Genomic DNA, 72,089 nt, shown 5'->3' with positions numbered 1-72,089 from the left:
GTTGGAAGAGAATCATCATCCTTTCACACCTTCCAAGTGTCGATAGAAAATTGTCATCCTTTCACACTCTCTAGGTGTCGGTAGAGAACCGGCACCCTTTCACTCTCCAAGTATTGGCAGAAAAGTATCATCCTTTCACACTCTCCAAGTGTTGGCAGAAAACGGTCATCATTTCACACCCTATAGGTGTTGGCAGAGAACCGGATCTTCTTCAAATATCTTCTCTTGAGCGTTTTCAAAGAAGTAAGGAAGAGATTTTTCATACTTATAAAGAGATTCTCACCTTTGAGCAACCTTGTGAACCCTTCCCATTCTCCAGTTGTAAGAACTCTCTCTCAAACACTCTCCCAAATCACTCTCACACTTCCTCTCAAAGAAAATATTAAGAAGGATTCATCCACAGTTAGCTTTTAAGACCTTATATATGAAAGACATGAAAAACCATTCAGAAAACTAAAATTTTTCAATTTGACCATCCACGATCATACAGTACGATCGACGATCATACATATGAATAGTTCAAAATTTTCTTGTATGATCTAGTATGAACCAATTTCATACTCTGATTTACCTATTTATGAAGTGACATCGTACAATACGATCAATTTAAAATTGAACTTATTCATCCGATATTATTCAGTATGTGTTGGTGGAATTTTGAAAAAATAAGTTTTGAAAAATATTGGTTTTCTTTGGGAGTTAAAATTAAATTCTAATTCTAAAATCAAATCATCCCATTAGAAAGAGTATATCACCTCAAAAGGTGAAAATAAAATTTCATGACGGTGTTCAGACTTAGATTTATGAAATTCATCTTGAATATGACGACCGGATTCTAAAGAGAACTTCGTATGGCCCCGAGGGAACAAAATGAAGTTCAAGTAAATATCCAGTTACTATATTCAAGAAGTATGATATTTGAGTTCACATCCAAAGCCTTATCAATGAAGGATGTATCTCCCCAAAGGGAGATGACACCATTCAATGATAATCCTTTGAATGTAGTAATGATGATCATCTGTTGATTTTTCCCAAGTAAATCCAATAAAATTTTAAAAATTTAATTTTTTAAAATCAGGTGTGTGTGTGGTTTTAAATCTCCTACGAGCGCAAGCCCTCATAGTTAATTACATCGTAGGGAGACATAGTCCCCTACGAAAACTCTCGATTAAAATAGTGACGGAATTTTGTTAGAACTTGTATGAGTGATATCAAAAATGGATGAATTTTGGAAACTCAAAATGGAATGGATCAAGATTGAGCAGTTATTAACAGAATCAAGTGAAGAGAGGTAGGGGACACTTTGAGATTCCATAACCATCCGGAAGCATCCCAACTTAGTCTAAGTGTTGAGCTTTATATTTTAGGATTGAAAGAAGCTTTAATTAGAGTTGAGTATTTTATTAGAAATTTGGTATTATATTCTCGAAATTTGAGGTCTTATGATCAAAAATCTGCCCCGGATCCTAACTCTAATTTGGACACTGGACCACAGTCGTTCCGAATCTAACTAATGCAGTGCATGGTTTGGACTTACCCCGGCCTGGATTGGGGAGCCAACTAACCACCTAATCTATTTAAAACATATGAATCTGGTCTTTTATGAAAGAGTGGTAGGGATGTTTTATTTAAATTTTTTGAGAGTTGGGGCCGACATCTAGAGATTTTCCTCATTGGCCCCTTTGATTTATGTCGGGTGTAAAAAACTAAGGACTAATGCAATTAAAATTTTGACTATTTTAAATATATTTCTAATGCAATGCGTGCTGGTTGACAACTTTAAATCAAATATGCTTGAAATTTTAAAAATAGGCTTATAAAATAATTTTTTAGAAGACTGTGTTTCCCTAAGTCCGGCACCTCGTCCTCATAGGTCAGACTATCTGGACTCTACCCGCAGGCGGGGAAGGGTCTAAAGCAAGAAAAGAGTAATGCAGAAATATGCACGCAACCCCGGGGTCGATCCTTGGCTAATTCCCTAAATTTTTTATCTTTCTATATTATTTAGACTCACTAAAATTTTAAACTTTAAGGTTATGAGTATAAAAATTTTCACACCCTCACGAGTCTCACTTATCCAGACGAAAGCAAAAGCGGTACACAAACGCAAAAAAACTAAGAAAAATAGGCAATCCTAAAGGCAATCATCTCAACACATCAAATATAAATGAATTAATTAATAAATATCCATAGGCAAAGTTGTCTTGCTTATTACAAACCAGGGTCTTGTAGAAAGTAAAGTGGCCGAGCACCACTAAAAACAATCCGGATTTTAAGCCTAGTAGTGACCCAGTTGGTTTTGAATGGGATACTTTTAGTCTTCAAATCCTCAATCTTGTTCTCCTTCGGACTCCTTGTCTTCGGGCTCCTTGGATTCTTTATAGTAGGCTACCAAAATGGATAAGATGGCTCTTCCTTTAAGGGGAAGGCCACTCTTTCCTCTTTGGGTAGGGAAGAAATGTGATCCAAATTTGGATCTCCAAATATAAAAGGGCTACTCCCATGAGAGGCATCCTTTTCTCTTTTGATTCCAAGCTTTGGAACTATGTATCCCAACTCAAATCCAGCTTTCACAACACTTAACATTTATATCAAATCAAAATTCTAGACTCTCCTGCAAGGTTATCCTAAGTAGTTAATGAATCAAAATATTTCATTCCCAAGTAGTTATATATGTGCAGAAAAGAAAGTAAATACACTAGCCACGCTCTTTTTATTTGGGGGGCCTTAACAGTTGAAGCACATGTGCAAGCATTTATAATAATTGAATTTTTTTATTGACTTTGCCCCCTTTTTATTACCCTGCATGAGCGTGGCCACCTGCAGAAGACTGTGTGAACATCCAGATAGTTTCTATCCTAGGGGTAATCTAGTCGCCAAACACATCAACCATCCACAAAGTGTAGAAAAAGTAAACAGACACAGCAAAGTAATTTCATCCACAACATACAGTAAAATCACAAAAAAAATCCAGCACACAGCAGTAAAGTAAACACCGGCCTAACTTAAATCTAGAGTTAGTTGTCTTAGCAAATCATCTAAAGTGTGTGTAAAAGGTCGTGTGATTGGGGTAGATCCTAGGTTAGATGATTAGTTAAAGTTGTTTAGAAAAAATCTGAGTTTGTTAATGCTTAAAAGAGGACTTAGGTTAAAGTTTAATTATTAATATATTGAGAATTTTAGTTAAATATAATTTAAGAGTTAATAGACTACTACCTTTGTTCCACACCGAGGCCGTGAAGTTTATTTCACCTTCCTTGGGGCTAAGCTAATAGCCTCGTAGGCGTGTGTTACCTAGTAGCAATCGGGGTTAATCGAATTAATTTAGTTAATCAAAATTAAAGGATATATTAAAGTTAAATATTTTATTTGTGACTGATTTTAAAAGGTTGGTTGATAATTTTATTAACCAAATTATGAAATTCTGTAATTTTTATGAATTAACAGATTTTTGGGATCATCTGATTGCACTAACTAAGGGGTCAAAAGTTGACTTTTTGAATTATAGTTAATCTTGGAGTTTTTAAATTTTTAATAACTATCAATTTGGAGTTTTAAATAAAAAGTTATGATCCTTCAAAGTTTGATCCTAGATTTGAACTACGGTTGACTGATTTATTGACTTTTTTTATCTGACCAGATTTTAGTGGTTTGACATTTTTAAAAAATACTAGATCTTAATTGGAGTCATTAGCCATTGATTTTGACTGATTTGGAATTTTCTACAATTAGTTATGAATTTTCAAAATTTTCTTAATTATTTGAATTTTGAAATTCCTTAATTAAGACGGTTTTGATTATTTTGATCCAAACTCATTCCAAACTACATGTAATCATTCCCAAAGGTCAAGTTGCTCCCTACAAATTTTCTAAGTTTTCTGGACATTTTCTTAATTATTTTCCTTAAATGTCTCTACTATTCAGATCGTCATGAAACTTGGTATGGCTAACCCTGGTACACATGCATTCACACCACAAAACTTTCACAGAAAAATACTAAGTATCTAGAGAGTTATGAATTTTCAAAATTTAGGGTCCAAAATGGACCCTTTACCTTGAAAATTTACATCACAAAAAATTAAAGGGAATCTGATCCTAGAAAAATCAAATAATATTCCTAAGTGCTCAAGAACATTCCACCAAAATTTGGGATTAATTTGATCCTTGGATTGTAAGAAAATTAAAAAATACTAAATTCAAATAAGCTTAATTTTCTTCCAATCCAGAGCTCAAACCAGATTAACATTAATTTTAATAAATAGTACATTAAAATATCTTTCCAACGAGCCTATGAACGTCCAATTTGGTGGAAAATTCAATTTTCTATTATTTTTAGAATATTTTGAGCATTTTTTAAATTATTTTTTGACCAAATTTGGTCAAATTGGCCACCGGCGCAATCATTTGCACGGCGGCGTGGCATCACAGTATAGCGCCACGTGGCAGGTCCTGAATGGACCACTTAACCACGTCAGATCTTTGATCCGACAGTTGTACCGACCGCGGGAGAGAACCAACGGCAAAGATCGAGCTACGTAGCACGCACGGTCCGGACCAACCCAGGTTCGAATCCAAGGGAAGACACGCATTCGGGGAGGGGGCTACATGGCCGCTACTGGACCGTCCGATCTCGCATAAGGTTTGATCGGATGGCTCTGGTTAAACCAAAGTCAAATAGTTCAAAAAAATTCAAACGTCCATATCTTCCAAAATACTCAACGAAATTTAACGAAATTTGAAACGTAGCTTGAGGGCAATATAATCTTTAAACACATGAAGTTTGGAGGTTTCATATGTTGTAGATTTTCTGTAGCTTTAAATCAAAGTTTTAAAGAAAAGTCGCGATATCTTACAATCCTGTGGACGGATTTTGATGTACTTAGGCTCGTTGGAAAGCTCTCGATATCCTCTACAACTTTTTTGAAGGACCCAAGAATATTTGACGGCTAGATCAAAAACTGCTACATGAATATTGTTTTCTCTCTCTTTCTCTCTCTCTCTCTCTTCTCAGTTTGGGTTTCTAGCTCAAGCAACACGCCCTCTAATGGCTGTAAGAAGCCTAGTTATAGAAGAGAAGCTTTTTATGCATTGGGGGATGTTGTGGGCTGCTGGGATTAGAGTTTTTGGAAGGTAGGGGGTGAGGACAAAGTCTTGAGTGAAGAGTGAAGTTCTTCCCACCACTTCTCATGATTACTCCCTAAAACATGATAAAGGGGAGATATTAAGTGCTATCAAACGTCCCCTCCAGCCATCAATCTGTATAGAACTTGAGTTATTAAGTGGGCTTGGCTTACCAAGGTGATAAAGCCATTCATTAAGTAGGTTTGACCACTTTGACTTGTCAAAATGCCACATAGGTTGATGAGGTGGCATGAAGAGTGTTATGAGCTGCTGGAATGACAGGTTGAAGAGGGTTTGATGCCTAGGAATGATGCTTGAAGGCAAGGAAGGGAGTTTAATCTAGTTTGACCAAGTCTAAAGGTGTTGACTTGGTCAAAATGATCATGGATTTACTCATGTCATACCAAGGGATATTTAAGATATTAAATGAAGTGGATTCAAAGGTTCTCAAATCAATGAGTGAACATGAGTGAAGTGGATTCATCTTGAGTCAAATATTAGACCTTATATGAGGCTTACCATTTGAGTGGAAAGGTATATTAAATACATGGCTTTGGTCATAGGTTAATGTTTGACCATGTAAAATCAAGATGACTTGGCTTCAAATAAGTTTGAATGGATTTAACTCAAGTTTTGAGATGGGTTTTAAAGCTTATGGGATTTTGGTTTGATCAAATGAGTTGGAATAACCCATTTAAAGCTTTAAAGGGTACTTTAGTCAATATAGGTTGACTCAATCAACCAGGCTCAATCAAGGTCTGAGCTTAAATTCATTGTATTCCTATTGGTGGTTAGGATGCATTGAAAGATGTCTTGAAATTTGACTTGCAAAAGGCATGTTGAAGTCTAAAAAAAAATTCCAAATTTGCCCTTAAGGCACAATGTGATCATTTTGACCCCTGATCATCTAGGGGTCAAAATGGATCCACCAAAATGCAGTTTACTGCTTAATAGGTTAGGGTCAAAGGTCTGGAAGTGATTGGAGGCTTTAGAGAAAGCTCCAAGGTAAAAATCTACTGGGTGAAAGATCCAGTGGCATGGACTGTAAATATTTAAAAGTTTTGTAATGTTTGAAATTGGATTAAGTTTATAGAGTTATAGTCCTCCAAATGAGTTAAAATTTGGAGGGTTAACACTAGAGGCATGTCACATCAATATAAAATTGATAGACCCTGAATTAGATGCCAATTGACTGGGTTTCAAGGTGATAAAAAAATCACCTAGAAAGGGCTTTAGGACATAAGTCTTTAGCCTAAGAGTTCTGGGTTTGAATTGAATTTAGATCTGGATTGTGCCTGAGGGATAGGAACTAGGAAGATCCTAGGATCTAAAGCTCAGGGAGGAGTTAAAAGTGACCTCATACAAAAATGAGGTCAACTGTACGAAATAATTTTGTACTCTTAATAACATACTATACAATATCCATATCATACAGTATGATTTATTTTAATCAAATCATGTTTTATTTGGTATGAAAATGGACTCAACCATTTTGTACTCTAGAAGTCATCTGTATGATCATTTGATGTACAGCACGAACAGTTCAAAAAATGAACCTATTCATATGGATGATAAGATACATAACCATTTCATACTCTGGATGTCATCTATACAAACCTGATATCGTATAGTATGAATAGTTCATAAAAAATTAGGAGTTCATCAGGATAAACTTATACGTATCTATTTCATACTCTAGAAGGTGTACGTATGAAGCTAACTTTGTATAGTACAAATAAGAAAGGCCAATGACTATTGTACCCAGGTCAATCATGTATAGCCGACACATATTTCACTAGAGGGAAGGGCCAAGCATAAGCTAGAACCAATGCCAAGCCTCAGCAAATGCAGCCACATCAAAAAAATTATAGAACCTAGTCTTCTGTGGGATAGCCTCCATATTTCTAATGTCTGCCACCCTAGGAATGAACAATCATCTATCATAGGAAGTGGCCTACAAGAACTCAAACTGTCTAGCCACCTTGTTCATCTCATATTACTCTAGTGACATAAAGCTTCCTATATTGTAACACAACCAACTTGGGCACATACTGATGAAGTACTCAGCCATTGTTAAAGTATGCCTACTGTGTAGTAAAATGCATATGTCTCTCTGGTCTACCCCGTCAATGACAAATGTCTCACTAGTAGACTAAGGAAAAGTGCTCTCCCACCGGGTGTGGAGCAAAGAAAAAGAGACATATATGCTCTAACTCTATAGTAGAGGAGGCCTACAATAGTTGGATAACTTAATGTACCCTCTCTCCATAAAGTATGCAAGGTACTCTAAGCAAGATAAGGCAACCTAGATATGTAGGTGGACCCATCTGTACAAGTAGTGTCATAGAAGAACTAAGTCCTGTAACTCAAGGGAACTTGCCTCAGAAGTGGTGCATAGAACTTTTTAAATCCTAGCAAGTACTATTGGAGTCAGGAAAAGATGTTACCCTTATAAGAGCTGGCAAGCTATAAGAAGGATATTGCACCACAAGTATCCTCTACTTTGAGTGGAAGTATAAAAGTACATAATTAGGTAGCTAAAAATAGTATAAGAAATTAGTTCTTGTTAGTGCCTGGTAATGGACGGGAAGTATAGCCAACTAAAAAGGGAAACTCATTAGTCTCTTCTAATAGTAAATCCCCATGTCATAAGCCAAGGCCAAAGGGATCGGGTAATGATATAATGGCTAAAGACATGTAGCACTCCTGAAAAATCTTTAAATCCATACATCTACAAGAATAGTAGTTCAGGTGTAAGACGGCAAAGTTGAAGATCTATATTTCTGGTAGTAATGTCTAAGGAGAGCCTGGTAAACCTCTAGCGCAACTTATTACTCTCTCTTGTTTCCATCTTATGAGGACCCTCTATGAAATAACTCCTCGTCAGGAGGAATACACTCATTAAAATGATGCCAAAGAAGGATAGCACATATAATACCTATAAGTCTGAGAGTGTAACCATCAACTCATCTAGCCAATTCCAACAAGTGTTGTTGCCATCATCTCAAAGCTCCACCAATCCATAAGCCCAATAAAGGGGAACACACCCGTAGTCAAATAGTGAGGCGTACACTGCCTCATAGAACCTTGACTCCTACAGAGTTTGTTTGTGGGCCTACAACACATATCTAGCCCAATAAAACTATCCAATAGCTAGACTCTGAACATATATAACTGATGAATCATGTGGCCACTGCAAAGATGATGACAGCAACTGGCAGTTGCTAAGCAACCTAGACTGCCCTACTAGCTAAAATATATCTATTGCAAGCTTTAAAATGTCACATTTGTCATGGTTAAGCTGAGTAGTTGTATTGTCAAGCAGGTTATACTCCCCGCACTTCAATCTAAGGATGCTAACCCACTCACTAGGGTCCTCAAATTTGACTGATTCTATAGGACACACTGAAAGAAGCCGTAAAAAGCATTATGCCCTCGTAGCATGTTCTGATGCTGCTCGAGCCTATGCAGGACATTAATGCATCCTCGGGTGTCCTACCAGTTAATATTCATATTAAGCTCACTAGGAGGCAAATCATCATATCTCTACCAATAAAACATTTCCTATGTAAGAAGAATATGAAAATATGTTAAGCATGAATATGACAGGGCCAAATGAATGGAAGAAGAGATACAAACAATGATAAAAAAACATCACAATAAATAAGGAGCGCTCTATACACATGTCATATTTATTGGGGATATTTGTTGACCTCTACACAAAGAAATGCACCAAAGAGGGGGAAAATGATGATTTTAATGACGTGCTCATTAATTTGATGCATTACTTGAAGGGTCAAATGACATTCGATCACCAAATAGATTGGACTGTTGCAACCAGAACGATGGATTCACCTAAGTCGAGCCACCTCATAACTGAAATGAGCAAAAATAATTAAAATGAATGACCGACGCCTAAAATTAATTTGTGATGTTTCCCAAATGACGTCCAATTGTAAAATGGACAATGACATGCGATCAGGACGTCAATAATACCTAAAATAAGCAATAATTTTGCCAAATAAAACCACACGCATAAATCGAAGATAATTCTGATACCACAACATGCAAACCGAGGACATTTTAGGGAATTAGCTCATTGCTAAATATAATAATAATAATAATAGCATATTGTATTATTATTATTATTATTATTATTATTATTGTTATTATTTAATCAATAAAAATTTTAAATTAACTCAGATCAAATTAATTACCTCATATCCCATCAAACTAACCCAAAAATTACACCGAAAATCCCACTTCCGGAGCTACTTCATGACTCTTCCTGCCAATCCCGCTAATTACCTGCAACAAGCTTCGTCTAATCGTCATTAAAATGAGGCAGAACAACACTTCAGGGATTTTTTTTAGTCTGACTGCACACCTCACAACAGAAGCTTCTGTTTCAATTTTGAGTGCCTCGCAGTCGCACTCTCAGTGAAAGATTTACGGCAATTCCTCATTCATACACATTTCAAACTAAACTTTTAAAACACTTCCCTATTATGATCTTTACCAAGAAGTCCATTTTCAATCGTGATCATCACAGTTAGAGCCCGTCTGATCTTCATACTCCATGCGATCCCTCACTCCCATCAACCTCCAAGCCGCTCGATTAACCTTCCCCACTCGATTCCTTACTTGTTGAAGCCACCAAACGGCTGAATCGTCCCCTACTCCAGATCCGACACCCACCCCTTACCTTATTTCACGCCAGCAAGCCTCCAGTCTTATTGAGCCATATGACCTCTCTACTATCTACCTCTCCCTACTATGACGACAGACCAAATTATTCAAACTAACCTTCCCGTTGCCTCCTCCCTTTGATGCAGTCGATCTCCCTCAGGTAAGTAGACAAGCCTGCTTAAACGTTGGATTCGACCCCTCCTTACTTGAACGATTTCCTTTATTGAGGTGGGCTACATAACGTACCTCTCTGATCGGCTTTGCCTTTATCCTCGACTTGAGCACCTTTCAATCTGCCTCATATGATGATCTCAATCTCTACTGCATACTCATATGAATCTTAGCCTTCACCTCACTCTCTCTGCTCTGATTCACCCGCACTTGCATTACTCACCCACCTGATTACAACTTACCTAAAACACTAAGATTAAAGTAATTCCTTTTTTATTTTACTTTACTTTATGTTATTCTATTACTTTTTATTATTAATAGTATTAGTTATTGTTACTATTATTATAATCATTGTTAATTGTAAGTATATATCTCAATATACACCTATATAATTAAAAAAAGAAAAGGACCAAAAAAGGAAAAAAAATAAAAAAGAGAGAAAAGGGAAAGTTTTTCATGCATATTTACAACCGCCATGGTTGATCTTGTTTGCTCAGGTATAATGTCTTCAAACTCAAAACCCTTTAATAATGCTGCTTTTGGCGCTCATGAAACACTTGGGGACCCCTTATGCACCGTCACCGTGTCGTTAGACACCGATTACGCAAATCTTTCTCTGACGTGGTGGGCAGGTTAAGTCTCCCAAACTTTCCACTAAACAGGGGAGACACTAGGAGGCTGCCAAATTTCAGAGAATAGGAAACCTGATTTGGAGAAAGTTTTATGAGATTTAAATTGAACAACCAAAAATTAAACATGCAAATCAAAAAAACTACAGGGAACTAGACCTCAAACTAATAAATGCATAATAAAATTAAAATTAAAAAAAGATGTTAAATAATGACACAAAATGCTCAAATGAACATCAATGATTTGTTGTGGGTGAAATTCCTACCTCTCATTCATATGCAAAAAAGCAATATGAACATAATGAGTGGGGATAATTGCAACAAAAAGGATATTCATGAATAATGCATGAAAGATGTGCAAAGGAATATAATGGCACCTCTGTCATTAGCAACCAATTCAAGCTCAACGTTAGAGAAGATTGATGTACATAATAGTACACTTGCAAGCAACTACAAGAAGCTCGCGAATGGACATTGGAACCAATGGAGGCATACAAGTGAACATAATAGCAGACTAACCAACATGCATGAGAGGGTTAGTGATGAAACTCATCAATGCCCTACAATCAGCATCAAAATACAAACATGCATATTTGACCTTGCATGCAATGAAATAGGAGGGAATATGTAATTTGATTGCAGATAAATGTACAAAGCCTCCTAAATAATATTGCACTTTGTGTGCATATGACAATAGTTGATGTGTAATGTTCACACAAGTCATACAAGAAGATATAGAAATCCCTACAAACAATGAAGCCTATAGCAAATATGTTCAGTACAATATACATTGAATGGTAGGACATTTCTATAGTCAACAACAATTCAGTGCCAAACAAATATAATAATCTCATGTAAGCCATGATGATCAACATGTAATGAATGTGATCAATCCTCTATAAGCACTTATAGAAGATGTGATGACCCTTCTATAAATATATCTTAAGAAGTTGCAAGAAATTCAAACACATATAAGTAACCATAAAGAAATTATACTTATCCCTTGCAATAAATAGAAGGAGACATGCAATGAATTGTTAACTAAGATGCATTTGAAAGGTTTGAGGCAAACACAGCTTGCATATAACAAATGCCACCCAATTATAATCAAGAATGGTAGATGTGCTACAAGCATGAGGGGTCTTCTGCAACTATAGATACACATTCAACATCTGAAAACTTATGGATGAATATATTAGTCTACTTGCAAACAGCAAAAGCATCTCCGACGTACATGAAAAGATATGCAAGTGAATGTCGCAACTCACTGAGTAATATGCAAATGAATACACCAATTTCCTATTAACACAATGAATCTATCATGCAAGAAGATGTAGCAACTTGTCAATTAGTTTAATGGATCTTCTATGAACGTGCACATGCAACATATCATTAACAAGCAAATTCCAAAGATCCCAATAAATACAATAAGAATTAGAGTAAATGCAAACATCCTTAGACAACACTAGAAGATCTACATTCAATGCAACTCCCCCATATATGACAATAGAAATCCCACAATACATATAACAGTCTTACTTGCAAATAGTGATGGCAAATATGTTGCAGGGCTACAGTAAATACAGACATCTACAAATAATTATGGAAGACTCATTAGTGTACGATAGTTTATTTGTATAGAGTAGAAAACAAATCGAAGTGCAGTGCCACACCATCAGATCCATAATTTACATACAAGTGGATAGAAGGCATTTATAAATTTCCAAATGGAGCCTTGTTCATTCTTCAAAAACAACTCATCTGTAAGAAGCAACAAATAGCCATAGTGTAACACCACACCTCCGAACCCGCAACATTCCAAGCAAACATAAGCCATTTACAAATTCTTAATTGAAACCTCATTCACGTCTCGGTGGAAGTCATTTGCACGACTGGTCATTACAAGGACACCCCCCTTATGTATCAAAATATAAATACCTGTATAAGCCCTAGTGAGTGTGTTGTATGTATACACATAACAACTAAGAATGTTGTGTAGGTCAAGAAATGGACCAAAGTTTGAGTCAAATCTTTATAAGTGAATAGATAAGAGTCGATATGGTTCAAACTATTAAAAAAATATACAATCTTGGAACCAACCAATATATTTATTTTATATATTCATAGTAGACCCTCAAGTGCAGTGTAACACCATCAAATCCATAATTTACATACAAGTTTGAACCATGTTGAATGTTTATCTCAACCGAAGGGGATTATAAATATTTAAAACTATCTCATAAATTCCCAAAAAAGCTTATAATTCTATAAATATCATAATTTAAAATATTTAAATATAAAATTAACCATCAAATACTTAAAACAAAATCCATCCATCCTACATAATAATTTGACTAAGTGGACAAATTTAAAAATTTACTTAGCTCACAAAGAGCCAATGTCTAGTCGAGAATATCACTAGAATTCATTCTCAAATAATCTCCTACCAGTAAGGACGTGGCATGTGTCCTTTAACTGGTGGTTTCGCTGTTAAATAGCACCACACCTATGGTTTTTCCACTAAATGAAAGTACGGGTAAATGGTTATGACCAAGACCCTTTGAACAGAGTGGTTTTGCTGCTAAATGATACCATTAAATTACAGTCATGATTAGAGCTTGTATATTCCCCAATGGCTTCAAATCCTTGAAATATTAATAAAAAGGATATAATCGATTGGACACAAAACCCTCTATTAGCTATGGTGGATTCAAATTTGTCCTTTTAGATAAATATTCACCTTAGCTTTTAGTGATTTATATAATAGATTAGATACTAAGGAGAGAGAAAGATATATGCATAAATTAGTCAAACAAAGAGATAGGAGTAGTAATGATTTAGTTCAAGTGAAGTGTATTAAGGATGAAGATTAAAATTACTTTTCTTAGAAGATGATATTCAATAAAGGAGGAAGAGATATTTTGCTAAACTTTTTAATGAAGATTGTGAAAATAAGATTGACTCTAGTGACCTTAGTACCATAAATGAAAATAAAGATTTATATTTTTATCGGTGTATTAGTAAAACCAAAGTTAGAGATGCTTTAAAGAAAATGAAGGGTGGAAAAGTTGTTGGACTTAATGATATTCCAATAGTGGTGTGGAAATGCTTAGGAGATGAAGGAATTTCTTGGCTTACTAAACTTTTTAATAATGTTTTGAAGACTATAAAGATGTCAGATGAGTAGAGAATGAGTGTATTAATTCCTATTTTTAATAATATAGGTGATACACAAAATTGTGTGAATTACAAATGAATTAAGTTAATGTGTCATACTTTAAAACTATGGGAACGAGTTATGGAGCATAGATTGCGGCATGATACTAATGTTTCTCAAAATCAATTTGGTTTCATGCCGGACAGGTCGAATATGGAAGCCATATATTTATTAAGAGGTTTGAATGAGAAATATAGAGAAAAAAAGGAGGATCTACATATGATATTTATTGATTTAGAAAATGCATATGATAAAGTTCCAAGAGAAGGGCTATGGAGAGTTCTTGAAAAGAAAGGAGTTAATAACGTTTATATTTAAATCATTAAAGATATGTATGCATGAGCTATTAGTTGTGTTCAAACACAAGGTGATTTGACCAAGTATTTCCCTATTTCAGTTGGGTTGCATCAAGGATCAGCCTTAAGCCCATATCTTTTTTCTTTAGTCATGGATGTTCTCACTAGACGTTTGCAAGAGGATGTACCTTGGTGTATGCTTTTGTTGATGATATTCTTCTTATTGATAAGACTAGAAAGGAAGTTGAAGGTAAACTTGAATTATGAAGGCCGACTTTAGAGTCTAAAGATTTTCGCTTGAGTAGATCTAAAATAGAATATATGTAGCCTAATTTTAGTAGAAATAGGCCTAGTGAGGAGATTATGACTTTGGCAACCGAGTCATTAATAAGAGTAATTTAGATATCTTGGATCTATTATTCAGAGTGATGGTGAAATAGATGGGTATATTATTAGCAAAATTCAAGTTGGATGGATGAAGTGGAGGAATGCATCGGGCATGTTGTGTGATAAAAAATTACCCCTCGAACTTAAGGGGAAATTCTATAAGATGGTGGTGAGGCCTACAATGCTTTATGGTGTCGAATGTTGGATATTAAAAGAGAAGCATAATACTAAGTTAAGTGTGGAAAAGATGAGGATGCTCAGGTGGATGAGTGGCTTTACCTTTAGAGATATGATACAAAATGAGATTATACGTGAAAAGGTTGGAGTAGCTCCAGTAGAAGATAAGATTAGACGGAGTCGCCTTAGATGGTTTGGTCACATAAAATGACGGCCTTTCGATGACCCTGTTAGGAAAGTAGAGGTATTAGATTTGACTTATGTTAAGAAAGGTAGAGGCAAACCTAAAAAGACTTGGTTAGAAAATTTTAGGAATGACCTTTCTTTATTAGATTTGAATGGGAATTTGACTTTTAATATGACACAATGGAGAAAAAGTATTCATGTAGTCGACCCCACATAGTGGGATAAAGGCTTGATTTTGTAGATTGTAGATAAATATTCACCCCAAGTTTATAAGATACCCTAAGACGAAGCAACCTATGGCTGCCGACAAGGATCCTTCTATCAGGTTGGGTCGATTACCTCCTCTAAGTAGACTAGGTGCCATGATGACCCAGGATGACGTAACCATAGGATATTGATCGTGTTCATCATCATTCCCCCACCACCTGCTTTAAGTACACGATGGTGAATTTTTAATTTTAAATATTAAATTTTCAAATAACAAACCCATTCTTCTAATATATGTCAGATATCACGTAACTATATGTATCTGTTTGATGACTAACCTTAATTAAAAGTTCTCTCTCATTATTGGCATGAGTAGTTAACTATAAGGACACCTATAGGAAACCAAAACTCATATCATAAAGTCCTCGTAAAATGAGGGACAAATCTCTGGGTAGTGTCTTATTCATAATCCAATCCTCCTAAAAATTTTCCGTGTAACTTACTTGTTAAAGCCCTCCTCAATGACCCGAAAAAGAAGAAAGGGTTCGCGAAGAGGCCATGGTGCAAATTTTCGGAGCCCACAGTGTCAATAGAGAATAATAATGATTGTAATTTTGTGTCTTATACATGAGTATTATGAGACACTTCTTAAGAAAATTGTTTACATGACCTCATCATACATTAAAAACAAATCAATTGACGAGTTAATAATAGGTCATCTTAGGAGATTTCATAACATATTTCCTATGTCACAAGCAATTTTACGGATCTTATTCACAAATTGAAAAGTGTTTATGGTCTACATGGTTCATCTCGAATAACAGCAAAAATAGTATTAGCATTAACTTTATATATTCTATCTCATAATGTATTTATTGGAATTACATATGAGCACTTCCAACATTCGACTGAAACAATCATCCAATATTTTTCTGTAAGATTAGAGGCTTTAGTAAATTTTTCATCGGTAGTTTTGAAGTCCAAAGATCCTTACTTTAGAAATACGCCAAGAGAGAGAATGTATGATAGTCAATATATGTCATATTATAAGGTATATTTAATTATCATGATATTATAGGATTTTTAATAATTATGCTAATATAACAAATATATCTTAGTTAAGAATGTATTGGAGCGACTAATGGGACATATGTGGATAAACGAGTTCCAAATAGGAAAAAGTAAAGTACATATGACGATTTGGCTCACCAACATAAAATATTATAGCAGTGTGTGACTTCAATATGTGTTTTACTTTTATCATGTCAAGAAGTGAAGGAATACACATGAAAGCTGAATATTCAAATTTGTAACTCATAATAGATGCAATAACTTTCTTATACCACTTCCTGATAAACTGTTTATCATAATAAATTTACTAATACTAATTTTTTTAATAAATTATATATACTTTAAAACACATAAATATTATCTTTTGGATGCTGATTATTTGATGTAACATAGATTTTTTAAGCCATTTCTAGATACAAAGTATCATGCTCTTAATTTTTAAAGAGGAAGTTAATCGATACAGGAGAGGCAAAAAACTTTCAATAGACAATACTTTTCAATAAGATGTGTAATTGAGATATCATTTGGTGTATGTAAAATGAAGTCGACTATACTACGAGATATGTCTTCATATTCATTCAAAAAATAAATTAAAATAGTGGCGGCAACAATTCCATTGCATAATTACATGTTATCCCACTCAAGTTGGTCTACAATTTAATATATGTGAAGCAAATCAAACATATATCCCACTCAAGTTGATCTACAATTTAATATATGTGAAGCAAATCAAACATATATGCCTCTAAAGACTTAAGGGTATAGAATTAGTCAATTATTATTAGAGAGAAGAAAATGTAATAAATCACGCGGTACAAGTTGAAGGTGCCGAAGAGATGATACAATTACGAGAGCAAATCATATATGTTTTATTTAGTGAGATGAATTAGAAATGTCTTTTCAACATAAAATGCATTAAAAATATTGTTCTTATTCTTTATTTTTTAAAATTGTAGTATACTTTGGTTCATGATAGGCATTTAGATTGATCAGTTTTTATATTATTAAACTGCATGCATGCAATTGTTGATTACATTGTTAGATGTATAAGCATCATCATTGTGCCTAATTACATAAATAAGCTACCTCAAGTCTAATACTTCAGCTTAAATTTTTGAGCAAATAAACGGCCCAACAAATAACAACTTTTTTCAAAACATTTTGTAACAACATTTTAGCCATGAGCCTCAACTGAGAGCTGCTCCCAAATCTGATACTTTTAATATGATACAATCAGAATTCAAATAGAAGTTTTTTAGCAGCTCATAAATGTAGACTTTTTGCTGAAGTTATTGCCAATAAAAACAGGGGCAATAAAATGTCCAATGATCTGCAAGCTACGGAAGTCCAAGATTAGGTTACATTGCCAAAACTACAGCATGATGAAGATGGTACAAAGACATCTCCAACCGAACTCCACACTCCTATTTGGCATCCGCAAACTTCTTCATTTGAACGGCAAAAAAGACGTTATTCTCTCATTCGTAAACAGTGCAACACCATGGTGTCTGTGCATTTTTGAAAAGAGAGCGGAGAGGATAAAAACCAGCTCACGTGATTGAGAAAGAATATACACAAAATATTATTGTGTTGAAAAATAGAATTCAACTGGAGTTGAATAACTTTATTTTGGAGTTGAAAATGAGTTTTTCAATAAGAGATGATCTAAGCAAAAGAAATGCAAAAGATGATGCGCTATAACAATGATTTGTTTTTCAGTTAAGCAGAGCACCAATGGCATGAGAAATAGCAATAACACTTCAAACAAGCTTAATGAATACAAATTCGATATCAAGAAGAAGATAGATCGCAGACAAGCCAAGACTTTCAAAAGAAAGCTCATTTAGTAAAGAATAGGCAGAGAGATACCTTAGATGAAGTACTCAAAACGTGCAACTGAGATTGGATTAACTTTAACGAAATTCAATTCAAATGTAATAGTCAAGAATTAAGCAAGTAGAGCTAATTAAACTTAAAACAATTTAAAGTGCCAAAATTGCAACACAATTTCATGTCTCTTTTCAAACACCAAAGACTGGTAAACACAGGAAACACTAAGACTTAATTCATCCTTCTAATCAGCTCATTGATATAGTTCTCCCTATTGCCAGCATCTCCACCCTCCACATAATGATTCCTCTTCTTCTTAAGCCCTCCAAGTGGTGCTTTCAGCTTGAACGGCCACAAGAAGTTATTGGCCTCTTTGAAGTGAGGACCCACAGTGAAAATTTCATGGATGAGGTCCTCAATGCAGATTATCTTATGCTTCCCAAGACCCTGCCAAGATAAAAATATTAAAATTTCATAAAATTTAACAAAAAAACTTGTGAGTTTTAAATGAATGTTACAAGAACAAAACCTGCTCAATGATGGAATTGTTGGTTAATGGAATTCTTTGCTTCTGCAATTTCCCATAGCCTCTCTTGTAAATCAATTCTCTCACACTTTTCAGATTAGGATAGCTGAAGCATTAAGAATGACAAAATAATCAGCCATATTAGGCTAATCAAATGCTACTAACAATGAAAAAATAAAGAAACAGAAAAAAAGAATTTACCCATATGTAACATAAGGCTCCACCCTCCGAAGCATGTTTATGGTGGCCTTGTTCACCTTCAGGAACACACCATTGAAGATCTACAAAAATTTGTTGGCATGAATAAATTACTAACTTGACAGTACTTGAGTACAAGCTCTAAAAGAAAGGCTGACAAATCCATAAAGTTCCCGATAATAATTATCTTTTCGTGAAAAAGAACACATATCATTTCTTCTGCATTGCTCTAACTTATTTATACTTGCAAGGACACTTGAATTATTAAAAAGAAATTAATTGAAAAGAAATTATTTTCTTTCTGACGGGAAGAATGAATTGGAAAATAAATAATAAAACATGGAAGAAAAAATTTTATCTCAAACCAATGACTTATTTTTCTCCTACAAGAATAATAACAACAACAACATCAAGTCTTTATCCCACTACGAGAGGTCATGTACATGAATCTTTTTTCTCCACTGTGTTCTGCTTAAAGTCAAATTTTCATTTAAATCTAATAAAAAAAGATCATTTTTAATATTTTCTAACTAAATCTTTTTAGGTCTACCTCTAACTTTCTTAACATAAGTCAAATCTAATACATCTACTCTCTTAACATAACTTAATTCTATCCTAGATTGAGAAAAAACAGGAATGAAAATGGATTATTAGCAAAGCTTTCATGATGCCTACACCGCTCTTGACTTGTGAAACAATAGTTACATCCAACCCTCACGTTTTCTTAGCGTCAACCCTTTTGAGAGACCTCTGCCCAAGAGTCACAGCAAAGAGCATAAGGTGAAAAACTGAGGAAGACTCGGCGATCCTAGACTATTTTTGGAAATTTGACGCGTATATTCTCTGGATTTCTCACGATTCCATCATTTGTTAGGTATGAAATGTTCAAATCTAACAAGAAACTGTCGATCTTATTCTTCTTTTAGCTCAGGGCTGCCAATTAACGTGCCCAAACAATAAGAAACTGATCGATCATATGCGGGTATATGCAATTCACAGTATTTTCTCACTTCCTACACACGTAGATCAAGAATTAAGATGAGTATTCTCTGAGGAATATTTTCTAAGGAAAGCATTACAACACTAAATTAGGTTTCGTTTGGGACAGCTTTTTTATAGCTTTTTAGTAAAAAAATTTTTGAAAGCAGTAAAAAACTGTGGGCAAAAGCTGCCCCAAACGAAACCAAAGTTTCGAAGGAAAAGGGATGGAAAGTACTCGGATAAGCCATGAATCCACGGGGAGAGATAGGAAAGAGATAAAGCAGGACACTTTTATTCTAATTCAACAATCAACTAACACAATACAAATCATGAATGCCTATTTATATAAATAGAATTAAGAGAAAATTAAATAAAATTTAATAATACCTTGAATATAATCCTAAATAATTCAAATGTAAACCTTAAATTAATCAAAAGAAACATTAACAACAACTTCCATTAAAAATATTAACTTAAATGAAATAACTAGGAGAAATCCTAAAATAATCTAAACTTAAATTCTCTTGGGCTGCATTCACTCCATTAAGCCCGATAAAACTCTTCTCCTGAAGGGTTGCAAATAAAGCCCCATGCTTGGATGTCTGATGTCCATGGTGGAGGCGGAAAAATTACTCCATAAACACCCATTGAATTTTCGAAGTATGCATATTGAGCTCAGGTGTGAGAAGGTAACGAAACTAACAAAGTTATAGCAGTATAAAACACTAAACAGCGTGAACTGAGATATGAATTTAGCCTTCTTTATTTCTCATTTGGCAATATAAGCCACTCATTACACTAGTAACTTCAATCAGTAGTGTAAGATTTGGTTGCACTGTAGTAGACAAAAATTCTAGCAGGGTTTAAGACCATCATAACATCTATAAAGATAATTGTATGCTTCTTCAATTGCATCATCTTAAAACCTTCAAGTAATATTTTTCCAATAAACCTAACCAAAACTAAATTATACACAAAGGATGTTCAAAGCTATGTAACAAAATAGTACCATCAACTCCATAAAGGGAGTTGAGAACTATGCAACTCCACACGCAAGTTTTTTATGTTTTCCATGCATCTTGAACAATTCAATTTTCTTGATTGCGTTGATATCGCAATAATAGCAATAATATGCAAAAAAAATTAAGATTTAATGTTGATGCTCTGATATCTTTACTTCTAAGAAATATAAAAATAAAGAGAATGATTTATAGAATAAGAGAGTAGTCATTTTCGAAGATCGTAGTTGGAATGGAATTGAGCAGGGGGTCAGGATTGACATTATAGCAGTATAAAACACTAAATAGAATGAACTGAGATATAAATTTAGCCCTTTTTATTCTCCTTAGGCAAGATAAGCCATTCATTACACTAGTAGCTTCAATCAAAAGTGCAAGAATTGTTTGGATTGTGATAGATATAAATTCTAGTAAGGGTTTAGGACCATCATAAGATCTATAAATGTATGCTTCTTCAATTGCACCATCTAAAATTTTCAAGTAATACTTTTCCAATAAACCTAAACAAATCTAAATTATAAGCAAAGGGTGTTGAGAGCTATGTAACCAAATAGTACTGTCAACTCCATAAATGTAAAGGGAGTTGAGAGCTATGAAAATCCACGCACGAGTCTTTTGTATATGTCAATAGGCAAAAGAATTTATGACTAAGAGTCGATGCTTTCAACTCTTTACCTCTAAGAAATATAAAAATCAAGAGAATAATTTATGGAATAAGAGAGTTGTCATTAATTGGGAAAAGTTCGAAGATTGTAGTTGGATTGGAATTGAGAAAGGGTTAGGATCAACTTGTATGATGATGAGATATTGCAAGCAATATAAGCAAAAGGTAACTGATTGCACACAAAATGGCAAAGTTGGCAAAAGGTGTGCAGGGACAAAAAATTGCTCCAAGAATGAATAGGAATAGGATAAGTTGGGTGTAACATGGCAGCATGCTGGAGAACATTAATGCAAAAACCCAAGCAGTAGCAAATGTGAGCAAGGGCTAGTTCAATGCAAAGAGGGTACTAATACGATGCAAACAACCGGATGACTGTGTCTGATATCAATTTGATAAACAAGCATGCAGGAATCAAAATTAAACTTTAACCATCAAATGATGCAAAGCCGAACTAAAAGAAGAAAACTTTAAATCCATCCAATGAGATGAACGGAGAGGCTAATAAGTCATTAGCTTCACTTCATCAATCATCATCATTAACCTTCTCCAACCTATTTTTGGCTAGCTTTATGAATCCCTATTTCTCATGTATTCCTATTAAGTGTTGTGTTAAATATGTTCTTAACAAATCCTTTTGAACAACTAATATTCATGCAACCTAAAGTTTCTACCTATTTATCTTCCCAATCCTTTGACATTAAATTTATCAACTCATCAAACGGACACATTTTATACACTTCTTTGTAAATATTCAAGAAATATAAATCTATTTGTAATCATATTATCTTCAATAGATGTCACACCAATCTATCGTCTAATAAAATCATTCCTTAATCCATCTTGTTTCATAGCACAAGACACATCCATCTTAACTTCACAATTCTTGTCACTCAACTTTTATTCAAATGATATTTTTATAGCTCAATATTATGATCTATAAAACCTCACTAACCTAATTTTGATAATTAAAAATTACTTTTAAGTCTCAATGATACCCTCCTACCATATAGGACTCCTAAAACAATCCATTTTTTATCATATATATTATACTTTTGTATCATTTTACTTCTAACAATATTGAACAACAATTATAAACATCAAACCACTAAAATTATACATTGTATGCATAATACTCGATTTTGTTCCATTAATTCTACAATTTTTTATGTTCTTGATATTTCCACCACTAGTCAAAAATTTCACTTACTACTGTAATAAACCATTCCAAAGTTTGAGAGTTTTTCATAAGTAAGGATTGGTACAAATAATAAAAAAAACTCCCAGCTCATAATCATTCAAAGTTTTCCTCAATTCAAAAATGGCTTCATCAAATTCAAGTTGACTAAGTCATAAATAATGTATTTCAAGCTCAATTTAAGCGTGAATTGAGTTGGAATAAAAAAAAAACTAGTTACATTACATCATTAAATTTCATGTTAATCAAAATCTAAGGACTTCGAAACAAATTCACCGGACCCAAAACATATTTCAATTTCAAGTCCAACAGGAAAAAAAATTTTCTTGTCTGACTGAAATTAATATCAGCCTTGATTATAATAATCGTCATAACTACTGATGTAGGTAGGGGGGCAATTGATGTGCCATGGCTTGTGGGCTGATTTTTGAATTTTTACCCAAGTTCCTTGGCTTGGTTGTTTCGGGTTTTGCTGCCTAGTTGGGGAGCTGCTGTGTTCTGCTACCTTTTCAACTCATTATGCGAGCTGGCCGGTTTCACCCCCCCCCCTTGTTTTGGCCTCTTCGGTTCCTCTGCCTGCCTGATTCCTTCCCCCTGGCGCGCTTGTCCGTTCGGTTGATGTGTCCTGCTGGCCCTTTGGGTGCTGCTCCCTTTGGCTGCCTTTTTCCCTTCTGCCTCCCCTTTGCTAATTGGATACTATGGGTGGCTATTTGGGTTGTTTGGCTCCCTCTCCTCTCCTATGTATAGTGGTGGCTGATTTGAGGCTTTGGAGAGTATGTTATGATTTTTGGAAAGAAAACCTAAGGGTTTCTTGGATAGCTTGCGAGCTATGTATCCCCTTCTCTTCTTCTATCTATGATTTCACCTCGGGTTTCTTATCTACTTCTTTTCGCCGCAAGTGTCCACTACATTTGTATCTTTCTTCTCAATCAAAGAAAAGCTTTTTTAGGTGTTTTTATGTTCTAAGATATTGTTTGTCTTGTGAGTTGTAAGGTGTCGTTTTGTTTCATTTCTTGTGCTAGTTTCTTGTGTTTTTTTTTAAAGAAGACGAAAGTTTGTATGCAATCTAGCTACCCTCTAGATTTTTTTATTGCATCAACAACGCTAAAAAAATATAAAGAAAATGTTAACCCATAATATAAGCCAGCAATAATAAGAAATACTAAGGCCACTCCAAAACTGCTTTTTATACTAGTCAATGATTTGTTATATATATTTTAAAAACGTCAACATATCTTTAACACACACATTTATGCCTTAAAATACACCAAATTTATTCAGATGGCTATTTATCACATGGCTTCTTAAGACAAATAAAATTCAAATGATTATTTCTTTATTCCATATACTTCTCCATTAATATTCTTAAAAAAAAAAAGCTTTCATAATAAAAATTCCTGGCACAAAACAATTGATTCTCCAAAATTGATGTTTACCTTTTAACGATTACATTTGATTGCTCATTGCATTACTCATAAGTTTGATTCTTCTATAGTTAACAATATTGAGCATCAACTTTGTTCTTAAATGCTGGTACTAAAATATATTTTTAATCATTGAGCGTCTTCTTAGTCTTCAAAATTATATTAAATAAATCACTATAATATCTCTCATAACTCCCTAAACCTTCATCTACATCTAAAACTTTATATCATCACATCTTTTCTTATAGGCAACTCCAATTTACTTCCTTGCATTAAATGATTGATGTAACCAAAATAACACAACTGATGCAATATAAAAAATGCTAGGATTGCAGACTCAATCCAAAAATATTGCCAACAAAATAAGACTTCCTTTCCATAAACATAAGCAAACAAAACTTTAAAGTTCAACCACTTCAAAATCACATTAAAAGGGACAAGAATATAATACCATATAACTTATCATAATTTTGAGAATAAAGATACAAGTGGAATGATAACTATGGATAAAAGAAATAGATTGAAGACCAAGACGAATTAGGAGTAAGAGAGGAGTAAGAGAGTTAGAAGATCATAGCTTGCAAGCTATTACAACCCGCAGGTTATAGATTCCAAATATTCATCTCCAAAAACACTCCTTTCAGCGGCCAAAACAACCAATTTTCAACCAAAAGCAAGGAAATTCAACAAACAACAAGGAAAATGAGAAGTCACACAAGAAAAATATAAAGTAATATATCTTGACTTTATCAATTCTCCCTTGGTGGAAAAATATCATCCCTTGATGAGATTGCCTTAGAAATTTCCAAGATGTTCTGATTGCGGCATTTTCGTTTCTTGCATTAAAGTGTCATACTTTCTTCGGATCATCTCCTTTGCTTGTTCAAACTTGGATTAAAATTGACGCTTCTTAGTTTTATATTTTTCTGCACATAAATAGAGTTGTCTTCGAATTTTGAGAAGCTCATTATGTAGTGTATTAAAAGAACATGCTTAAGGTGGAACTCATTTTGTTGTTGCAAAATTTATCCTCTTGAATCCAAGGAATAGCTGGCTGACTTTCAAAAGCTACAAAAATCAAATTCATCTTGAATAGGAACTTCAACTTGTTGATTGTTTTGGATTTCTTTTTTTTAAGGAGAAAGAAACTCACACAACAATTTAGGTGCTCTGATATCAAATTGATGTATTTTGCCAACAAAACAAGAATTCCCATGAACATAAACACACAAAACTTTAAAGTTCAACCACTTCAAACTCGCATTAAAAGGGACACTATAATACCATATAACTTATCATAATTTTGAGAAGAAAGATACAAGTGGAATGACAACCATGGATAGAAAGAAAAGATAGAAGACCAAGATGAACTAGGAGCAAGTTATTACAACCCGCATGTTATAAATTTCAAATAGTCATCTCCAAAAACCCTCCTTTCAGCAGCCAAAACAACCATATATATAGAGAAAATAGATCCCAAATGCCACATAAATGTGCCACCAAAATAGCCTCTAAAATCCCTCCAAATTAGCCCATTTAGGGGCTGTTTGGTTGCCTGAATTAGGAGTGTAAAGTAAAACATTTACCTGTATTTATTATATTTGGTTGTTTGGATAATTTTGAACGGAACAAAAGAAAATCACCGGATGCGTTAGGAGTGTATTACGGAGGCTGTTTTGCGTGAATTAGAAACCCGCTCGTATTGAGCGGGTTATAAATTCATCGGAAGGAAGAAAAGCTTCCTCGTCCCGTGTTGTTCAGCTTCATTGCACGATAGGCTTCTTCGGCTCCTTCGTTCTTGTTCGACTTCGCTCCGGCAAGCAGCTCCGGAGAGAGTTCGCTCCGGCGAGTAGCTCTCTCGTTCGCCCCTCTCTCTCTCTCTCTCTCTCTCTCTCTCTCTCTCTCTCTCTCTCTCTCTCGTTCGAGATCAAACTCTCAAAGCTAACCGAGAGAGTTGAGAACGCAGAATCATGGATATTTTAATGAACTTGAGGGATGAAGCGTACACGAGAGTTGTGGACGAACTTTCCGACATGATTACCAGCGGCGAGACCATAAGAAATGAAGAGGAAAACATCCGGCGATTCTCCGAGCAAATGATCTACGTCAGGGAGATCATCATAAAGCTTCAATCGCAGCAATCGGGAGGCCAGTTTACCTGTAGTTCCACTACAGCCAACTTGCTCCGCCGGATTGAGATTGCGGTCAACAACACTCGAGAAACCATCGAGGGATACAAATCCAAAAGATCACTCTTACGCTTACTATTCTGCCGCTCTGTCATCTCCATACTGAACCAGTCATCCAAGGAAATCGCCGACGTTCTCAGCCTCCTTCCCTTAACTGACATCGACATCTCTCTCAACATTTACTCCAATCTCGACGCCATCATACATAGCTTAAAGTCCATGGAGCATAAGCTTGAGGAACCTATATCATAGTGGAAGCAGAGGAACGCGCTTATCAACGCCGAGAAGAACGCTAAGAAGAAGCTAAGTGATGCAGCAGAAAGAATCAATTTTGACAATATGGAGTCGACAAATCAAGCCCTGGAAGAACTTAAGGCTGTGATAAATGAAATGCCCAGCTGCATTAGTGAGGCTACCGACAGCTCCTGCAAGCTTGTTCAAAAGCTGGCGGAGCTCTTGAAGAAAAGCACAGGCGCAGGAAACGCCGGCTTGGTGTTATGGTGCCTCGTATTCATTGCACGTTTTTCGTAGGAAAACAAAGTAAGAATTTTTAGTTAATATTTGATTTTAATCTGGATTGTATACCACCAAAATGGTTATCTTCTTGTCGTACACACAGCTGGTGACTATCTCTTCAAGATTGATATCAAAACAGATGATATAAGAGTTGTACAAGTTACAAGCTCCCTTCTTTTGGGAGATGGCATGGAGCTTCTGTCACCAACTAAGTTAGTAGTTGCAGGCACTACCTCTGCTAGAATTCTGGAGTGCTTCGATGATTGGAATACTGCAACTGTTACAGAAAGATTTATTTGACCTTTGATGAGTGGATTGGCTATAGTTTCCTATTTCTATAGCTAATCTAACCTTGTTTTCTTAGAACTTATTTAAATCATCTTGATTGTTACCTGATAAAAGTATTAAATTGCCTTAGCATGAGCTATAGTTCCTTTGAAGCTTAATAATGTTGCTTCGTATGGTCTTTACTTTTAAACTTATTCTACTTTTTTGTAAGGTTAACTCGTTCAATAACTATATGTTTCCCTCTTCTAATAGTTGAAACCATGGGATCAACGATTAATGCTGAGTATGGTATTTTTGAGTTTTCATATGTGTACTCTTAAGGTATGTTTCAATGTTATGATTAAGTAATAAATGTGTAGAGTTAATTACTTGATTTTTAAGAACATTGTTTTAGAGTTCTTTTCACTTTTCTGTTTTCAAATTGAGAAAGACTATTTAAAATTGTGCCTTGCGAATCTTTGTTTCTCTCAATGCTTCAGTTGGGTCTTTTTGCCGCATAATTTTTGTAAAAGAGACATCAGTTGTACCGATGCAAACTGCATGTATACTGAGTGATTTTGCAAATATGGTTCTGACGATGTTTGCTGCGATCATCACCGCCTTCATTGCGCCGGAGGCTGCAGGGTCGGGGATACCGGAGGTGAAGGTGAACTTTACTGTTTTCTGTTTTCAAGTTGGGTCTTTTCTGTTTTCAAATTGCTTGAATCACTTTCTTCATGGTGAACTTTACTTCAATCACTTTTTAGTTTCTTTTTCTTTCTTTTTTTTTTAATGTCTTCAACTCCTATATCATTCTTGTGATTGTTACCCTCATGTAAAATGAATTGCATTGCACCTTCAATATTGTTCTCTTTTTTCATGTGAGTTTGAGTGGAAGGTAATGGGAAAAGAGTTGTAAAACATAAATAAATGGTTGCAGATTAATAATAAAATTTAAATGATTGTAGATTAATAATCATCACACAGCTCACTTTGCTCCGTTTTGAGAGTTTTGGAAGGCTGCTTCATTTGGAACAGCTTTCATATTGTTTTTTACAACGATTTTTTAATTAATTTTTTACTGAAAAGCTATTTTGCAAAAGCAAGAAGAAAGCTATCCCAAACGAAGTTTAAACAATCGGTGATTACTTTTATAAATACATAAGTTATAATGACAAAAAAAATTACAAATGCATTGTTTTTAATTTACTCTGGATATATCTAACCAAACAAGGGAAACATTTCTCCTGCGTTTACTTTGCAGACAAACAAACAGCCTCAAAGTATTTGAAATGCACTACATTTACTTTACACTGCATTTACTTTACATTGCGTTTACTTTGCAGACAACCAAACAGTCCCTTAATGAGGATTTAATGCACTTAGTAAAGGAAAAATAGCAAGGTGGAAATCAAACAGCCACAACAAAAAAAAGTGGACTACAGCATGGGGAAAACAGCCATATAAGGAAAGGCAGCAATATGGAAAACAGGACAACAACATGAAAAAAATAGATAGTATGGGAAGATCAAACAACCACTTTAGGAAGACCAAACAGCAGTAGGAATATGAGAAAACATCAAGAATTTTCAGCCAAAAGTAGGGAAATTCAGCAAACAGCAAGGAAAATGAGAAGTCACACAAGAAAAAATATAGTATTTTTTGCTTACATCAATGATACAGACTTCAATATATTTTCTATTATGACCTACAAAAAAATCTTTTAAATCTCACAACAACAACAACAACATCAAGCCATTATCCCACTACATGAGGTCGACTACATGAATCTTTTTTCTTCATTGTGTCATGTTAAGGGTCAAATTCTCATCTAAACCTAATAAATAAATTCCTTTAAATCTCTCATTTAATAATTTTTCATTTTTATATCTACTTGATATATTTACTTTAAACAATATTTTATAATTTTAATGCATAAAATTTATCAAAATTCGTAGCTTTATCTTATTTATTCTATATATCTTTTTTCTTCATCATTATTATCAAAACTAACATATAGATTATCAGTTGTAGTTTTTACTTTACTCATTATCATCTTTACCTGACTTAAAATTGAGTAATATTAAATTTTAACCCCATTCAAAAATTTAAATTTGTTTCATGCCTCACAAGAGCTCAACACCCCCATCCTTAGCTTGAACCTTTAATCAGCTTATTGTTTAATTCAATATGTTCTCCGACTATATATCTCATTGAGCGTGTTGATATAATTAGGATAGATACCATTTTTGGCACTTGAGTTGTCTTACACATCATGTCTATTGAATAGTGTATCTCGTTGTAACAACCCATTATTGTTATTATGTGTCAATTTATATTTTATTACCATCATTACAAGTCCTAATTTTGCATGAAAAGTTCTATTTTGGTTGGACATAAATTAATCAACTCTTTGAAAAAGTAATGTTTAAAATTGTGCACTTTGAGGGACTTTTTGATGTAGTGGATCGTCGGAAGATGCGACCTGCAAGAAGGATTTGGGTTTTCCCAATCCAGGGAAGAAGAAGGAGAAGCTTTCAAGGCTTTTAAAAGGGGATAATATCATTCAATGCCCTTTTTCTACTACAATGCACTCATATTTATAAAACTAAAAGAGTTTTCTAGAAACTAGATAAGATGTTCCTAAGGAGAACAATTATAGCTTAAAATGCACCGCATCATTCTCCCCTTGCGTAAAAAGAGCTCGACTCCGTTTGAGACTTGTTGATTAGAAAGGAGGTAAGGTGGCAAACAAATTCCTGGATCGAAGACTTTGTTCTCAATATTTCTCTCCTCTGGAATAGTCTTTTGGAAATCCACCAAACTTTCCAATAATATCATGTTGGAAGAAGAAGGATAAGTACTTCCCCCAAGGAAATCTAGGTGGGCAAATGCAAGGGTAGTAATGTGTTGCTGAAAGAGGTTCCGAGTAACATCTGGATTGCCCTCCGAAGTGTAAGTCGACCGAACTTTCTTCCATCCTGCAGGAAATTCTCTGGAAGTGATGGTCTTCCGCTCGGCTGCGTACCTCGTCTCATATTCGGCAAACTTTGCAGTCCACTCTGCTTCAAGAGAAGCACCTTCAGGAGAATGCTGGCTCCAATGGTCTTTCACCTTAAAGTTGGTGGATGACAAATCCACAATTTAGGATCAAATTCCTCTGTCATTTCCTCTTCATACACCTATTGCACGAGATTTGCTTTTCCCTTACCACCATGCTTCACTATAGCTAGAAGCGAATTGTTCCTGTACAAATCAGTTCCATCCTCCATGTTAAGTGCAATCACGTCTTGATACGGCCCGCTGTTATCCATAAGAAGATCTAAGGCAAAATTTTCAACGGAGAACTGAGTGTAATGCTTCATTGCTTGGCCATAAGGGGTGTGTGATAATGCATGGTCAATAGCTGTTTTAAGCCCAGAATATGTGTGATCAACAGTGGAGTAAGAGGACTTAGCTGAAATTTTATCGAATTTCTGTCCAACCCCCTCTAGCCTATTCAAATTTGGTTCAGATTCTTTAGCAACATTTTGTCGAACAGCTTGGGGACGTTGTGTTGTATCTGCCTTGTCAATAGAATTTAGACTATGCATTTTCACACCTGTTGAAGTTGTCAATGCTTCAAAGACAAAAGAGGACTGGGAAGCAGAACTCCCAAAAGAAACAGCAGGTAGAAAGCTTAGAGCAGAGGAAAAGGTCGCAGCATTTCCAAATGAGAATGAATATGTTGAAGGTGACGGTAGCTGATTGGGATGGGTTGCGGTGCCGTTTAGGCCGAGACTCACAAGAACGAGGCAGGCAATTCTGCCATCGGAGGAGCAGGATACGCCGGGCCACCTGCATTGGCCAGATGTTGAATGGTTGCCGGCGAAAAAGAAACTCAGGCGGATACCGACGGGGTCGACTGCGGATTTGCGGGATAGCAGCGTATAAGCGTCGGCTTCGGAGTCTTGCGCGGCGGACGCTTCACTCTTATTTGTTGAGTCATTTTCCTGCTTGAGGGCACCATGAAGGTTGAGGATCTTACAGAGCTTCTCCGGAGAACGGCAGTCGATGCTATTTCTCTCGATCTTGTGTGATATTTCCGCCATTGCTGTGGCTTCTTCAAGATCAAGTGGCTGTGTTGAGCAGATGCTTACCTGGGCGGAAATGACCTGAACGTCTGAAGAAAATTCGGTCTCAAACATGCCAGAGTGCTGAGTGTTTGGATTGGAGTTGTCTTCAGCAGTTTGGCCGTCCGATCCTGGCATAGCATCAGGAGGAAAGGATTCTGTCTGACCACAGTGTGCTTGTCCCGCCCATGATCTATAAAACCTCACTAACCTAATTGTGATAATTAAAAATTACTTTTAAGTCTCAATGATACCCTCCTACCATATAGGACTCCTAAAACAATCCATTTTTTATCATATAAATATCTACATTATATGTCCACATTATATATCCACATTATACTTTTATAATTTTAATGCAAAAAATTGATCAAAATTCGTAGCTTTTATCTTATTTATTCTATATATCTTTTTTTCATCATTATTATCAAACCTAACATATAGATTATCAGGTGTAGTTTTTTACTTTACTCATTATCTTTACCAGACTTAAAATTGAGTAATATTAAATTTTAACTCCATTCAAAAATTTAAATTTGTTTCATGCCTCACAAGAGCTCGACACCCCCATCCTTAGCTTGAACCTTTAATCAGCTTATTGTTTGAGTCAATATGTTCTCCGACTATATATCTCATTGAGCGTGTTGATATAATTAGGATAGATACCATTTTTGGCACTTGAGTTGTCTTACACATCATGTCAATTGAATAGTGTATCTCTTTGTAATAACCTATTATTGCTATTACGTGTCAATTTATATTTTATTACCATCATTACAAGTCCTGATTGTGCATGAAAAGTTCTAATTTGGTTGGACATAAATTAATCAACTCTTTGAATAAGTAATGTTTAAAATTGTGCATTTTGAGAGACTTTTTGAGGCTTATGTCTAACCATTGGAAGAAATAAGTTCCTTGGGATGCAAGTAATAAGGTATAAGTCTACTTCATGGTTTGCATTAAAAATTTTGAAGGATGAGGAAAATCCCTTGATTATTAATTGAATGATAAGTGATTTGAGGATTTGTGGGCATAAGGCCTTTTCTTCTATAGAACATAAAGAGCAAGACTTAGCCTTAATCTACATGTCTAATTTCACATTACCAATCTTGAACATTTAAGTTGCTCAATAATTTTATAACAGATTTTCTTGAAATGGAATCATATTAATGATTATAATGAATAGAAATTTTATTTATTATACTCAGCATTACTTTTAAATATACATATACATTGAAGCATGCTAAAGATGCAAGTAATAAGGTATAAGTCTACTTCATGGTTTACATTAAAATTTTTGAAGGATGAGGAAAATCCCTTGATTATTAATTGAATGATAAGTGATTTGAGGATTTGTGGGCATAGGCCTTTTCTTCTATAGAACATAAAGAGCAAGACTTAGCCTTAATCTACATGTCTAATTTCACATTACCAATCTTGAACATTTAAGTTGCTAAATAATTTTATAATAGATTTTCTTGAAATGGAATCATATTAATGATTATAATGAATAGAAATTTTATTTATTATACTTAGCATTATTTTTAAATATACATATACATTGAAGCATGCTAAATTTCCGAGTAAAATGGTTTAAAAGTTTTAAAAAACATAATGAAATTTTATTTTAGTTCATCACTAAATTTTCAATCAAGAAAGAATCATATTTCTATTCTCATCACTCTTAAAACACCCAATCACCAAGAAAGAAAGAATATATTTTTTTTACTTTATCTTCTCATAATCTTTTTCTTTTCTTCTCTTAAGTAGCACTCAAAGTTCAAATTTAATAAAATTATTTCTTTCATTTCTTATTACTAAAACAACATCCTTAACCCATTGGAGATCTCAATGAGCTCACTTGAACCAAACATCACCATCATGTCTTCACTATTATCCAAAAGAGATGCAATGAACACAATCACACAATCAAATGTCCCATCAAGCAATATTCGCTCGACTGCATAACTCAAAGGGAATGATCAAACAATTAGTCAAACAACGCCAAAACGAATCTTCTCAACCAATCAAAAAGGTTTCTGGTAGGTCAACCAATTGTATGAGCTCAAGATGTTATTGTATCAAAATTAAAGGAAATTGTCGGTGTTAGACTACTAGAAAAACCAGGTATACAATGCATGGGAATCATGTCTTTACCGCCAGACTGAATAGCTTAGAAACAACAAATCAACAAAAATAATTACATTAGCTTTTGATCTAATGATATTTAATAGTCTTTGGTTACAAGAAGATTAGGAGCAAATCAATACCAAGTTAAAAAAATATCTATTCTATTTCACAATGAGGACAAACATAAGGAATCATTTACAAATTTCTTGAAAAATGATAGAGGTACGAACCTGTCTCAGACGCAAAAGCTGCAAAATCTTCTTAGTCTTCGGGTGCATAGCATTAATACTACACGTCATCAATTAGAGGAATGAGTTTTCAAACACAATATATGTTAAAATACTATGTAGCATAAATTCAGACTAAAAGATAAAGAAGAAAAAAAAATTCGACACAACGGCAAAGTTAACATCTGCTTATTGTCATCGTTGAGAATTATGTCAATTAGCCAAATAAGAGATTCTTTAGATCACATGGACGGCAAATTAATTCAAGAAAAACGAAGGCATACCCGCGGATTCTGATGATAAAAAGAAGCTTGGCTTCGGGACACACATAGAACCCTCCCTTCAACCTAGCCTCGCGCTTAAGTTGAATTAGCTCCTTTTCCTATCCAAAAAATTCCACAAATTTTGCAAAACACTCCAAAAAATAAGGATCAGGCAAAATTAAAGATCTTCCAATCTTTCTCCAACCTGATTCTCGTACTCCTTCGCATACTGCTCTGCCCTCTTGAAAATTAACTTGCGGTTCTCGCGGTTCTTCTTGCGCTTCTCTTCAAGCTTCTCCTTTTTCTCTAGAGCCCACTGATCCTCTCTCTTCCGCTTCTTCAGAACTGATTCAGGGATCACGTTCTTCGCCTCCACCTCGGCCATCTCTCCCTCTGCGAAATGCAGAACAAAGCAAAACCCTAAGTTTTCTCAAATGCTAATGAAATGGAAATCCAAAAGAAGCACCCTAACGAGGAAATAGCCAAGAAAGCAAGGTTTGCGTTCTGATGCTCACCTCGCTACCTCTGTAACCGATCACGAAGTGGCGGCGAGGCTGCAGAGCTACAGCGGCCTTAGGTATTTGAGGGTTTTCCATCGCGTGAGGCTGAACCGATCCAACGATTAATTCTTCACGTTATACACAGAACAAATCTCATCCGTAGGATTTGATGAGTATTTTTAGATAGGCTATTATGTTTGTGTTTAGTATTAACATTTAAAAAAAAATTTCTCAACCATGATTTTATTCAACATTTTAAAAAGAAAATTTGTTAACTTCAATTTTAGGAAAGCGAAAAAAAAAAGTGTCTTCGATTTTCCTACTGCCATAAAAATAATAAAAATTTATCATAGTAAGGAAATAACATTTCTCATAAAATCATACAAATGAAGAAATAATAAACATCATATCTATCAGGACTTTTTTGGCTTTTTTTTTAATACGTGTGATATATCATCAAAAAATTAACTTGATTGGGCACGAATCTCTGAGCAAAATCAAGTGGGAAACTTCAAAAATTAAATCGGAAATCATTTGAATTCCAATTCAATAAACTTACAGTCGAATTGAACGTCTCAAAAATACAAACCCAACGACACCAAATTTGACTCAATCTGAGCCCAAATAAGTCCAAATCAAAGCCCCAAAGCACATTTGAAAGGTTCAGTCCATAATTTGGATTACCGAACAGTTTTCAAACATGACATGCTTATATACAAATCGAGCGGCTCGACGAGACGAATCCAACAAGCCCAAGATCATCAAATTTTGATATCAATAAGACATTCAAAGGTTTCTACCAACCTCTGACTTTTGTCCATCATCGGACTTTTGTTAGACTTCTACTCGACGTCGAACTTTCACCCGTCGTCGAACTTTCGTCATACTTCTACACGATGTTGAAATCACTGGACTTATGTCCGTCGTCAGACTTATACCGGATACCGAACTTTCGCCCGTCATTGGATTTCTACCTGACACTGGACTTCTGCCCATCAACGATCTTTCTGACCTCCTTCACTAGACAATAGTCTTTCTAATCACTATCGCCCTCCGACTACTGTCCTTCTGGCCTTCATTGCCCACCGACTACGGTCTTTACGACCTTCATCGCCTGCCAACAAAGGTCCTTCTGACCTTCATCATATGTCGACTATGGTCCTTCTGGCCTCCGTCACTAGACAACAGTCCTTTCAACCTCTATCGCCCACTAACTACGATTCTTCTAACCTTCGTCGCTAGTAAATGGTCTTTATGACCTATGTAGCCATAGAATAATCTTTATGACCTCCGTTGACTGTCAACTACGGTCCTTATAACCTCTGTCACTAGACAACGGTCCTTCCGACCTCTGTAGCCCATCGACTACAATCCTTCTGACCTCCATCGCTAGACAACAATCTTTATGACTCCGTTGTCCGCCGACTATGGTCCTTCTAACCAAACAAAAACATCAACAATGATTCTTCCTGTTTCCACCTTGAAACACTCTCTGTATGATGTATATTTGTTACATCAAGCCAGGGCATTCCCCTATATGAAGGGCCTCATTATAATCAACTACAAATATTAGTGGATACATTCAATCTGGGCTCAGCCCCACAGTTTTTCTCCTCTTTCAGAGGTTTTCCACATAAAAATATTGGTGTTTCTTATAAATGTTACACCATCTCTTTTTATCTGTATGTATGTTGAATCTTCATACAAAGCTAAGACATTAAAATTTATACTTCTCTATCACCGTGAATATTCCAGGATGTAATAATGTAGCACCATATGTGGGATCATAGTTCCCAACTAGAGGGCAATTTTCGCTTCAACCTCAAATGGTCGTTTATGTCATTGCCCTGACGTCAGTTATTGATACATCAATTTCCTAAGAATTAAATATTGACTAGGGGGAAACCTTGAGTACAACCGTGGTCAAAAAGATTCCTCCAACTCTTTTAACATCTAAGACGATATCTTGGGATCATAAAGCTTATAACAAATGCAATGATGCTTCCAATAAATTTTAAGCTTTATATAGTCCCTAGCTAGACTTCTACTCCTTAGGCAAAGTCTTAATCTCGAGCTAAAAAAGGTAGTAACATTGTAAGGATAGGTCATTCTTCACCTTTTATTCATGATACACACGGCGTTCGTGCCCTATCAATCAAGACAAAATCGATCACATGGGGATTTGATTCAACCTCTTATATATATTAACGTCATCAAGCATTGCTCTAACATACAACCTCGAATAAGTCATACATCCTTGGTGGATTATTCTAACCTCTTCTATATAGGTTAACATCATTGAGCAATGATCTGACATATAATTACGGATAGGTCATACATCCTTAGTAGATTTTCTCAAACTCTTATATATATGTTAACGTTATCGAGCAACACTTTGATATACAACCTTGAATAGGTCATATATCTTTGGTGGATTTTCTTAACCTCTTCCATATATATTAACATTATTGAGCAATGCTCTAACATATAATCTCGGATAGGTCATTCATTCTTGGTGGATTCTCTCAATATCTTCTATATAGGTTGACATCATCAAGCAGCTCTCTGACATACAACCTCGAATAGGTTATACATCCTTGGAAAATTCTCTGAACCTCTTCTATATATGGTAACATCATCGAGTAGTACTCTGACATACAATCTCAGATGTGTCATACATCCTTGGTGGATTATATTGACATCTTTCCTATAAGTTAACGTCATCGAGCAGTGCTCTAACATACAATCTCGAATAGGTCATACATCCATAGTGGATTCTCTAGATCTCTTTCATATGGTTAATATCATCGATCAGTACTCTGATATTCAACCTTAAATGGGTCATTCATCCTTAGTGAATTTTCTTGACCTCTCTTATATAGGTTAATATCATCAAGCAGTGCTTTGACATACAATCTCATATAGGTCATACATCATTAGTAGATTCTCTCAACCTCTTCTATATAGGTTAACATCATCGAGCAGTGCTCAGATATACAACCTATGATAGGTTATACATCCTTGATGGATTTTATTAACCTATTCGGCAGATGTTAATATTATCGAGCAATGTTTTGAGTGAATAATATTCTATGAGAGCAAGTGATTCATAGGGTCATCACTTATTCAAAAATCTTATAAGATTAAAAAGCCTCAAAAGGTACAGTTATACAAAGACCTTAACAAGATAAAAAGCCTCAAAAGGCACAAAATAAATTTATATTTAGCAAAATGCTAATAGACACCCACCATTATCAGCCTTTCGATTGATGTTCACTTTCGGTTCTTCAGTTCATATTAGCTCTCATCAGTTTCTCGCTCAACTACTAATAGTCATGCCCTCAAACCATCTTCTTTAGCTCTCCACCCGGCATCGACTGCCACCAAATTTCCTCCCAACCATTGATTATCATCAGACTTCCACTCGATTGTCAATCGATGTCGAACTTCCGCCCAATTCCCGATCGCCACCACACTTTTACATGGTCGTCGATTGTCGCTAGATTTCTACTTAAACATCATCAAAATTCTTCCTATATACTGAGAATTATTGCTTCTCCTCTCGAGTACTATTACCGTCATATCTTCTCATATCACCCTCGTATGCAAGATGTGTTTGATCTTCATCTGTCAAGAACAATTTCATCGTGAGTTCTTCTATATAAAAGAGATGTATTAAAGCTTGATAGGGGATACCACCTATCTAAAATAGTGGAATGTTTCTAATGTAAGAAATGAAAGTTCGTTAGGGATGTTAAGCCCTATAGAACTGGCCCAAGCTAACCAAGAGGGGGGGTGAATTGGTATTTTTAAAAAATTCTTTTCACAAAGAATAAAAATTGCATAAACCAAAATCACACCACAAAAATAAATGCGGAATTAAAAGTGCGGAAGCAAGAAATAAGAACACATAAATTTATAGTGGTTCGGTTAACTCGACCTAAGTCCACTCCTTGGAGGTACCCTCCAAGTATTGCACTACAAAACGTGACTCTCCTTTAGCCCCCACGGTTAGGCGGAGAAGCCCTCACAAGAACCTCATTTTTGCCACCCCGGCAAGACAAAGAACATATCTCCTTTAGCTTCCTCCTAAAGCTCGCAGAGAACCACAACCAAAAGCTAACTCCTTACCTATACCGACCCTTCCACGGACGAGAAACTCTAGAGGTGTTAGATTACTAGAAAAACTAGGTATACAATGCATGGGAATCATGTCTTTACTGCCAGACTGAATAGCTTAGAAACAACAAATCAACAAAAATAATTACATTAGCTTTTGATCTAATGATATTTAATAGTCTTTGGTTACAAGAAGATTAGGAGCAAATCAATACCAAGTTAAAAAAATATCTATTCTATTTCACAATGAGGAGAAACATAAGGAATCATTTACAAATTTCTTGAAAAATGATAGAGGTACGAACCTGTCTCAGACGCAAAAGCTGCAAAATCTTCTTAGTCTTCGGGTGCATAGCATTAATACTACACGTCATCAATTAGAGGAATGAGTTTTCAAACACAATATATGTTAAAATACTCTGTAGCATAAATGATTCATACTAAAAGATAAAGAAGAAGAAAATTCGACACAATGGCAAAGTTATCATCTGCTTATTGTCATCGTTGAGAATAATGTCAATTAGCCAAATAAGAGATTATTTAGATCACATGGACGGCAAATTAATTCAAGGAAAACGAAGGCATACCCGCGGATTCTGATGATAAAAAGAAGCTTGGCTTCGGGACACACATAGAACCCTCCCTTCAACCTAGCCTCGCGCTTAAGTTGAATTAGCTCCTTTTCCTATCCAAAAAATTCCACAAATTTTGCAAAACACTCCAAAAAATAAGGATCAGGCAAAATTAAAGAGCTTCCAATCTTTCTCCAACCTGATTCTCGTACTCCTTCGCATACTGCTCTGCCCTCTTGAAAATTAACTTGCGGTTCTCGCGGTTCTTCTTGCGCTTCTCTTCAAGCTTCTCCTTTTTCTCTAGAGCCCACTGATCCTCTCTCTTCCGCTTCTTCAGAACTGATTCAGGGATCACGTTCTTCGCCTCCACCTCGGCCATCTCTCCCACTGCGAAATGCAGAACAAAGCAAAACCCTAAGTTTTCTCAAATGCTAATGAAATGGAAATCCAAAAGTAGCACCCTAGCGAGGAAAAACCCAAGAAAGCAAGGTTTGCGTTCTGATGCTCACCTCGCTACCTCTGTAACCGATCACGAAGTGGCGGCGAGGCTGCAGAGCTACAGCGGCCTTAGGTATTTGAGGGTTTTCCATCGCAAGAGGCTGAACCGATCCAACGATTAATTCTTCACGTTATACACAGAACAAATCTCGTCCGTAGGATTTGATGAGTATTTTTAGATAGGATATTATGTTTGTGTTTAGTATTAACATTTAAAAAAAAATCTCAACCATGATTTTATTCAACATTTTAAAAAGAAAAATTGTTAGCTTCAATTTTAGGAAAGCAAAAAAAAAAAAAAGTGTCTTCGATTTTCTTACTGCCATAAAAATAATAGAAAATTATCATAGTAAAGAAACAACATTTCTCATAAAATCATACAAACTAAGAAATAATGAACATCATATCTATCAGGACTTATTTGACTGTTTTTTTTTAATACGTGTGATATATCATCAAAAAGTTATCTTGATTGGACACGAATCTCGGAGCAAAATCGAGTGGGAAACTTCAAAAATTAAATCGGAAATCATTTGAATTACAATTCAATAAACATACTGTCGAATTGAACGTCTCGACAATACGAACCCAACGACATCAAATTCTACTCAATTCAAGCACAAATGAGTCCAAATCAAAGCCCCAAAGCACATTTGAAAGGTTCATTCCATAATTTGGATTACCAAACAGTTTCCAAACATGATATGCTTATATACAAATCGAGCGGCTCGTGCTTATATACAAATCGAGCGGCTCGACGAGACGAATCAAAAGATCATCAAATTTTGATATAAATAAGACATTCAAAGGTTTCTACCAACCTCTGACTTTTGTGTGCATCGTACTTTTGTCGGACTTCTACTCGACGCCAAACTTTCGCCCGTCGTCACACTTTTACCCGATGTTGAAATCATTGGACTTTTGTCCGTCGTCGAACTTACACCCGATACCGAACTTTTGCCCGTCATTGGATTTCTACCTGACACTAGACTTCTGCCCATCAACGATCTTTCTAACCTCCTTCACTTGATAACAGTCTTTCTAACCACTGTCACCCGGCGACTATTGTCCTTCTGACCTTCATTGCGCACCAACTATGGTCCTTCCGATCTCTATCGCCTACTAACTACGGTCCTTCTGTCCTTCATCGTCTATCAACTATGGTCCTTCTGACCTCTATCACTAGGCAATGATCCTATCGACCTCTATTGCCCGCCGATTATGATCCTTCTGACCTCTATCGATAGAGAATGGTCTTTATGACCTATATAGCCATAGAAAGTCTTTATGACCTACGTCGCCCGCCGACTACTGTCCTTCTAACCTTTGTCGCTAGACAACGCTCCTTCCGACCTCTGTAGCCCACCGACTACAATCCTTCCGACCTCCGTTTCCAAATAACATTCTTTATGACCTCCGTCGTCTGCCGACTATGGTCCTTCTAACCAAACGAAAACATCAATAATGATTCTTCTTGTTTCCACCTTGAAACACTCTCTATATGATGTATATTTGTTACATCAAGCTAGGGCATCCCCTGTATGGAGGGCCTAATTATAATCAACTACAAATATTAGTGGATACATTCAAACTGGGCTCAGCCCCACGATTTTTCTCCCCTTTCAGAGGTTTTCCACATAAAAATCTTGTTGTTTCTTATAAATGTTACACCTTCTCTTTTTATCTATATGCATGTTGAATCTTCATACAAAGCTAAGACATTAAAATTTATACTTCTTTATCACCGCGAATATTCCATGATGCAATAATTTAGCACCATCTATGAGATCATAGTTCCCAACTAGAGGGCAATTTTGGCTCCAGCCTCAAATGGTCGTTCGTGTCATTGCTCTGACTTCAATTATTGATGCATCAATTTCATGAGAATTAAATATTGATTGGGGTGAAACCTTGAGTACAACCGTGGTCAAAAAGATTCCTCAAACTCTTCTAATATTTAAGACGATATCGTGGGATCATAAAGCTTCTAGCAAATGAATGATGCTTCCAATAAATTTTAAGCTTTATATAGTCCCTAGCTAGACTTCTACTCCTTAAGCAATGTCTTAATCTTGAGCTAAAAAAGGTAGTAACAATGTAAGGATTGGTCATTCTTCACCTTTTATTCATGATACATGCGGTGTTCGTGCCCTACCAATCATGGCAAAATCGATCCCAATGGAATTTGATTCGACCTCTTCCATATATATTAATGTAATCAAGCATTGCTCTAACATACAACCTCGAATAATTCACACATCATTGGTGGATTCTTCTAACCTCTTCCACATAGGTTAACATCATCGAGTAATGATCTGACATACAATCACGGATAGGTCATATATCCTTAGTGGATTTTCTCGACCTCTTATATATATGTTAATGTTATCGAGCAACGCTTTGATATACAATCTTGAATATGTCATATATCTTTGGTAGATTCTCTCAATCTCTTCCATATTTGTTAACATCATCGAGCAATGCTCTAATATATAACCTCGGATAGATCATACATTATTGGTGGATTCTCTCAATCTCTTATATATAGGTTGACATCATCGAGGAGCTCTCTGATATACAACCTCGAATAGGTTATACATCCTTGACAAATTCTCTGGACCTCTTCCATATATGTTAACATCATAGAATAGTACTCTGACATACAATCTCAAATGCGTCATACATCCTTGGTGGATTATATCGACATCTTTTGTATAACACTATAAGTTAACGTCATCGAGCAGTGCTCTAACATATAATCTTGAATAGGTCATACATCCATGGTGGATTCTCTAGACCTCTTCTATATGGTTAATATCATCGATCAGTACTCTGACATTCAACCTTAAATGGGTCATATATCCTTAGTGGATTCTCTTGACCTCTCTCATATATGTTAACATCATAAAGCAGTGCTTTGACATACAATCTCATATAGGTCATACATCATTAGTAGATTCTCTTAACCTCTTCCATATAGGTTAACATCATCTAGCAGTGCTCAGATATACAACCTCTGATAGGTCATACATCCTTGATGAATTCTATTAACCTCTTCGACAAATGTTAATATTATCGAGCAATGCTTTGAGTGCATAACATTCTCTTTATAAAAATTTTATGAGAGCAAGTGATTCACAGGGTCATTACTTATTCAAAAATCTTATAAGATTAAAAAGCCTCAAAAGGTATAGTTATACAAATAACTTAACAAGATAAAAAGCCTCAAAAGGCACATAATAAATTTATTATGGAAGATAAGTTTATTTCAAGTGAGAAACAAGCATTTTGCTTATACAATAATCTCAAATTCATATACAATATCATTGGAGTTATATAGATTTCACATCAGATTCAAGTATATATTCATTTTTATAATAAATTAAAATTAAAATTACATTGGTATCACCCATACAAGTTATTGCATCAAGCATCAAACAACATCAAAATGATCAAATATCCTTGGTGGATTAAAGTGACCTCTTTTTTACTACACTTTGAAATATTTCCCACAACTTCTTCTTTAAAGGAAGGGATGATTGATGTTCCCATAGATTAGAATGTTTGTACATTATATTTAGGAAAATGCTACTAGACACCTACCATTATCAGTCTTTCGACTAATGTTCACTTTCAGTTCTTCAGTTCATATTAGCCCTCATCAGTTTCACGCTCAACTACTGGTAATGGCATGCCCTCAAACCATCTTCTTTAGCTCTCCACCCGGCCGTCGACTGCAACTGAATTTCCTCTCCTGACCATCAATTGTCATCTTTTATACTTCCACTTGATTGCTTCCACTTGATTGTCGATCGATGTCGAACTTCCGCCTAATCCCTGATTGCCACAACACTTTTACATGGTCATTGATTGTCACCAAATTTCTACTTAAACATCATCAAAATTATTCCTATCTGCTAAGAATTATTGGTTCTCCTTTCGGGTATTATTACCGTCATATCTTCTCAAATCACCCTCACATGCAAGAGGTATTTGATCTTTATCTGTCAAGGACAATTTAATCGTGACTTCTTCTATATAAAAGAGATGTATTGAAGTTCGATAGGGGATACCACCTATCTAAAATAGTGGAATGTCTCTAATATAAGTAGAAGAATGCAATATAAGAAAAATGAAGAAGAAAAAATCTCCTTCAACATAAAAGAGGGGCACTAAAATTTGATAGAAGTGTCGTCTATCTAAAATAGTACATTACATCTAATGTAAGAAGAAGAAGAACATAAGAGAAGAAAATGGAAGGAGGAAAAAAACTCTTTCTACACAAAAGAGAGGAACTGAATTTTGATAGGGGATGCCGCCTATCGAAGGCAGTGGAATGCCTCTAATGTAAGAATAAAATTAGAGGAGAAGAAATGAACAAGAGAAAAAAATTCTAACTTCTACACAAGAGAGGGGCTTTAAATTTGAGTAGTCACCTATCAAAAATAATATAAAGCCTAAACTGCTAGAAAATTAGAGGGAGAAAGGAGGAGAAGAAAATGTGCAAAATTTTCCTTGTCCGAAGGGGCTATTTATAAAAATGGGGGAAATTATTCAAAATTTTGGAGGAAATTTGCCTCCAAAAGTGTTCGATTTTTTTTTATTTCTTCTAATTTTTTTTTTAATTTTTTTGGAGCCCATTCATGACAATTTATAAATTATTTAAAAAAAAAGTATGGTGGGCAAACTAAAAAGAAAAACTCCCTCACTTTAAAAAAAAATTGTTGTTACTGTAGCAATCGCACTGTAACTGTGGTTATGTGGCATAAAATGGAAAGAATTGTTGGGGAATTAAATAATGTTTTGCATAAATTATTGTAGTAAAATCACTATAGCAGTTATTGTAATTTAGCAAAATTATTGTACTGGTACCGTATGGTGTTGAAACAATCAGAAAACTAGAGAAAATTTTGATCTATACAGTTCAAATTGTACATTTTTTGGATCCCCGGAATTAATTTTTAACTTTTCGGATCTAATTTTGACACTTTCAGAGCTCAACAGAGCTTCTATTGATCAATTTTGAACAAATTTAAATTTCCTGGAATGTTATTTTCTAATATTTTTTGTTGTTTGATTAACTTGAAATATTGTGAAATATATTTTTGAACTTCTTGAAGCTCGACAGCCAAAAATAAAGGGCAACTGATATATCATCAAAAAAAATATCTTGATTAGGCACAAATCTTGGAGGGAAATCAAGTTGAAAACTTCAAAAATTTAGTCAGAGATCATATGAACTCTGATTCCAACAAACTTACTAATGAACTGAACGTCTTGAAAATACAAACCCAATGACACCAAATTTGAACCTAATAAAGCCAAATTCAACTCAATCAAAGCCCAAATGAGTCCAAATCAAAGACCCATAGCACATTTGGAAGGTTCAATCCATAATTTGGATTACAAAATAGTTTTCAAACATGACATGTTTATATTTGAATCAAGTAGCTCGACGAGATGAATCCAACGAGCCCAAGATCATCAAATTTTGATAACAATAAGATATTCAAATGTCCAATAAATGATCCATGATTAAGGGATTCAACATCAACCATACATTCAAACTACTCCCAATTTACCTTTGATCTTCCTCTTATTTACTGGCCATGCCACTCTCTGAAAACTATAAATAGACCCCTCATTTCTCATGGAGGAGGATGAGGAAGGGAGCTAAAGTAAGAAGAAAAGGAAGAGAAGGAAGAGTTCTCTTTCCACAAAATTCCTCAACAAACATCAGATTTCCACCCGTCGTTGGATTTCTACCCGATGTTGGAATTCCGCTAGTCATCAGACTTCTACAGGTCTAGACTTCACCTATCATCGGACTCTTACCCGATGCCAAATTTCTACCCAACACCGTACTTCTATTTGTCGTCATACTTTTGTCAGATTTCTACCAGACATTGAACTTTAGCGCATCGCCAAACTTCTACCCGTTGCCAGACTTTTGTCAAACTTCTACTTGATGATGAAATCATAGACTTCTATCCGTCATCGTACTTTCAATATAATTTTACCCGACGCTGAACTTTTGCCCATCACTGGACTTCTATCCGTCATTGGACTACTACCTGATGTTGAACTTTTGCTCGTCACCAAATTTCTACCCGACATTGGACTTTTGCCTTCAACGGTTCTTCTAACCTCTTTTACCAAATAATAGTCTTTTTAAAAATTTTCGCTTGCCGACTATGGTCCTTCCGACCTTCGTTGCCCGTCGACTGCAGTCCTTTCAACATGTATCACCCATTAACTAGGGCCTTCAGGCCTCTATCGCCCACCAGGTATGGTCCTTTTGACCTCTCTTGCTAAACAATGGTCCTTCCAACCTCTATCATCTTCCAACTATGATCCTTCTAACCTCTATTTCCAGAGAATAATTTTTCTGACCTTTGTTGCCCTTCGATTATGGTCCATCTGACCTCTATCACTAGACAATAATTTTTTGACCTACGTTGCCCACCGACTATAGTCCTTTTAACCTTTGTCGTCATACAATGGTCTTTATGACCTTCGTTGGCCACCGACTATGATCCTTCTGACCAAACAAAAACATAAATAGTGATTCTTTCTATTTCTACCTTATAATACACTCTATATGATGTATATTTATTACATTAAGCAAAGGTCTTCCCCCCAATGAAGGGTCTCATTGTAATCAACTACAAATACTAGTTGATTCATTCAAAATGGGCTAGGACCCGTGGTTTTCCCCCCCTTTTAGAGGTTTTTCACTTAAAAATTTTGGTGTCTCTTATAAATGTTGCACCCTATTTTTTTATCTGTATGCATGTTGAATCTTTCTACAAAGCTAAGGTATTAAAATTTATACTTCTCTACAGTCGTGAATATTCCAGGATGCAACAATATGAATTTTATAAATTTATAAATATTTATTGGTTTTAAACCAATTGTGTATAAATATTATTTTTGCTTATTAAGATATATTTTAAATGAAAGAAAATATACTAAATAATGACAAAAAATTATCGAGAAGGGATGGTCGAAGGCATGTTGGGAGTAGATGTTGGATGCAACATATTGTGATAGTGAATTGCTACAAGTAAGTAGCTGTAGATAAGGGCAGACAATGGACATGGGCAGAGATGATGAGGTCGAGGATTATGAGCTTATCATGGATTTAGAATTTACCCAATTGGAGCATATTCTAAATTCATTAGAAATAAACATTCTAAGGTGTTCCATGCCTCTCAGAAATGCTTTATGTTTGATTTACTTCAATCTACACCAAAACAAATCAAAATCTTTATCTTTACACTCATAAAATTTGTAACCAAAAAACCCTTAACCTTGACAAATTCTTAAAAGCTAGTCTTTGATTAATTTTATTAGCTGAAGGAAATGGAGGGGGGAAAACCTTTTTATGCTAGTCATTAACCTTGGTAATGACTGGCTTGCTTATATGTCATTGTCAAATGTGTTGGCTGTTTTGGAGAGAGGGTTAAGCGGTTGGGTAGTAAATGGGATGGGCCTGTGAGTTTCAACACAATTAAAAAGATAAGAATTAGATAGGGGAGCCATTAGATTTTTTTTTATAATAATTTTATATTTTGGTTGATTCAATATGAAGAATGAACCTCATGTTTTAATTTGAAATTAAAAAAAAAAAACAACTCACTTTAGTTAAGAATTAAATTAATTTTATATCCGAATATTTGGTTCTACTAATTATTTTAATTAAATATTAAGCTAGTGATTAGGATAAATTTCACTTTTGATATATTATTTTGACTACATTTTATCAACATAATTGATGTTTGAAGACCTTTAATCATAAACCTAAATCAATTTATTTAGTGAATTATAAATTGGAATTTTTTTTTAAATGTTGTATGAGTTCTAGTGATTTGCATATGGTTCTAGAGTATAATCATATTTTTAAACCTTTTAATTAAATTTTATTAAATATGTTACTAAACCTTTCAATTAAAAATATTTTAAGCCATTGACACAGAAAATTAATATATCCAAATATGTAAATAGTACTGAAAATATGTGAGTTATTATTTGTGTTAAGCATTACAGATAAAAACAAGGTCAATGTAGGACATAATGCATAACAACTAGCGAAAGTTGAACCTATTGCTTCTTTCGATGTCTACGGGGCAATGCATTTGTGCCTAGGGTGTAGTGATCCGGATGACAAACTAACCTATCACAAAGTTCTCGATTTCTTTGACATGATTGGTAGTGTGGTCATCACTAACGTGGACTGTAAGATGCACATATGGTGGGATATATGCTGGAGTGAACAAATGAGTAGTCGTTGGGGTACAATATTGAGATGAATTACCTACATTGGATGGACCCCGATGAATTTCAATGGTTGTAAATTTTTGGTACTCGATCTTGATACCCAAACCTTCTATTGAAGTACTGTTAAATTATTGCGATGGTCCAAGGTTTGCAAGTGAAGATGGTCCTACATTGAAGTTCGAGGGGCTGCCATATGTAGCTGAACTTTCTAAATTAGTGGTCACAGAATCAAGTTGTTTATGATATTGAGTATCTATATTGTATAGTTGGAACCAGAGTGTATTGTAGAGCTCTATATATTTGTTTATAGCACTTTGATTGTAGGAATTGGAATCTTGCCCAAAAAAGGATGAAATACCACCTCAGTCTCCAAGATATGCTCCCGCTAAATATAGAATTAATAATATCCTATAATGTGTATGCGATGATTAAATAACTTTAATTAATGAGTATGGGTTAGTGTTTTTCATATGCCGTTTTACTATTTCCCTCGCACAGTAAGTATCAAGTGTCTGGCAAAGCACCTTTAGCAAGTATAACATAACCCATGAAGTATACTAATGGATGTATCAGTTCAACGCACGATCCCCTACATCAACTCTACTTTGGTCATACATCAATAATTCTCTTCTACCCTCCTACATAGTGACATATTGCTGATGATAAAGCAACTAATCCACATCTGCTTTTCCTCACCCATCCACCTTGATAAAAAGTATGTTCCATTGGCAATACATCCATTTTGTAAAAGTATCTGAATTGGTGAATCACCCTGTTAGGAAGCTGTCCTTTTACTCTTTTCCAACAAATCAATGGTTCTTAAGCCATCCAAATGTGCATACCTTCCATGCATATACATGCTAAATGAGTACATATGACCTTTGTGTATGGCTCCCATATGACCTGTATTATACATGTCTACATTTCCTACTTGTCTTTCCCTAGGCCATTCCTCATTCCATCTATTTGAAGGAGATCACATTTTGTAAGTTTATTGTATTAAATAATAAAATTAAACCTAAATGGTTAAGGATTGGTGGCCAAAAATTCCAAAACTCATCCCAATGCTGACCCCTTCTAGTGCATCTAGGATTGGAACGTACAATTTAGGATGCCCCACATGTATATGCTCCCCTACCCAAATTTGTAATAAATGGATGCAACCAGTAATATTTTCCTGATTAGGTTTTGTAGCCTCTAATAACTCTATGTACATGTGGGCTAGCACTATGCTCCCTAACGAGTAAGTACTTAACACTTCAATGTCCTCTAGTGGTGGGAGGTATTGGAGGTGTATCTCTGATCATGAAGTATTAGGTAGTAGGAAGCATCCAATAATAAAGATGATATAGGCGTGTATATGACACTGAAAGAGCACATCATCCAATTCTATGTAACTTTCCTGAAAGAATGTCCAACGAACCAGTCTTAATGACATGCATGTTTGAGAATAAGCCTAACCCATCCTAAAGGTTTCAAAAATTTTAGGATCACCTGGGTCATGGTACAATACATTTGGTTTTGAATGGCTTACTAATAAATCATCACAACTATCCGACCAACTACTCCATTATATTCTCATTCAAATTTTGATGGACCAATCACACCATCACCATCAAGTTGTAAACCCATTAACATTGCAACATATTGTAGTGTGACTATTAGCTCATCGATATATTGCCAAATGGAATGTGTTTGTCTATGGGCACCAACGCTTAATCAATACTACTAGTAGATGATGGTCAAGCTGGATATACAATATCTATGAAACATAATACAAACATGCCTTAAACCTTAGACAAGTGATGGGTAAGTCATACTCCATGAGCAAGTGAAATTAGGCTACCAAAATAATTCCTTATAAAAAGTTAGATATAAAAAAATAATAATTCTTTTGTCATGTAAAAAAGAAATATTAACATTTTTTCCTATAATATATAATCTGGATGTGTTGTTTTATGTCAACCACATAATGAGGCTATGCTATAAAGTTGGAGGTGCTGGTCCATATACAACCTCATCCAGAACTATTCCCTGCCTCCCACAATTCTTGTAATTGTAAGGTTCATCCTTGGCCATAATCCTTAAGATTTAATAAAAAAATGGTTAAATATATCTTCAAGTAACTAGAAAATATTAATAAAATTAAAAGAACGTGATGTTCGAGATCACAGGGCAGTGTTATAACAACCCAAACTCTTAACTATTGAGATATTATCCACTTTGGCCTAAGAGCCTCATGATTTTATCATGTTTGTGTAACTTCCCAATAGATCACCCATCCTATAATTGCTCCGGGATGAGCACGCTTAACTATTGAGTTTTTGATAAAAATTATATCCATTACAATAAAAGATGTCTCGATGTTTAAGAGTTTAGCTTTTTTTTACTTAAGGCATTTCACAATCTCCCCCATTTAAATAAATGGTCCTCGTTAGCATCTTTATCCTAGAATCATCCACACACATATATGATTCTAGAGGTGGCCCCTACAAGTTTAAGTGGTGGCTCCCATCATGTAGCACTTTATCTCATACAGGGTTAAAGAGGTGGCTCCCATCTAGCTGATGTATTGCTATTATACCATTTGTAATAGCTCAAACTCTTAAATATTGATATATTGTTTGCTTTGGTCTAAGAGCCTCAAGGTTTGGTCTTATTGGTGTAACTTCTTAGTAGGTGACCCATCCTAGAATTACTATGAGATGAGCACGGTTAATTCTAAAGTTTCTTACATAAACTCCATCCATTACACCAAAAAATACCTCAATATTTAAGAGTTTAGTTTTTTTTACTAAAGGGGTTTCATAGGTGAACGAAGAACGATCAATGTATCCCCAATCCTGTCACAACGAAGCTCGTGGAAACACATTTATAGGATGTGAGCACCAATATGGTGATGATCTCGTTCAAAATACTTTTCTCCCACATATTCCATCATTTGGAATTTAGGAAATTTAGAGTCCTCTTTTCCTCTATCTTCATAGCATTTGTATGTAAATACCAAAGTGTACGATCATTAACTTTTGTCCACACATGGGTGCAACGTCTAAATATCTTGTTAGCCTTAGAATGTTGCTCAAGTGGACTATCAGGAGCCCTTGTGATACATTCATGAATTAATTCACTTCAATTTTGGACAAAATCCTTAGTTGGGATGCTGCGAGGCTTCTCATTGGTCGGCCAATGCTTTATGAGAATGAATTGTAATAATAATGAAGTAATTCTTAACAATGATAGACAATAACATAATTATATAAAAGTAAAATAATTTATTATAAATATTAGTGATTTTAATAAAGAAAATAGTTGGCTCTGACTACAATTTGGCCAGTTTTAACATTTCCATAATGAACAATGTGACTATAATGTTCATATAAAAAAGTAAACTACTAGTACATTGAGAAATTCTAATAGAATTCATGTTCTATGAAAAATTACATTTAATACGAATAAGAAATCTCTGATGTATCATCCGCCCCAACGTTGACGACATTTTGTAAATGTTGAGCCCAACATTAGTAATGAACCTAAGATTTTTTATGATTTGGAAGACGTAATAATAGTTCATACCTCCTAAGGGGACAAGTATGTTTGTTGTGACCACATCCTTTGCATATGCTGCACATACTAGAATCACTACTTATACACTCATCCATTGTATTTTGAAAGTGATAAGTGTGAGGTCTTCCTAAAATTCTCTTGCAACTTGGAGGCGTGATTGAGATCAAGCCCATTCTTGGGTGGTGCGGTGGCCAATCAGCCTTATCGGGTATATTATGGAATTCACCCAAGTAGGCGTGTCTGTAGTTATGAATAGTGTAGTGGTGTGAGCCATATTTATAATGATTTTGATGCATTGCTGATAAATAACTTATAACATGTGGGAATGGAAAGTGATAGATTGTAGGGCGTCCATAACTACAAATACAAACACCATTCTCCTTAAACTCGACCTTGTATGATTTGTTGGTCATGTCGAGTATGAAATTCATATAAATTGATCATAATTGGTTCCACCAGCATTTTAGCTTCTTGTTTAAACCTTGGTAAACCAGCTTCAACCTTTCGCATGAATATACTATTAGACTCAACTAGTTTATATCCAATGGAGTGATGTCATTTCATGAATATCCCAACAACATTGTAGCATATAGCTAATATAAGGGTCTGAATTGGCAACCCTCTAGCATGCTTCAACACTCCATTGAATGATTCAAAAGCTTTTATGTAATCTATACATTATTTATGGAATTAAAGAGACAATTGCTTCCATCAAAAGATTAACAATATAATATGAGTCTTCCCAATTACCAAAAAATTTGAGTTAATAACCTTTCTTGTAGCATCCCAATCCTTCATATAGGACACTCTAATATTAAATTTCGACTCAATCCAACCAATTATTTCATGGGGCTTTTATATCAATCTGTTGTCGCACAACTAGTTGGATGAAATAGCTTATGAATCTTGAATTACACTGTCTATGTCATGCAAGAAGAATGAGATTGGTGCAAATGTGATTATGCCTAGTAGATGATACCTTCCATGCCCCACCTAATTGCGTATATGAACTGGCATGTAGATGGCACTTGCACGACCTATTCATATATTTGTAATGCAAATAATATACTATATATTTCTTTATATTTGACAAAATGACTTCAAACTCAACATTGTTCATGATTGAACAACCAAAACTCTCTTTTCATTGTAAAACATGTCCCTCAATAATTTCCTCAAGAATATATTATTTGTGTGTAATACTATCACTATCTGTAGCACCATCAAAGACAAGATTGTTGTCCCATTCCTTGGCATTCTGGCATGTCCTTGCAAAGTCATTTATGCTAATTATTAAATATATAGTGTCACTAGTTGCTCCACAATAATCCTGTAGCTAGACCATGAGGAACTCTTCTTAGTTTCTTTCGCCCGAGCCCCCATTAGTTGACTCACTACACATAATTTCATACCCTTCATTTACTAAATTTATATTCTTTACAAAATCTTCTGCTCGGGCTCATTACTGGGTGAATACCACAATGAGGGCCCAACATTGCCAGAAACAACGTGTCCACTAAGAGACATAATTTTTGTGCATCATAATAAAACTATTATTCTTAGTCACTATCATCAATTTATAAATTAATAAGAACATGCTAATAAGTTTAAACTTAGAAGGTATTAGGAAGATCATTTATATGCGCTACACTCCCTCTCCATCTCTTGTTCTGCCATTCACAACTCACAAGATCAGGCCCTTCTCAAATTGCAAGAGGCACCGCCTTTCCCCTTCGCAAATTATAAGAGGTCACCGACCTTGTCTTATGCAAATCGCAAGAGGTCGTCTTTTTAGTTTACAGCCGATAGCCCCCTTCCACATTCAACTTCATTGAAGGTAATTTTTACTTGTTTTGATGCCGACCTACTACTCCACTTGCTCTATTTCTTTTGCTTGATGGCTGATGCTTCTCTTTGTTTCCTTATATGCATATTAAAAAATTTTGGTAGTACTTGTAGTTTGATTTTTGAAAGAGAATCATGATATTGATATCATTTATAAATTTTTTTTGGGGGAGATTTTTAGGGTTTTTGGTGTCATAAGTCATTCAAGAAAGAAATTTTTTCATGATTTTCTTAAATATAATGGATCAATCTGATTTTGGCAGTTTTAGTGATATTTGAATGAGGAATCCGATCACAAATGAATGGTTTTTTCTTTTATTTATTTGATTCTCGGAACACCTGGGGTTTCTTTGACTGTCTTAAGATTGTTTATATTTTTTGTATTTTTTAGCCTTACTACTAAATAAGCAATGGTTACTATTTAATTATGAAGGAATTAGCAGACCATTCAAATGCTATCTAGCGATCAGGGGTGAGAGCTCTCAATGACTCTTATCTCTATATTGCTTGAACAAATTTACTCACCATATTTATAGTTATAGAGTAATATAGAATAAAGAAAGAGCTCTCCCTTTTTTATCTTGTTTGTTCTGAGTTAAGTTTTATCTAGAAGTTTATGGCACTTATCTATGAGCATGTGTTGGATGATCAATATGAAAATGTGCAGAAATTATAACAATCAATTGAAGCTGGTGTTTTAATTGATGTCTTGCAATCTTTTGACTTTATTTTAACATTGTATTTAATGATTAATATTTTAGAGATTACAAATAAATTATCACAAGCATTACAAAGAAAGGATCAAGATATTATAAATGTAATGAAATTGATACAAGTGTCCAAGCAACGATTGCAAATTATGAGGGAGAATGGATGAGTGCCTTTACTTGAAGAAATGTCATATTTTTGTAATGTTTTTTAAATTGAAGTTCCAAATATGGATTCTAAATTCATGCCTCATGGACAGTCAATACTAAAATATGCAGAAATTACAAACTTTCATCATTATCGAGTTGATTTATCCTACACAGTTATTGATATGTAACTTCAGGAACTGAATAATCGATTCTTAGAAAGTAGTACCGAGTTGCTTCTTTGTGGTACATGTTTAAATCTGAGTAATATGTTTTTTGCTTATGATAAGAGAAAAATGGATGATGCCTAGCTTAATGACTGTCTAGTTCCATATATTGAGAAAGAAGTATTTGATTCTGTTTCAAATGAAGTCTTTATGCAACATTATCAGAAAATATAAAGTACAATGCAAAGTTTGTTATTTTCTTTTTAATTTCATAAATTATGATGAAACACAATGATTTGTTTTGAATTTTTCTAGTAAATATATCTATAATTTTTTGTATTTATTTTTTTTATATATCAAGTTTTCCCACCCTAAAAAAAAGGGATGGATCTGCCACTATCAATAAGAGGTGATGCAATTATGCCATTGACTACTGGGAGGCGACTACTCTAGTTTACTTTAAAGAATGTTACATGATGTCCCAAGACCCTCAACACTTCCAATTTCAACTGCTCCAATGAGGTATTAATTAAAACATTAAGAGGATGATTATGCACTATATAATTTGTGAGATAAAATTGATCATTAATAAGAAACTGACCCCTGTACACTGACATCAACATAGCAATAGTTGAGTCCATCCTGTAATGCTAGCGTAATTAAGTTTTGTCATTATACCTAGTATGTTTTTACAAAATACAAGTTTTGAATTCATGATCGGTGTATTCATGAAAGCTCATTCGATCAATCTTAAAATAATTTGTATCTAAATTATTATAGTTACTGATAATCAACTAACCACTTTCAACATTTTTAAGTAGACATACATTCTTAATTTAAAAAAAAAACACTCAAACTACACTATCATACCTAATTAAAACAAACTAACATCTTTACTTCCTAATATGTTTTTACTTTTAACATTAATTCATGCATCCTATGCAAATCTTTGTAAATGCAATAAACAACAAATGTAACTTCCTTACAAGAAAAAAAAATCTCAAACTACAAATTGATTATAGTTCATAAACACTATACATAATTTCCCAATGGACGTAAAAAATGTCTGCAGTTAAATTTCTCAACAAATAATTCTATTAATGTCCATACATTAAGCAAGCATGTAAGAAAAAAATTAAATATGAGAAAAAGAACGAACTGGTGATGGGAGATTTGATCGTCGCTGCTGCAGCATAGATTTCATCTTCACAGAGCTAAATTTTGTTATAGAACATCCAATCACTTGCAAATAGAAGGCCAAATAGAGTCACAACTGTGCTCTTGAATATTACTTTTTATATATATATTATGCAAACCCTTTCTTATTGGTCTCAATTTTTGCAATGGGCTAATTATCTTATAACACCTTTTTTCATACTTATGTATTTCACTCCATTCAAAATTATATATGAAAAAAAATGCCACTAACAAATCCTTATTAGAGTCTAGCCTCCTTACCGGTTGAACTTCTAGGTACTTCCTTAATACACTAAATATTGTCTTCCACTAACTCAAGGAAAATTTAGCAACCACACAAAATCATATAAAGTAGCAAGAAGAAAAACAACATCAAGATGTCCGTTTGATTGTTGGTAACATAGTATTAGTAAAACTACAACCATATTGATAGCTATTCATGCACTAAAATCTATATTTTAAACTTTATTGATGCTTTTCTTATCCATTTAAGCACTTGAAAGGATTGGTCCAATCACATGTCACCGACAAGTACCACAACATTTCTTTCTCATCTTCTACACTTTCTAGCTAAAGCAATATCGTCATAACCATAGTTTCATTTGGTTGATTGATCAACTACTGATTTTGAAAATCACCTAGTCATCTATATTATTACATTTATTTAGACTTTACAAATGTCAAAAGGAAATAATTTGAAAATCTGTTTAATAGTGTAGTGAGATGATATCAACAGTATTTCTCCCTTTAACCAATTTAGAAGAGCTAAACACTATCTCCAAAACTCCAAAAAACTTGAAAAGATTCATCATATGTAACACCAAACAAAAAAAAAAATAAAAAAAACGAAAACAAAACAAACTAGAACAACACAAAGCAAGCACAAAAAAATAACACAAAAACTAAAAATTTCGAGCAAGTTATAAGGCAGCAAGTTTAAGCAATTTTGAGCTGCCAGCCTCCTTATGTCCAGTTATCCTATGCTCCCACGAGGTCTTTGGTGAGAGCACTCCTGCAAAGCTCAACAACAGTCAGATTTAGGAACCCAAACAGGTTTGAGCCCCTTCTTAGGAAAAGTAAAGTGCAATGCAGATATGGTATGCTGTAAATCATGCATCTTAGGTCTCCATACCCAATGTGTACTACGGTGAATGGTGCAAGTGCGGGAGATGTGTCCTAGTATGCCACATGAGAAACATCTAACTCCAAGAAAAGGATTTCTTAAATGGTTTGAGTTATAATGCCTCTTCCTAGATTCTGGCTTAGGATAAAAAGTAGATGTCATCCAATTTTTCTTATATGTATCCAAATCATTTTGAATCCTCAAGTTAGTTTTCTTTAATGCATCATTCTCAATCCTCAAATTTTTCTCAATCTCTTTAGATTTCTTAAGATCAAAATTAAGTGAGATGTGTGAAACTTTTAATGCCTTATGTTCATCAATTAATTATGAATGTTTTTTGTTCAACTCATCAAATTCATCAAGAAGAGCCATGTAATTAGAATCAATCGTTGAATGATCTTTAAGAATGACTTCATACTCTTTCTGCAAATTTATAAGTTCCACTTTTAAGCTAATAAGTGTCTTCTTAAGTTTTTTGTATGATGCATGGATTTTTTCACAAATTTCAAACAATTCATCATAGGTTGATTTACATATCTCTTCCTCATCACTTTGCTCAAGATGATCTTCCCCTATTAAGCACATGTTCGTTGTCTCTTCCTCTGGTTCAATCTCAGAGGAATAAGTACCAGATTCTTCCCAGAATGCCTTTTGGATTCTCTTCTTCTCCTTCTTAAACTTAGATTTTTCCTCAATCTTTTCATTGCTTGTGTTATCTTGAAGTGTTGGGCAATCGGCTCTCACATGTCCAGGTTTCTTGCATTCAAAACAAACAACATCAGAAGATCCTTTAACATGTTTATGATCCTTACCTTTTCTCCAACTTTGATGATGCTTTTGTTTCTTCCTTAGAAAGCTTTTGAATTGCCTTGTGATGAAGGCAACTTCATCGCTTTTAGACCCGAAAGATTCAGAATCTGATTTGTGCGCCTTCAGTGTAATTGTTTTCTTCTTTTTCTTCTCACCTGCATAAAGATTTCTTTGATTCACTCCTTGCTCGTAAGCAATGAGTGAGCCAAGTAAGTTATCAATAGAATAGGTGTTCAAATCCTTAGATTCAGTGATTGCAGTGATTTTAGCATTATAAGATGAAGGCAAGCATCTCAAAATTTTGTTAACTTTTTCATAGTTTGAAAGTTCTTTTCCTAGTGCATGCAGTGAAGTAACTATCTGAGTAAATCTTGTATACATGTCAGAAATCGATTCATGAGATATATAGTGTCACTAATTGCTCCACAATAATAATGTAGTAAAGTCTACACCTTGAAGAGCTCTTCTTAGTTTCTTTCACGCCTGCCCACCCTAATTGTTCCCATCTCGACTCTACCTTCGCAAAATCGCACTCCCTCTTCATCTCTTGTTCCGCCATTCGCAACTCACAAGATCAGGCCCTTCTCAAATTGCAAGAGGTCATCAACTTTCCCCTTCACAAATTATAAGAGGTCACTGGCCTTGTCTTATGCAAATCGCAAGAGGTCGCCTTCTTAGTTTGCAGCCGACAACCCCCTTATGCATTCAACTTCATTGAAGGTAATTTTTACTTGTTTTGACGCTGACCTACTGCTCCATTTGCTCTATTTCTTTTGCTTGATGGCAGATGCTTCTCTTTGTTTCCTTATATGCATATTTAAAAAAATTTGGTAGTACTTGTAGTTTGATTTTTGAAAAAGAATCATGATATTGATATCATTTATAAATATTTTTGGGGGAGATTTTTGTGGTTTTTGGTGTCATAAGTCATTCAAGAAAGAAAATTTTTTCATGATTTGCTTAAATATAATGGATGAATATGATTTTGGCAATTTTTAGTGATATTTGAATGTTGAATCCAATTACAAATGAATGGTTATTTCTTTTATTTATTTGATTCTCAGAACACATGAGGTTTCTTTGACTGCCTTAAGATTATTTATAATTTTTATATTTTTTGGCCTTACTACTAAATAAGAAATGGTTACTATTTAATTATGAAGGAATTAGCAGACCATTCAAATGCTATCTAGCGATCAGGGGTGAGAGCTCTCAATGACTCTTATCTCTATATTGCTTGAACAAATTTACTCACCATATTTATAGTTACAGTGTAATACAGAATAAAGAAAGAGCTCTCCCTATTTTATCTATTTTATTCTGAGTTAAGTTTTATCTAGAAGTATATAACACTTATCCGTGAGCATGTGTTGGATGATCAATATGAAAATGTACATAAATTATAACAATCAATTAAAGCTAGTGTTTTAATTGATGTCATGGAATCTTTTGACTTCATTTTGGCACTGCATTTAATGATTAATATTTTAGGGATTACAAATAAATTATCACATGCATTACAAAGAAAGGATCAAGATATTATAAATGTAATAAAATTGATACAAGTGTCCAAGCAACGATTGCATATGATGAGGGAGAATGGATGAGTGCCTTTACTTGAAGAAGTGTCACATTTTTGTAATGTTTTTGAAATTGGAGTTCCAAATATGGATTCTAAATTCAAGCCTCATGGATGGTCAATACAAAAATATGCAGAAATTACAAACTTTCATCATTATCGAGTTGATTTATTCTACATAGTTATTGATATGCAACTTCAGGAACTGAATAATCGATTCTTAGAAAGTAGTACCGAGTTACTTCTTTGTGGTACATGTTTAAATCCGAGTAATATGTTTTCTGCTTATGATAAGAGAAAAATGGATGATGTCTGGCTTAATAACTATCTAGTTCCATATATTGAGAAAGAAATATTTTATTCTATTTCAAATGAAGTCATTATACAATGTTATCAGAAAATACAAAGTATAATGCAAAGTTAATTAATTTCTTTTTAATTTCATAAATTATGATGAAACATAATGATTTGTTTTGAATTTTGCAAGTGAAATATATCTATAATTTTATTTATTTATTTATTTTATATATATCGAGTTTGCCCGCCTTAAAAAAAAGGGATGGATCTTTCACTGTCAATAAGAGGTGATGCAATTATGCCATTGACTATTGGGAGCGACTACTCTAGTTTACTTTAAAGAATGTTTCATGATGTCCAAGGACCCTCAACACTTCCAATTTCACAGCTCCAATGAGGTGTTAATTAAAACATTAAGAGGATGATCATGCCCTCTGTAATTTATGAGATAAAATTTATCATTAATAAGCAACTGACCCCCGTACATTGACATCAACATAGCAACAATTGAGTCCATCTTGTAATGCTAGCATAATTAAGTTTTGTCATAATACCTAATATGTTTTTACAAAATACAGGTTTTGAATTCATGATCGGTGTATTCATGAAAACTCATTCGATCAATCTTAAAATAATTTGTATATACATTATTATAGTTACTGATAATCAACTAACCAATTTCAAAATTTTTAAGTAGACCATACATTCTTAATTCAAAAAAAAAAAAATGTCAAACTACACTATCATACCTAATTAAAACAAACTAACATCTTTACTACCTAATATGTTTTTACTTTTTAACATTAATTCAAGCATCCTATGCAAATCTCTGTAAATGCAATAAACAACAAATGTAACTTCCTTACAAGAAAAAAAAATCTCAAACTACAAATTGATTATAGTTCATAAACATTATACATAATTTCCCAATGGACTTACAAAAATGTATGCAGTTAAATTTCTCAACAAATAATTTCGTTAATGTCCATACATTAAGCAAGCATGTAAGAAAAAATTAAGTATGAGAAAAAGAACAAACTGGCGATGAGAGATTTGATCGTCGCTGTTGCGGCATAGATTTCATCTTCACATAGCTAAATTTTGTTATAGAACATCCAATAACTTGCAAATAGAAGGCCAAATAGAGTCACAACTGTGCTCTTGAATATTACTTTTTTTTATATATTATGCACACCCTTTCTTATTGGTCTCAATTTTTGCATTGGGCTAATTATCTTATAACACCTTTTTTCATACTTATGTATTTCACTCCATTCAAAATTATATATGAAAAAAAATGCCACTAACAAATCCTTATTAGAGTCTAGCCTCCTTACCGGTTGAACTTCTAGGTACTTCCTTAATACACTAAATATTGTCTTCCACTAACTCAAGGAAAATTTAGCAACCACACAAAATCATATAAAGTAGCAAGAAGAAAAACAACATCAAGATGTCCGTTTGATTGTTGGTAACATAGTATTAGTAAAACTACAACCATATTGATAGCTATTCATGCACTAAAATCTATATTTTAAACTTTATTGATGCTTTTCTTATCCATTTAAGCACTTGAAAGGATTGGTCCAATCACATGTCACCGACAAGTACCACAACATTTCTTTCTCATCTTCTACACTTTCTAGCTAAAGCAATATCGTCATAACCATAGTTTCATTTGGTTGATTGATCAACTACTGATTTTGAAAATCACCTAGTCATCTATATTATTACATTTATTTAGACTTTACAAATGTCAAAAGGAAATAATTTGAAAATCTGTTTAATAGTGTAGTGAGATGGATTACCTACGAAAGATTCAACATGAATTACAATTTTAGAAGTTCAAAAATTATTTCACATTTTATCCTTTGATTTCTCTTCTTAAGGAGGGAGGAATTGTTACATCTATAGATGTATTATAACAGCTTTATCAATGACTGAATTGGAAGGAATACGAGCCAAGAAATATGAGTTAAAGCCTCAGCTAACTGCTAACTCCATGATTAAACATTGTTTTAAAATAAGCATGACTTATGTATTTTATTTTTTATTTTTGTCTATTAGGCAATTGTACCTTAGGATATTTAGTTGGGAAGAACTCTTGGCTTTAAATTTGTTAGGTAGCTTGTATAGATAACCTATTATGTGTTGTAATAGGGAAAGCCCAATTTTTCCTCAATTCATGTCAAATTACCCTAGTTTGGTTCAATTTATATCAATTTGCACATTTAAAAGCCTAAACTTATATAGATTTTGATATATTTTTAATGAAAAAATTGCAAAATATATAGTATATTTAGCCCTTAAAAATAAAAAAGTATTAAGTTGAATTGATGTAGTCATTTATTTGCTAAGCTTTAAAATTTTGTGTTAAGATTTATGTTTCATGAGAAGATATTTTGATACTTTAGTAGTTTCCCAAATCTCAACTATTAAAATCTACATGCCTTAAAGTACTATGGGACTTGAAAATTCATTTTGAGAAAAAAAAAAAACTTCCATATGTGATCACTCTGTAGATGCCAATATAGACCTACCAATTCCCTCTTGATTGTAAATAATTATTTTTTAAGAAGCTACAAATGGTGTCAAAAAGTATTTTGATCTATAAACTTCTTAAACTATAATGAAAATTCTATATTTCTATCCAAAACTAACTTCAAAGGGCTAAAGTTTATAAATAAGAAAAATGGATTCAAAACATCAAAATAAGATTTGATGGGTTCTAAAACCCCTTAAAAGACTCAAATTAGATTTAACACCATTTTGATCACATGTAATGATTTTCTTCTTGTACTTTTAAATTTTTTATCTACCTTAACTTAAATTTTTAATTGTATCCACTTCCTCATTTACCATTTCTCTATAACATATTATTATGTGGGACTAATTTGAATCTTAAGAGAGATTTTTTTACTAGTTTTTATGTTAGAATTCTAAGTTTTCTAGACTTTAGGAACTTTTTTTTAGCTAAACTAATAGTCATAAAATTTGTAGGATTTTCTCATTATTATTCTCACTAGAGGTTTCTCATCCATGAATTTTCAACGTCAAGGTATTGACATTTTGTTGATAAAATTTACACTAATTCAGAGTTCTAATAAATATATATTTCCTTGATTTTTGAATTTAGAAATTCCTTATAACTTATCTAATTGTCTAACATTGTCAAATAAAAGAAATTAGAAAAATAATTCTAGTATTTTTCGTGGGAAAAATCCTAAAGTGCTAGTTATATATATACACACACATATACACATTAATTTATAACCATAAACAATTATATAACCCTATAAAAGTATGAGTTTTCTGATAAAATTGGCATTTTCATAAACAATAATTGTTGTACTTTTTTTTCATAGAACATTAAATTTATTGGTCTCTAGTTTATTTTCGTATATCCAACATAATGATCTAAGTAGTAAAAAACATAGCCTTGATAGTCATCAATAACTAATTAATGGTGTTTACATGATTAATCTATTGGTATCATTTTTTTTGTACTTATTACACTCAAATCTTTCATATTCTTCCAATCCTCTCCAAGTCTATATAGGAGATGGCTCACATTCTCATTCATATGGTCCTGCATTATGGTTCTAAGTGCACCCAAGAGGGATTTCATACTAAGAATTGGAATATCTAGGGTGACTTCCTATACGAAGTAATCATGAAATTTAAAAAAAAAAAGAGACTAGCTTGGATCAACTATAGAGTGAGCTAGAGTATCAAACAAAGGTACCATCCTTAGTTTAGTGTAAGTGACTTAAATTAGATAGGACTAACTTAGTCTAACATGAAAGCAACTTGAACTAAATAAACCAAGGCATTAAGTGCCATTTGATAAATTTTTATTTTTTTTATGCCATCGAAAGACCCTCAATAGTAAATATAGTGTGAATCATTCTAGTTCATTTTTGAGACAAATTAAACTCGCCATATTTTGAGCGATAACAACTTACACCACAAGAAAGTTCGCTTGATCATCGCCAACTACTTCCAACCGCCACAAACCAACTCCACCCGCCTTCGTCCACCACCATCATCGTCTGTGGCTACCACCTCTAGCCTCAGCTACCACTGCTTTCACCATCGCTTTCCACCAAACCCTCCTCTTTCACCAACCGTCATCATAGTCGGCAATTATTCTCTGCCGCCAACCACCATCGCCACCACCCATTGGTCATCACCATCTTTAGACATTACACTGCCACCAACCATCTTTACAATTATTATTGTTATAGAAGATAGTTACATGTAGGGTATAAGCGAGTTAAGTCAACTTATGATTTAGCTTGAGCTCGACTCAATAAATGGCTTGTAAGCCGGTTTTAATGAGCTAACGAGTCAAGTTTAAGCCACCCTCGACTTGACTCATTTGGTCTTAAGTTGGCTCTTTAAAAAATAAAATACTAATATAAAATACATTTAAAATATATTATAATTAATCAGTTTAAATATAATGCTACTAAGAATATTTAAAAATTATATCTAATTTTTTATATCAAATATGTATTTATTACTTATAATTTTCTTTCTTATTTTTAATAATTTTATTATAATAGATATTTGAATCATAATTATTTTCCCACTTATGATAGGCGCTTGCTCGAATTCATAGAGTTAAGCTCAAGCTTGACCTCAAACTCAATTATTTAATCAAATTTAAGATCAAAGAGCTCAAATTTACAGCCCTAGTCAAATTAAGTCAGGCTTAGTTTATAGTATTCAAGCCCAGTGGGCTTTCAGGTGATGCGTTGGTGAGTATGGGCCGAGCCTCGATCAGGTCATAATCAGAGGGAAATGAGGCCAACTGAGGCCGGTCCAAAGCTGAAATTGCTGCACCAATAAAATTAAAATGGTGCCAGAATTTCATTGGGGAATTAAGAGCCAATTTCTCTAGTTATTAATTAAGAAAAAGGCCAATAAGGCAGGAAGATAGAAAATGCAATTAACAAAAGCTCCTAAAAAACATAAAAATAAAGTTAAAAGAAAAAAGATGATAGAAAATTGCTGAAATAAAATTGTAAAGTAACATCAATGCAAATACATAAGTTTCTCTTTTTTTTTGACATTTGGATCAATTAAGTTAAATTCACACACATATTATATGTGCTAGCTTCAAATCCAATACCTCTTAATTGATAATAAAATCTCTCAATCAATATATTAAGATGAGTAACATTTCACTACCAAAATGTTAATGTTTCGCAGTAGTTTATAGCAGTGGTTTTAAAACTGCTGCTATAAATAAATATAGACAAAAATTTTAACCGCTGCTAAATTCACTTTCAAAAAATTGAAGTAATCCAAATAATTTATAGAAGCGGTTTGCAAACCACTGACTAAATAGGCCACCCAATCTACTTCTCCTCCTTTTGTGCCCTAGCCGACTCATACAACAACTTTGTCTTGGTTTATCTTGCAATGATTATCCACGTTGAATCAGCTAGCCCCGATGCCGAAGCCACCATCTCGACGCATAATCCTACTATTCTGATGTTGAATCTTGTCGTCCCGATGCTAACGATGAGGGGGAGGAAAGCTAGATGGAGAGCCAACGCCATGGGTAGAGGTACTTAGGATTTCTGGTAAGTAAATTTCTGCACTTCTCTATGGCTCTACTAGCAATACCGATGATTCACTTATATTGAGATCGCTGAGTATGAGATGACAATTATTAGTTGTCTTCATTTGTCGATGTCTTTCGAGAGAGATCAGATTGGGACAATTTTTAATTTTCAGGTATCTCTGCGAGTCTTGCTTTTTTGTCAGCTAGAAGAAGAGTTGAAATGTTTCGGCAGCGAGAGACCTCTAATATTTCAAGGGGAATAGAATTTGAAATACTACAAAAATTCCAAGTCTTCAACCTCATAATTCCAAGAGCTTAGGAGGCAAATGGGGAAACTCTTTCAACTTCGGGCAGTCAATTAGGTTCAATTCAATTAAGCAAGGAAACAAATATCCATCTTCAGCAGCTACTCCTCCCTCAAACCAATCCTCTATGGCTAGAAAGAGGAGTATTGCTAGATATCCGAAGATTATTTGGAAACCTATTCTATCTGATTTTCAATTGGAAACCTAGGAATGCTTGGATTTTCTCTTTTGGTAGCTTTGCCATGATCTTCTTCTTAAGCTTTGAAATATTTCAGGTTTTGTGTTTTGTTTTTTTTTTTTTTAATTATGGACATTTGTGGCGGTTAGAACGGCCACAAAAGTCCAAATTTGCAGTGGTTAAAACTGCCACAATACTAGAAATCAATTCATTTAGAATGAATTTGTGGCGGTTATAACCGCTGCTGAAAATAGCATTTTATCAAATCTACCCCGCCGGTCCTTAAACAGCTATAGGATATCATTGCAGTGCATTGCAATTACAACAGGGGTGTAGCGGCTTTAAAACCAATGCAAAAAAAATTGTGGCATTTATAACAGTCGTGATAGGCCAAAAACTGTGCAGCGATAGGCCTATTTTTTGGTAGTGTTTACAAGGGTAATGTAGTGACAAAAAAGTGACTCATAATTAAGTGAAATATCAAAATATGTTTTTCTTAATAATTGATTTTTTTTAAAAAAATTCTTTTACATGAAAATCTTCTTTGGAAATTTAAAATTAATTTCAAGAACTTAAAATCAATATTGATTTCCTTAATACAAAAACGAATAAAACACTATTATTTTTCCTTTTAGATTTTTATAGAAAAATAAATATACATTATTTACTTATTCTTTTCTAATATGTTTTTCTTCTTTTTTTTTTTCAAGTAAGAAACAATCTTAATCAATCACAAGTCTCAACATAAACTAGATTGAATGAAAATAAGTTTGCAAGATTGTTGCGTCTTGGAGTATTCGCAGCGGTAGAGAAATATGAAGTTAAAGTCTTAGCATTGTACGAAGATCCAGCACACACAAAGATAAGAGAGAGGATGTAGCTTTCATAAGAGACACCAGAATTTTTACGTGAAAATCCCTGAAAGGGAGGAAAAATCACAAGGTCTTCCCTAATTTGAATGAATCCACTAGTATTTGCAGTTGATTACAAATGAGGCCCTTCATTGGGAAAAAGTCTTGGCTTGATGTCACAAATGTACATAATATAGAGCACATTACATGGTGGGAGTTACAATAATAAGTATAGACATGTTTATTTGGTCGGCAAGACCATTGTCAATAGAATAAAGGAAGAAAAGATTGTAGTATGCAGGAGATCAAGGTCAGAAAGACCATTGTCTGGCAATGGATGTCAGAAGTACTGTAGTAGATGACGAAGGTTGGAAGGACCATATTCGACAGAAGATAGTGGTTTGAAAGATCATAGTTGAAAGTAGACTAGGGTCAGAAAGACTGTTGTCTTGTGATGGAGGTCAGAAGGACCGTAGTCGGCAGGAGATCGGGGTCAAAAAGATCGTTGTTTGACGATAGAGGTCAGAAGGACCATAGTAGGTGCCAGAGATCAAAAAGATCATAGTCGGCAAGAGACAGGGGTCCTAAAGATCGTAGTTGGTAGGAGACTATGGTCAAAAAAATTGTTGTTTAGTGATGGAGGTCGGAAGGACTTTAGTAGGCGACGGAGGTTGGAAGGACCGTAGTTGATAGGAGATCGAGGTCAGAAATACCATAGTATCAGGGCGGTACTCCAGTAGAACTCTAGGTGTCAGGAGGTGGCTTGGTAGAAGTCTGGGCATCATGTGGTGGTCCGACAGAAGTCCAGGCCTTAGGTGGTGGTCTGGTAGAAGTCGGGGCCTCAGGTGGTTGTCCGACAAAAGTCTAGGCCTCAGGTGGTGGTCCGACAAAAGTCTGGGTCTCATGTGGTGATCCAACAAAAGTTTAGGCCTCAGATGGTGGTCCAATAGAAGTTGGGGCCTTAGGTGATGGTCCGGTGGAATTTTGGGCATCAAGTGCTGGTCTGGCAGAAGCTTGGGCCTTAAGTTATGGTCTGGCAGAAGTCCGGGCCTTAGGTGGTACTCTAATAGAACTCTGAGTGTTAGTAATGGCCCGAGAGAATTTTGAGCCTCAGATGGTGGTTCGATAGAAGTCCAAGTCTCAGGTGGTAGTCCGATAGAAGTCCTGACCTCAGGTGGTGGTCCGATAGAAGTTTGGACATTAGGTTCCAGTCCGATAGAACTTTAGGCATCAGGTGGTGGTCCGACAGAAGTCAGGACTCAAGTGGTGGTCTTGCAGAAGTCTGGACCTTAGGTGGTAGTTCGATAGAACTCCGAGCATCATGTGGTAGTCCGATAAAACTCTGGGCATCAAGTGGTGGTTTGGTAGAAATTCGAGAGTTAGGTGGTGGTTTGATAGAAGTCCGAGCATCAGGTGGTGGTCCGGTAGAAGTCTGGGACTCAAGTGATGGTCTTATAGAAGTCTGAGCCTAAAATAGTGGTTTTACAGAACTTCGAGCATCCGCTGGTGTCTGGCCTCAATTGGTGGTCCGGTAGAAGTCCGGGCCTCAGGTGGTGGTCCAGTGGAACTTAAGGCCTCAAGTGGTGGTCCAACAAAACTCAAGGCCTCAAGTGGTTGTCCGGCATAACTTAGGGCCTCAAGTACCGCATGGCAAAACTCAAGGCCTGAAGTGGTGGTCCGGTGGAGCTCAGGGCCTCAAGGGGTGGTCCAGTGGAACTCCAGGCAGTGGTCGAGGAGGAGTGAGGAGGTAATAGCGATCTTCGTTCTCTCTCTTGCTATCTTGCTTGGAGCCCCCTTTTCAAGAGGGAGGAGGGGTTTATTTATAGATTTCCTATAGTGACATGGCCCGTAAATAGGAAAAAGATTAACAGTAAATGAGGATTGGTTCGGATGGAAGAACAATGTTGAATCCCTTGAATATAGACCATGGTAATTTCTGGGGATTTTGGCCAATTTTCCGACGAAAATGTCCGTCGGAAAATGACGTTTTTCTTGTAGTGCCATTCGTTAGACATTTGAAGCTCTTAATGATATCATAATTCTGTGATCTTAGGCTCATTCAATTTGTCTTGTCGAGCCACTCGATTCTACTATAAGCATGTCAGGTTTGGAAACTACTTGGTAATCCAAATTGTGATTTGAACCTTCGAATGGCGCTTTGAGTCCTTGATTCAGACCCATTTGGCTCGAATTGAGTCGATTTATTGTCATTGGGTTTGTATTTCCGAGACTTTTATTTTGACTACAAGTTTTATGAAATCAGATTTTGGATGGTATCTATTTTAATTTCAGAAGTTTCCAACTTGATTTTGCCTTGAGATTTGTGCTAGATAAAGATAATTTTTTAATCATATATCAAAGATAATAAATTATATAAACTAAAATGCGAAAAATAAAACACTGAAAATAAGAACAAACACATTAGAAATTTAAAGTGGTTTGGTCAATCTTAACCTTTGTCTACTCTCTGAGTCCTCCACTCGAAGTATTATACTAAACCTTTAGTATCTTTCCTTCTTCCCCCACAGCAAGGTGGAGAAACCCTTACAAATTCTGTTTCACCAAGCTAATATGACAGAGTTGTTGAATCTATTTCACCAATGGTGTGATGGAGAAGTCAAATCTCATTCACCAACTGTGCGACATAGAACTGAATCACTTTCACATTCGTATGGTGTGGCGGAAAACCAAATCACTTTTATCTTCTCCAGAGTGATGCAATAGCCACCCATTTGACATCAAAGGGGTCTTCTTCCCAAAGCTTCCCTCAAGAAGAACCTTGACGCATGGAGGGGCTCAGGTGCAAGTTCACTGGAGCAACCATGTGAAATTCCCTCTCACACTCCCTTGAACTAGGCCTGCAAGCAAACCAAACATTCGATGAGCTACTCATTGCTCGGTTCGATTAAAGCTCATTTGTGAGCATTCAACTAATTAAACAAACAAACTTAAACAATATTTTTAATACTCAATCCTTAAATAAACAAGCTTAAACACTAATGTGTTCGATTCATTTTTGTTCACGAACAACATCATTTGAAGCTTGTGAACAAGCTTGACATTAAGCTTAATAATGATAAAAGTTTGATTCTTGTTAAATTGAGAACTTTAGAATAAGCTTGATAAATATATTCAAATAGATTAATCATATTTTCATTTTAAATAGACAACTGCTTTTATTATAAACTTAATTTCATTTTATTTTATACCTTCAATAGAATGAATTTGTTTATAAACAAGAGACATTTCACATTTGTCAATGTTTGCAAAATTGTTTGTGTAAGATATTCATGAACAAATATAAGATGAATTATAGATTGTTTGTTTGTGAATGAGCTTATTTGGTATCTAAAAAATACTAGTTATGTATATATTCATGATCATGCCATTTGATAGTTCAAGAATACTCATTATATTCGTTCATAAACATGCTTGATTGATAGTGTAAAAAAATTTGCTAAATATGTTTACGAGCATATCTCCTTAAGGATTGTTTGCTTAAAGCTCGATATAAGCATTAAACGAACCGAATATGAACCTAACATGAACCAAACATGAACACCATTAATTTAAAGGAACTAAACATGAACACAAACAATAAAGCTCGAATCAAACACGAACCAAACTTGAACAAGCTAATAATAAATGAACTCAAACATGAAAACTAACATACTCGGCTAGGTTCGGTTCATTTGCAGCCCAACCTTGAACCCACAAGGATCTTATCCCTCTCTCACATACTTCACTATTTTTCTCGTAAGCTCTAGGCCCACTCTTCAATGCTTTCTCAGAGAAGATAGAACCCAATGACTACCAAAAGACTCTTCAAAGTAAAAAAGAGTTATTTAAATATAAGGCTACAAGAAAAAAAAAAACTAATTTTTAATTATGTCATAATTGCTCGTACAATACGATATGGCCATCATATAGTATGAATAGTTTACTCGGTCGATAATCATCCAGTATGATTTATAACCAAATAATATGATCAATTCAAGTCAAATATCAGATCATATTAGATGAACAATTTTTTTCTAGAGAGTCCTCAGGTTGTTTGCACAGTATAAATTTTGGATCGTATTGGACAATCCAAATATTATCCAAAAACTCCTCGAGTAAGTAGTGCAGTATGACCCATAATCGTACAATTTGATCAATAATTAAATCACATATGACTGCTTTGACTTTATCCCTTAATTAATAAACTTAATTAGGAAAATAAATAATTGATCGTACAATATAAAATATTTTATACAATATGAATAATTCAAATTTCAAAATTCAAAATTGCCTATTTTAGGTAACTTAGATTTGATGGCGGGGTTTCTGATTATAACTAATCATGTAGAATGATGTGGTATTTGTACCGATGATCATTGTTTTAAAAATCGGACCGGACCCCGTTCGACCGGTTCAACCGTGAACCGGTCTTACGGCCGGTTCGGTCCTCCCTAAGAACCAGTCTAGCAAAGAACCGGCCAAAATCGGTTTGAACCGCCGGTTGAACCGGTCCCTTTTTTTAAGAACTGGCCGGTTCAACTATAACATATTTAAATATTTTATTTTTATATAAAATGTTTAATTAAATTATAAATTTTTAAATATTATATATTTTATTTAAAAATATGATTAAAATATTTTTTATAATATGTATTAAATTTAATATAAAGAATCTAGCTCTCATGATGCCATAATACCATGAAAGCTCTTAAACCATGAGTACAAGTTTAGGTATATAAACAACACAACTTAAAACTCCTAAGTGATGTGGGACTAAACAACTAGTTATTTTTTGTTTCAACATTCATAAATATAATAATTATTTATATTTAATTTTAAAATTATGTAATATATTATATATGTATGAATTTTATTTATTTTTAGTCTAAAAATTCTTAGAATTATAAAATTTTAATGAATAAATTATCATTATTACCATATTAATTTTATTATTTTTAATTATATTATTATTTATTACGTCATCTGGTTCGACCCCGGTTCGACCGGTCGAACCATGAACCTCTCATTCTTCCGGTTCGATGTCCGGTCCGATTTTCACAACCTTGCCGATGATTAGTTCTATTTCAATTTTTTAATTTTATCTTTTAAAATAAAATATTTTAATTAATTTATGTAATAATAGATCGTACAGTCAATCGAGATAGTACAATATGATCGACATAGTATAATACGATTTATAAAAGAAATAAAATATTTATATTTTTTATTTTCACTCTACCTATATATGTGCACAGTTGTTAAGCTATCAAACACCATTTATAATATATTGACTCAAGAAAAGATAAAAATATAAACTTTTATAAACATCAATCATATACTACCCAATTATGAGCTCTAATCCTTTAGCAATGCTTGTTGTATTCATAACATGAAATGTTAGTACAAAGAAAATATATGCAATAATAAATCATAGAAGAAATTAAATATAATCTAATAATATTTGTTATCATCAAAACATAAACTCGGGATTCTGGATTATCCCAAACTTTCCCTTTTTGATGACAAATTTTACTGGTTGAATTACAAGTTAATTTTATTTTCCTTTTAAGTTATCCCCCTTATTAAATGATCTATTTAAATAAATAAGACGATACATATTATTTTTTAATTGTTTTTTTAATTTAACAAGCATTCAACAATATGAACTAAAAGTAAGGTATATACAAGCACAAATGAAAATAAAAGGACAACCATAACATCCTACTCCGCCTTTTGACATTACCAATAGGAGATCTATGGACTGATACTAATACAAAGTAACACTTCAAATAAATTAAAATACATGCTTGTAACAATAAAAAAAAAAAAAACACTACTAAGATTTGTAAGTGTTTTATTGAAATGAATTTTATTGCTTCAACAAACATTCATATGTAGTTTTCTCAGTAGCTAGTTCAAGTAGTAGATCATGCTCTTTACTATCCAATTCCAATCCAAGTTTTACTAATTCTTTGTATGATTTCTCTAATTCAATATGCTCAACTTTCAAGAAGTCATGTGACTTTGTTCTTTGTGAACTCAATATATTTCTTATTCAAATCATCAAATTCATCTAATAATGA

The 72,089-nt window shown here is 34.3% G+C and overlaps 1 protein-coding gene across 2 annotated transcripts; it reads right to left on the bottom strand.

The window, feature by feature from the left end:
* Positions 1 to 18,026: 18,026 nt before the first annotated feature.
* Positions 18,027 to 39,269, bottom strand: LOC110095369 (60S ribosomal protein L7-2). 2 transcript variants are annotated; one of them, XM_020820884.2, is made up of 7 exons: positions 34,208 to 34,335; positions 33,898 to 34,085; positions 33,714 to 33,811; positions 33,433 to 33,490; positions 18,709 to 18,788; positions 18,511 to 18,613; positions 18,027 to 18,428 (listed from the first exon to the last, which is right to left on the bottom strand). In XM_020820884.2, exons 2-7 carry the CDS (start codon positions 34,075 to 34,077, stop codon positions 18,213 to 18,215), a joined length of 735 nt encoding a protein of 244 aa, XP_020676543.1. In that variant the 5' UTR covers positions 34,078 to 34,085; positions 34,208 to 34,335; the 3' UTR covers positions 18,027 to 18,212. The 2 variants fall into 2 exon arrangements, with proteins under 2 accessions (XP_020676543.1, XP_028552288.1); XM_028696455.1 differs by lacking the exons at positions 33,433 to 33,490; positions 33,714 to 33,811; positions 33,898 to 34,085; positions 34,208 to 34,335 and adding exons at positions 38,617 to 38,674; positions 38,899 to 38,996; positions 39,083 to 39,269.
* Positions 39,270 to 72,089: the final 32,820 nt, after the last annotated feature.

Source organism: Dendrobium catenatum, unplaced genomic scaffold, assembly GCF_001605985.2.
Source record: "Dendrobium catenatum unplaced genomic scaffold, ASM160598v2 fragScaff_scaffold_743, whole genome shotgun sequence".
NCBI classification, from domain to species: Eukaryota; Viridiplantae; Streptophyta; class Magnoliopsida; order Asparagales; family Orchidaceae; genus Dendrobium; species Dendrobium catenatum.
Note: the sequence above shows the minus strand (reverse complement) of the source record. Positions and strands in the feature narration are given on the sequence as shown.

Coding starts and splice junctions, on each gene's coding strand:
- LOC110095369 (XM_028696455.1), bottom strand. CDS start 39,262: ATGGCCGAGGTGGAGGCGAAGAACGTGATCCCTGAATCAGTTCTGAAG. Junction 38,675..38,898: donor TTTATCATCAGAATCCGCGG/GTATGCCTTCGT, acceptor GATGACGTGTAG/TATTAATGCTATGCACCCGA. Junction 18,614..18,708: donor GAGCCTTATGTTACATATGG/GTAAATTCTTTT, acceptor TTAATGCTTCAG/CTATCCTAATCTGAAAAGTG.